Source organism: Schistocerca nitens, chromosome 3 (assembly GCF_023898315.1).
Source record: "Schistocerca nitens isolate TAMUIC-IGC-003100 chromosome 3, iqSchNite1.1, whole genome shotgun sequence".
In the NCBI taxonomy this organism is placed as follows: domain Eukaryota; kingdom Metazoa; phylum Arthropoda; class Insecta; order Orthoptera; family Acrididae; genus Schistocerca; species Schistocerca nitens.
Window position 1 is genome coordinate 752515142 of NC_064616.1, and position 72089 is coordinate 752587230.

A 72089-nucleotide genomic window follows, 5' to 3' on the forward strand; every position below is an offset into this window, starting at 1 on the left:
AAATCCTGCATATGTCCAAGCAAATCTAAACATGTCCTGGAATTTTGGAGAGCGAAGTTGATTATGTGTGAGTGCCTGAACTTTTATAATTGTCTGAAAATAAAAAATTAAACTTTTCACTCGACAGAAGGTTTGAACTAAAGACCTCTTGTTCCGCAGCTGCTCACGCTAACCACGGGACCACTGCGCTCATAAGCTGACACTCTCCTTGATGTTGCCTATCTTGCCCATGGACTACTCAGTTTGTATATTTTGCTTATTTTTTTCATAGTTCCACACAACTTCTTCCTGTTTTCTCGATTGATCTGTGTTCAGTTTTTCAAGGCCTATCCCTGTGCCAACTTATAACTAAATCTGAGGGGGGTGCGATGGGGAGGTTCCCTTGTTAGTAAGCGCCAAGCTCCAGCAATTTATCCACGTACTAGATCGGGGCTGGACCCGCTAGGGTAGCCGAGAGCGCACGGTAGCTCCGCGTGTTCGGTCAGAGAGCTGGTTGGCCTCTGTAATAAAAAAACTGAGTGGAAGGATCAACAAACGAACTTGAATGGATGTCATGTGACGTCCGCAACGACCAAACACAACGATCAACAACGATAAAAAAAAGAGCGCTAATGCGCTGCTTTCTGTACTCGAGTAGACGCGCCTGCCCCGGATCGAATCCTCCTGGCGGATTAGCGAAGAGGGCCCGTAAGCTGGCCGGCCTGGATGTGGTTTTTAGGCGGTTTTCCACATCCCGCTAGGAGCATACCAGGCTGGTCCCCACGTTCCGCCTCAGTTACACGACTCGCAGCCATTTGAAACACGTTCGCACTATTCCATGGTTTACACTAGACACAGACAGCTAGGGTACAGTTATTCCGTCCTGGGGGGTTCGGGGTGGCGGCAGGAAGAGCATCCGGCCACCCTCTGCAACTAACGCTGCTAAGTCAATAGTAACAAGGCCGACCCCGCATTGGCGCGGGAATAAGGCCTCAAGAAAATGATGATGGTGATGTACTAGATCAGGGCGAGACGTGGAGCACAAAACCTATAAATAGTCACACTTACCGTGGTCAAGAATGTTTTTCAGCATCTGGTTCAAATGGCTCTGAGCACTATGGGACTTAACTTCCAAGGTCATCAGTCCCCTATAACTTAGAACTAATTAAAGCTAACTAACCTAAGGACATCACACACATCCATGTCCGAGGCAGGAATCGAACCTACGACCGTAGCGGTCGCGCGGTTCCAGACTGTAGTGCCTAGAACCGCTCGGCCACCTAGGCCGGCCAGTATCTGGTATGAGATGTGCTGCGACGTGCGCATTGATCTGTGTGAGGTACTCTGTCCAGTCTTCCTACGTATGGTCAAACTCACGAAACGGCGGCACATACGAGGGCGGTGCAGGTGGTTGTGCTGCCGTTTGGTCCTGCGTCTTGTATGAAGTCATCTGCGCCGTCATGAAGCGATTCATCACTTCAGCCAGTTGCGCCTTTTGTTGACTCAGAAACTGAATAAACTGAGTTAGATCAAGTGAAGGCGGCGCAGCAGGCGATTGCAGCTCAGTAGCCATATTAACTAAGCAAAGCCAAAATAACAGGACAAATAAGGACAGAGAAAGCAAAAAAGGGTTGCAAGAGCAGCAACTGCGGAACCTAGAACATGGAGTGCAAGCGAGCAGAGACTGGGAACACGAAAGACAAGCAACCGGAAATAACCAACCAAAACGATGACACAACAGGAAGAAGTAACCTTGAAGACTTGAATACGGCCGGCCGCTGTGGCCGAGCGGTTCTAGGCGCTTCAGTCCGGAAACACGCTGCTGCTGCGGTCGCAGGTTCGAATCCTGCTTCGGACATGGTTATGTGTGATGTTCTTGGGTTAGCTAGGTTTGTGTAGTTCTTAGTTTAGGAGACTGATGACCTCCGATGTTAAGTCCCATAGCGCTTAGAGCTACTTGAACCATTTGAACTTGAAGATGGCCGCACATAGGCACGATGACTCCTCAGCAGGTATGTTGTGTATGGCTTCAACTTCATACGCAACAGAAAGGAGAGGTGGATTACAGAGCGGGGCAGCAACTGTCATCGTAGGAAAGCTGGGCGGGAGCGGAAATTATAAGTGAACAAGTTAACACTGCGAACAAAATACACTCCTGGAAATTGAAATACGAACACCGTGAATTCATTGTCCCAGGAAGGGGAAACTTTATTGACACATTCCTGGGGTCAGATACATCACATGATCACACTGACAGAACCTCAGGCACATAGACACAGGCAACAGAGCATGCACAATGATCACACGCACGGCACAAGCGGACACACCAGGAACCGCGGTGTTGGCCGTCGAATGGCGCTAGCTGCGCAGCATTTGTGCACCGCCGCCGTCAGTGTCAGCCAGTTTGCCGTGGCATACGGAGCTCCATCGCAGTCTTTAACACTGGTAGCATGCCGCGACAGCGTGGACGTGAACCGTATGTGCAGTTGACGGACTTTGAGCGAGGGCGTATAGTGGGCATGCGGGAGGCCGGATGGACGTACCGCCGAATTGCTCAACACGTGGGGCGTGAGGTCTCCACAGTACATCGATGTTGTCGCCAGTGGTCGGCGGAAGGTGCACGTGCCCGTCGCCCTGGGGCCGGACCGCAGAGACGCACGGATGCACGCCAAGACCGTAGGATCCTACGCAGTGCCGTAGGGGACCGCACCGCCACTTCCCAGCAAATTAGGGACACTGTTGCTCCTGGGGTATCGGCGAGGACCATTCGCAACCGTCTCCATGAAGCTGGGCTACGGTCCCGCACACCGTTAGGCCGTCTTCCGCTCACGCCCCAACATCGTGCAGCCCGCCTCCAGTGGTGTCGCGACAGGCGTGAATGGAGGGACGAATGGAGACGTGTCGTCTTCAGCGATGAGAGTCGCTTCTGCCTTGGTGCCAATGATGGTCGTATGCGTGTTTGGCGCCGTGCAGGTGAGCGCCACAATCAGGACTGCATACGACCGAGGCACACAGGGCCAACACCCGGCATCATGGTGTGGGGAGCGATCTCCTACACTGGCCGTACACCACTGGTGATCGTCGAGGGGACACTGAATAGTGCACGGTACATCCAAACCGTCATCGAACCCATCGTTCTACCATTCCTGGACCGGCAAGGGAACTTGCTGTTCCAACAGGACAATGCACGTCCGCATGTATCCCGTGCCACCCAACGTGCTCTAGAAGGTGTAAGTCAACTACCCTGGCCAGCAAGATCTCCGGGTCTGTCCCCCATTGAGCATGTTTGGGACTGGATGAAGCGTCGTCTCACGCGGTCTGCACGTCCAGCACGAACGCTGGTCCAACTGAGGCGCCAGGTGGAAATGGCATGGCAAGCCGTTCCACAGGACTACATCCAGCATCTCTACGATCGTCTCCATGGGAGAATAGCAGCCTGCATTGCTGCGAAAGGTGGATATACACTGTACTAGTGCCGACATTGTGCATGCTCTGTTGCCTGTGTCTATGTGCCTGTGGTTCTGCCAGTGTGATCATGTGATGTATCTGACTCCAGGAATGTGTCAATAAAGTTTCCCCTTCCTGGTACAATGAATTCACGGTGTTCTTATTTCAATTTCCAGGAGTGTATATCTTGTAATCTGACTTGTTCCAAAAAAATGGTTCCAATGGCTCTGAGCACTATTGGACTCAACATCTTAGGTCATAAGTCCCCTAGAACTTAGAACTACTTAAACCTAACTAACCTAAGGACATCACACACACTCATGCCCGAGGCAGGATTCGAACCTGCGACCGTAGCAGCCCCGCGGTTCCGGACTGCAGCGTCAGAACCGCACGACCACCGCGGCCGGCTGACTTGTTCCACATCATATCGATACAATAATCGGGAAAATGATCTACTGAACATGGCATAACTAAAACTAAACTAAACTAAACTTTCTCATCTTTCCCTAATCTCAGCTTTTAATGCGTCTAGTAATCTCGTTATCGAATGGACATTAAAAAATAATCTTCTTTCCTTCCTTTAATAACGTCTTTTCTGATTTAAAGATATTCTTTTGTTGTTGTTATTGCAGTTTTCAGTCCGAACAAATGGTTCAAATGGCTCTGAGCACTATGCGACTTAACTTCTGAGGTCATCAGTCGCCTAGAACTTAGAACTAATTAAACCTAACTAAAATAAGGACATCACACACATCCATGCCCGAGGCAGGATTCCAACTGACTGCAGCGCCTAGAACCGCACGGCCACTCCGGCCGGCTCAGTCCGAACATTGATGTGTTGTAGGCCTGCCTGCTAGTCTATCCTGTGTAAGTCTCTTCATCTCTGTATACAACTACTGCAGTCTACATCTATTTTCACCTATATACTGTGTACAAACCTTCGTCTCTCTATACAGTTTTTACCCTACACTTCCCACTATTATCATTTTAACTCTTCCTTGCGTCCTCAGGGTGTATTCTATTTAATTATTTGTTCTTCTATTCTAGTTGTACAATAAACCTCTTTTCTTTCCAATTTGGTACAGTACCCCTTGATTAGTAACCCGCCTAATCCTTCTGCATTTTTCTGCAACAGATCTTCTGTTTCCTGCTTATGTTCCCTGTTCCTCATGAAATTTCAATCACCAATTTTCTCCTCCGATTGCGAAAACATTCTGTTGGCACCCACCTACATTGGGAGAAATGATCATCACGATAAAATAAAAGAAATCAGGACTCCCACAGAAGAATTTAAGCGCTCGTTTTTTCCCGTGTGCCGTTCGAGAGTGGAACGGTAGAGAGACAGCTTGAAGGTGGTTCATTGAACCCTCTGCCAGGCACTTTATTGTGAATAGCAGAGTAATCACGTAGATGTAGATGTAGATGTTTCACTTCCATATAACGCTGTAATTCTGACAAATCTTTCAGAAAAACTTCCTAAAACTTAAATCTGCATCCGATGTTAAATCTTCCTCTTTTCAGAAAAGAGTCAGCATTTTTAAACACCCATAGAAAAATGTTAAATAACGTGCAAACAATGAATGTGTAGTTATCACTTTAATTCCTTCACGATAGCTATTTTAAGACTCCAGATACTCCTCTTATAAATGATTATAAGGCTAGTAGTTAGTGTCGCTAATTCCACGGAAATGTCGCTCCCCGTATTTGCTCCCTTTCTGTAGCTGATGGTTGTACTTCAAGTGCAGTTATTCACAGAGGTTTAGTGCGGGCTGTAATACTGTCGTTGTTGTTGTTGTTGTGGTCATCAGTCCTGAGACTGGTTTGATGCAGCTCTCCATGCTACTCTATCCTGTGCAAGCTTCTTCATCTCCCAGTACCTACTGCAACCTACATCCTTCTGAATCTGCTTAGTGTATTCATCTCTTGGTCTCCCTCTACGATTTTTACCCTCCACGGTGCCGTCCAATGCTAAATTTGTGATCCCTCGATGCCTCAAAACATGTCCTACCAACCGATCCCTTCTTCTAGTCAAGTTGTGCCACGAACTTCTCTTCTCCCCAATCCTATTCAATACCTCCTCATTAATTAATACAGTAAAGCTGCATGTCCTCGGGAAAAATTACGGCTGTAGTTTCCCCTTGCTTTCAGCCGTTCGCAGTACCAGCACAGCAAGGTCGTTTTGGTTAATGTTACAAGGCCAAATCAGTCAATCATCCAGACTGTTGCCCGTGCAACTACTGAAAAGGCTGCTGCCCCTCTTCAGGAACCACATGTTTGTCTGGCCTCTCAACAGATACCCCTCCGTTGTGGTTGCACCTATGGTACGGCCATCTGTATCGCTGAGGCACGCAAGCCTCCCCACCAACGGCAAGGTCCATGGTTCATGGGGGGATTATGGCAGAAAAAGTTGGCAAACATTGTAATACGTTAATGCGAACCCAATTTATGCTGAAAAAATTTTGGCCACCATGTGTAAATATGGCGCCGTGAATGCAAGAAAGACGTTTAGAAATGTTGCCATAGATAATGGATTAGGAACGGGCCGTGGGCACAAAAGGTCAAAAAGTGAGAAGGGCATAATGTTGAATTTATTATTAACAGCCGCTCATGCAGTTTGCTCAGTATCAGCACCAGAGATATCGAGGAGATGCTGTACAGCTTCGGATGTGTATCTGATGGTCAAAATTCGAAATAATTTCTTTCCAGCGTGAATCAGTTCCCCATTAAGCGTAACTAGCGTGTTTCGCTGCGACACGGTAATTACAACCCACAAAGGACCACCGTGAGTTGCTGCACTTTAATTATAACAACCTAGTATACACTATAATATTTGAGAAAATTGCAAATTGCAGAACGAATGGCCCAAATCAATCTAAATCGAAGGATGTGTATGGTAGTGTTCCAGCAGTAAGTGAATATAATTGTGACGAGATGCATACCAGTGGTCCCAGCAGCGATCTGTCTTGGGTGACGGGGAAGGTCGGTGTTCCTCCAAGCCCATAATTATAAAGCTGTCGACAACGTGAGACAACGTGTCAACATGCCAGTATGCCTCATCGACGTCAGAAGTAGCAATAACACCATGTCAGTGAGTTTGTACGATAAATGGGTTTGACATACCGCGACATTTCGGCTAGTAGTTTATTTTATTTCTCGTTCGATCTGCCAGATACATTTTACAAAGGACAGATAAGATTAATATAAATCACAATAAACGTTTGGAACTTACAATGTGGAAACAAATTATATCAGTTATTACATTACAATTATGTCAGGGAAACTACATTATTACATTAAATGGAACAAAAATCACATAAATTGAAGACAATTAATTACACAGTAACATTAAGATTATGGAGGCATTTCCTGGCATTGTCCGTTAACTTGTGGAGCGGCATCAGAGAGCCGTCTCTGAAACCATGAATGTTACAAATCAGAAGATGGTCCATTGTTTGTACCTCGCCACAGCCACAACACGAATCGTCTGTATAGCCCCATTTGGTTGTTTGCTGTCTCCATCGTCCAACTCCCGTGCGAAACCTGTTTAGAGCCGACCAGTATTTCCTGTTGAGATTGAAGCCTTCAACCCTTTTGGTTGGGTCGTGGATTAGGTGATGGTTTTCCACGACGCCTCTTCTAAGACCCTGTCATGCATTCTTCCATTCAGCATCGAGACCCTCTGTGCCCAATGTTCTGCTCCATACGATAGGTTTCCTGGACTTGAGTCGGCTAGTAGTATTAAATACTCATTCGATTGCACATTGGATGTCCGCCGTATTGTCCAAGAACTGGAAACGTTCACATTTATGACTCGAAGGTGGACCAAAGCATCGGGCGTGAAACTGATTGCGTCGACGGCTCGGCCCCGTCTGCTGCGAATTAAGCAGAAACACACGTGCTACTGCAACTGTTTCAATCGCCAAGAAAACATACACGCCTTGGATGCAGACGAGCGCGTGAAAATCAACGCTGGCGTGGTGATTTTTTCTTTAATATAGCCCGTCAGTCCAAAAAATTTCGAGACTGGATTGATAAAAAAATAGAGAAAAGTTAAGGATAATGGTTTTAATGTTTTAGATATTGTATGTAGTTTCTCCCCTTCCCTCCCCCCACCCTCCAACACACAGAACGTTTATACAACCAGGTGAAAATGTCAGAAAAGTTCTTCTTTGGGATGTTATTCAACTCTCGCGCCACATGGCACTTCATGTAAATGTCTGCACTCTGTTAACACACTACGGCCGCAAATCCACTGCTTAATACTGCCTGCTCACGAATGACTGGTCGAGTGCACATTTGTTGTTTACAGTTGTTCGTTCAACCGTAGTTACTGCGCTGACATCGCTTATACGCCAGGAACTTTTAGAAGCGCAGAGTATTGTGTACAGTTTTGGTCGCATGCGTGTTAGACCTTCACCTTGTTAACTGTGGTGTGGGGTCCACGAAGTTTACGCCATTGCGGGCAAATACCAAGAGCGATAGTTTGCCACGATGACAGATTTAACTTGCGACCTCGACTGTTACACATTGAGGGCAGTCTGAACAACAACCATCTCGTGAGGGAGGTTTTAGAGCCTATGTACTGTCCTCTGTCAACCAACAACATGTGCTATACTTCACGAGTACGACCATATGCCACATGTGACGAAGCATGCGCAAATTTTCTTCGAAAAACAATAGATATCTGTGCTTCCCTGGCCTGAATTTCATATGAGATTTCTCCCTTCGAATATGTCTAGAATATAGTGTTCGTCACTGAATGCGTACCCATGGAAGGTGTGCCTCTATCACTTCATAGACATTTTACCTAATTACAGTGGTTGTGGTTTGTATTCCGCCAACAGCCACGTAGCGGCCAGCGCGAGTTACGCCAGTTGGATGGAAACACACATCGAAATCATTCACCCTGATGGCGGAGTTCGCGAGTGACCACCGATGGTTTGAGGACTCACCACAATCAATCCTGTAGGGCACAGAAAACTATGTTGCCATATAAGTAGCCTGTTTGCCAGAAATGTCAATGTCAAGTCATTCTATTTGTACTGTACAATCTCATTTTCAACACTCATGTAACGTTGAACATCAATATTTGATATTTGCCGAGTACGGTGCAATTTACCACGAATGGAAAACAGTGGTTTGAATAAACCGTACGTGTTTTTAGCGTTGACTCCGAATATGCAGAAAAATGGTGGCGTTCCCATTTAAAAATACAAAGTCGACCACAACCACGCAGGAAGGGTGGTTAGAAGGCGGCCCGTTGTAGCACAAACAAACGTCCGCTTTACTAGTATCAACTTTTCACCTACAACTTTTTTTTGTGCGATGCATCGTTTTTCGAGATACTTAGTTATCTATAGTTAAAACAGTCACGCTGTATATGTTGATGTAGATGCAGATTCGTATATAAGTTGGGGATTCCTCAGAAATATCCATTCTCAGCTCCCGGCGATGAGAGTTACAAGCTACGATTATTAAAGCAAATACATCATTTTGAAATCCTTATCATTTGTATATTTTAGTGTAGTTCGCATGTGGAATAAGCTTCATTTCAGTCACACGGTAGTGTAGTGGTTACTCTGTGCAGTGCTGTGTGGCAATGCTGGAGAACTATTGTATTAAGACGTCGCATTGCCGAAGACGGGAAAACAGGATAATCAACCAAAAATTTCGATACAGTTTCTCTCCTCTAACACACATTTCAATCCGTGGAAACTATGATTCTGTACAGAGGTTTGACAGATGTCTTAACCTCATCGTACAACAATCTATTTTTAAAATACCTGCTACTGCAGATTTTCAACTTGGTCGAGCGTACTGAAGGTTAATTTAAGAAACAGAAGTTGACCGTCTGTCACGTTTGATATGGTGAATAACAGTAAGATACTGAAGAAACTATGCCTACTCACAAATCATTTATGTCATTCGTCTGTTTTTCGAATCTTTCTTTATAATCGAAGGTTCTTAATCAACCTCTTGGATGTAAAAACTGTAATAACTGTGGAGAAACTGGCTTTTATAAGCAGCGTTATTATGCTATTCTTGCATAAAATCTTCAGAAAAGACCAGTCTATCAAAAGCACAAGGACGTAGTTTATTGTGCAGACAACAACAGTGATGGGGCACAAGGGAGGAGAACGAGTTGAACAAAACTTGACGACGGCACTGTATAAGAAGGGCGAGCTCTGCACTCAACTTCCTAAAGTTGTATCCACCGAAGACACTAGTGGATGCGTTTCAGCTGTCTAACCGTAAGGTAAAGAGCATACTGATATATTTCACGGCGTGATCACTATGTAAAATATTCCCTGCAATCGAAAATTTTGATACTTCTTTGCACATTTTTCTCCCAGTTAGGGAACTATATGTGAACATGAAAGCAAGATAACTGTCAGAAACATCCCTCTGAAAAAGTTAAACGGTAAAATTGAGGTGCAAAAGAGACTTAACACGTTTGTTTTTGTTTCTGGTGATTTATTTAGGCATAAGTTAACACAAACTTTAATGACGCAGTATGTAACATTACTGCGTATACCAGGCAAACCCCGACATAACATCAACTCTGATCTCTTGAAGTAACGGCATCTAATACAATATGTAATAGGTAGTCGATAGGGAGACGGGAAATAAGAAACAAAATGAACATCAAAGACATAATAACCATGATCGCCGAGTTCTCGATTCCAAATTCACTCGCCGCAGTTCGTATGGATGCCAAGCAATTTATGGGGATATGGTGTTCAGAGTCAGAATGTTCCCGACGCAGAAAGAGCTGCCACCGCATCAAAGTCCACCATATGCAGACTGTTCTGGAGACTCCCAAAAAGAATGAAATCGAATACTGGCTGAGTGGGGAGTATCTCACCCTTATTTGGAGGAATATGTAACAATCAACACATTTTCGGTGTATCTGGTGGATAATGTACGATCGAGACACGAAGAGTAAGCAAGTAAGCAAACAAAGACAGCGTATTTTCACACTCGACACCGCTGAGTTCGTTGACCTGAGTTATCAAATTCATTCCATAAGTGTAAACGCTGTGTACAAAACTTGATAAATTTAAAAAATACGGCAAATTAGTCTTGCAGTCTCTGGGAGGTTTGTGCGAAAGGGCAGTTACTCTGTTAAGGAAATCACATACAAGGATCTAGTACAGCAGATTCTAAAGTACTACTCCACTGTTTAGGACCCACATTGAAATAAAACAACCCCTTGCTTCACATTTCTTTTTCAATACCACAATGAAAGACTCTACGAAGTGGCAAGTCATTGAAAGTTTCGTAATTCCAGTTGTATCTAATAAGTGATTTTGTGTAATAACTTACATTTCTTAAAATTTTTTATTTCACTTGTTTACTCGTTGATCATGTTCGTCCAATATATTCTAGGTTTACTTTGGATTCACTAATTAAGCGATAATTAAGAAACATTAGGTTAACATTGTTGTTTTTCACTATTTTGTATAATGTGATATATATATTATGTAAAAAACCTTTTATATTGTATACGCCAGTTTGGGCATAAAATACGAAATGTTTTGTGTATAGTTATTCATATTAACTTTGAACTTTTAATTGTTAATTTTATAAATTTGCACTATAGTTTTGTTAACTTCATTGTTAAGAACATATAAATAGGGGGAGCAGAAGTCTCAGTAAAGTTCAGTTGAAGACAGTTTACAGACACGACCACTGCGTCACACGTCAGTGTAATAATGTAATTGTTGTACTACAGTTTTGTGACTATGTAGCCTGTTATGTGGAGTGGGTCCCACCAAGTAGACGTGGCACTGCTTGTCATTAATAAACCACTATAAAACGACTTGGTACCTGGATTATTTCATGGAATTCACATAACTTGATCCAGTTAGCAGATGAAATGGACCAGTACCCCGCCTTCAGCGGCAGCAGCACCAGGGAGCAGATTACTCCGAGTTACACTGAACTAACATATGTATAAGCAATGAACTAAACTTTATATGTCACTGCAGAACTAATTGCTAAAGTGTTATGTTGGGAAACTATTCTAGCAGTCAACATGTGTATTTGTCTCAAAGTTATCTTTGAGTGGTGGAGGCCAGAGTGATCAGTTTGAAACACCCCATGATCACACGTTCTTGATGTCTTTGGAAGACAAGAATTACAACAAACTTTTCAAATCCTCTGTTTAATCCCATAATCTGTCAATGTTGTATTTTTGCCGAAATTCCAGTCTCCCCACCAAAGCCAAACAAAAAACTTCGTTTCGTTACAATGTGGTGGAGGAGCTGGGATAGTCGTAAGTCTATCTGGAGTTCTAATGCCTCTGAATTTCCAGATGCCATGAATAAACGACAGATGAACCTTGTTTATGTGTAGATGCAAGAAAAATAACGGAAATTGACGCTCAAATGTGAGGACCTGCATCATCGCCGATGTATGAAATATGAGTACTCTGTTTTTCACTTATATTGGTTTGGAACAAATTCAGTGCTAATTTCAGTTGTTCAGTGGTTATAAAGTGCTACGATAAATCTTTAATAGTTGCAGCACAAGGGAGAGAATCAGAACATAAATAGTAACTTTCAGAAATTCTATGCAAGTTTAAACTCTTTCAAACAAAATTTAGATACAACACTGACATTCGTGTCGACCACATTGAAACACAAGTTGATTGTTTAAGTCAAGTTACAGACTCAGAAGTAATAAATGATAGAATTGACGTCGTTGAGGAATGTGTCAGATTTACAGAAAGAAATGTTATCGATGAGTTGATCAAGACCAGAAAAGCTGAAATTAAAGCTATGCAGGAATATGTTACTTCCGAAAGTGAATATTTAGACGAGAAACTGGAATTGAACACCATATTAGTTGCAGAAGAGGTTAAATCCGTAAACGAAAAAGTTGAGTCAGTAACCCAAAACTTTGAAACAGTCAGCTTAAGAGTAAATAATTTAGAAAATAACCGTGTTTCTAATTGTTACAATAACAACAATTTGTTTGCCTACCCATGTAACAATGTATTGTTAAAAATTTTCCCTGGAGATGTCAAGTTGCATCCTGTAGATTTCATATATCAATGCAAAGACAGTTTCACACCTGGTATGCCTGAACCATTAAAAGTAAAAGTAGCTAAATGTTTTCTGGATGGTGAAACTTTATCCTGGGCAAATCAGAATGTAAGCCCTAAAATGACTTTTGATCAGTTTGAAACATTGTTCTTTAATAAATTCTGGTCGGAAAGCAGACAAGCTAGGATAAAGTCTGAATTTTTGAACGGCAGCAAATACAGAAAAGGGAAATTAAGCATGCATGAGTTTTGTGAAATACACCTAAGAAAACTGACGCACCTAGACAAACCTTTAGACCAGTTAGTACAGAATGATGCACTGAAATGATGTCTACCAAACCATGTTCAGTGGGACCTAGTTTCCGGGCCAGATAACTCGATTGAAGAATTTTTGAAGTATGTGGATAGGGTAGACTATGAATGGCAAAATCATGACATGTCAATCAGAATAGGGGAGAGTAGCAACACCAGAGTGGTAGATTCATTCAAATTCAAAATTATCGTAACAGTAACAGGCAAAATGACAATGGTAACAGGAACAGTGGTGAAAATAATAACAATTACAGACAAAATGAGAACTCAAATCAGAACAGACAGTATAGACAGGAAAACGAGTGACCACCACATTGGGGGAATGTCAGTTTGAGGTGAGGAGAAAACACGTAACCAGGCTAAGAGCAGGAGAAACGGACACAGGTACCACCACCAATATCACGCAGATAACAATATGAACTACCACGTTAATAATGTAAATAAGTACTATGAATTTTGGAGCTATATGTTAAAAGAAATGAGTAATGATGACACAAAGACACAAAATAGTTATAAACTTAGTGAAGAGGACCTGACAAATTTATTTGACATCAAGTGTGTATCCAAGGATGGTTTGTTTGTTAATGATGATGATCCAGTTTTGTCTGATGTCACAGTGAGCCAAAGTGATAACGTTGTATCCAAAAATATTGATGCTTTAGTAGCTTCTTCAGATGATAATGGAGCAGTAGAGAGATTTGATATTGTAGCTGAAATCCATGCAGCTGCATGTGACTCAGATGATGATGATGATATTTTGTTTAAAGAAGAGCTTGATGGGATGATATTTGTAGAAGTATTAGAAGACGAAGTTAATAATAGTCAATTAGTAGGTATTGATGATATGATGAGTGATGATAAGGTACATGGCAGCCAGTGGTATTCTATTAATGCCAGAGAGATTTTTGCTAAAAGTAATGATAAGAATGAAGAAACTAAGCAGTTAGGTTACAATGTTTTAGAGAAGTAAGAAGTCAGTGAAGTGAAATTAGCAGTGATGTTGATTATTTGGAATTTGAGAGTAATGAAGTCATGGAGCACACACAAATAAACAATGAGGTAAGTAATAATTCAGACAGTCAACATGGTATAATTAGTGAGCCCTCTTGCTCAGAAAGCAGTAGTTTGTCAGATCCAGAAGAAATTCAGTCTAATAGTAATATTTATTTCTGTAATTTCCGTGAATAATCAAGTCATGCATTAATTTAGATTTGAAAGAAATAGAAGATGATTTACTAACAGAGGAAGTGAAAGTTGATAAACAAGAGGTATCTGGTAGTTCATATTTTGAAACAACAATTGAGAATTGAAAAGGCATGTGTCTAATAAACATGGGTAGTCCTATTTGTTGTATATCTGGTTAATTACGAGAAAAGTTGAGAAACAGTGCTTCATATATAGAATTTCCGGTAACAGGTGTTAATATTAAGGGAGCTACAGGTAAGTGCAGCAAACCAATTTACAAACAGCTGTTGATTTCATTTTTAATTGGGGATTTTTTGTGGTGGTAGACCTAAATGAAGATATTCTGTTAGGCATGAATTGGATAATAACAGCAAATACAATTTTTGATTGGGAAAACTTAAAAATATGTTTCACAGAACCAAAATCTGGTAGTTCTGGTGAGGCCAAATTATATTTAAAGTGTACAGATAACTGCAATAGTCAGATAAGAGAATCTGAATTTTCTGATGACAAGTGCATTGAAGGTATAGAAGAGGAACAAGAGGACGATTTTGATAGTAATAGTTTTCTGCAGTTAGTCAGTGATAAAGTAATTACTGCAGACAGCTTATCCAATTCTGAGAGAGAAGATTTAGATAAGTTTCTGTGGGCATACTGTGACATTTTTATAATAAGCAAGGAACAGTTAAAAATTATGTCTGCAAATTAAAAATGAAACAGCATGATCCATTTTTTATCAAACCATATGGGGTCCCAATTTGCAAAAGAAAATTAGTGGAGAGAGATTTGCAGAAGATGCAAAAATGGAGGATAGTTGAAAGGAGCAGCAGCCAGTACAATAATCCACTGTTTGTTGTTTCTAAGAAAGATGGAGGTGTTAGGCTTGCTTTGGATTCTCGCCATTTCAATAGATTCCTTGGATGGGAAACTTACTATCCTGAATCCATGGAGAAATTATTGAATAAATTAAGTGACACAAAATATTTGCCATCAGGGTTTCACCAAATTGTTTTGGAGCCAAATTCAAGACAGTATACTGCATTTTCATATAATGGAAAAAGCTATCAATATTGTGTGGTGCCATTTGGACTTAACATTTCAGTTGCTGAATTTATCCATGCTTTAGATTATGTCTTAGGTATGGAATTATTGTCCAAATTGGTAATTTATGTGGATCATATTTTAGTAACTAGTAACACATAGGAAGAACATACTGAAACTCTAAGGCAAATTGGAAAAATGTTTAGACAGGGGGGGTATGACTTTGAAATTAGAGAAATGTAAATTTGGAGTGACAGTATTGAAATTTTTACGCCACACTATTAGTGAAAAAGGGATTCTGCCTCACAAAGACAAACTCATGGTCATAGAGGTATTTTCAATACATGAAAATAAAAAGCAACTTAGGTCATTTTATGTTTTGGCAAACTTTTACTGAAACTATGTATGTACCCAGGCAATTAATGCACCATGTCTCAGAGAACTTCTTAAGAAAAATTCAATTTGGGAATGGACAACTAAATGTCAAGAAGCATTCAATGAAATTAAGAAGCAACTTTGCAACAGTATTATCCTTCATAGGCCTGATTGGGCATTACCATTCTGTCTTATGACTGATGGAAGTGATTATGGGCTTGAGGTACACCTTTTTCAGCAGAAAGAAATCCATGATGCTATAGAATACTTTCAAATCAGGTTTGCTAGTAGAGGATTACAGAACCACAAGAGAAATTATACAGTAACAGAAAATGAACTCTTAGCTATTGCCTTGGGATTTAAAAAGCTTAAGACCTACCTAGTTGGTCATAAAACAATAGTTTTCTCCGACCGCAAGGCTTTGAACTACATACAGAAATGTAAACTTTTTCATGACAGAATTACCAGGAAGGCTATTTTCCTACAACAATTTGTCTACACAATACAGTACATAAGAGGAGACCAAAATATGATAGCAGATGCCCTGTCTAGATTACCTGTGGGGGTGAACAAGGAAATGAAAACTTATAGAACAATAAAAATTTTCAGATCATGTGAACTCAGGGAATAAAAGGGGGAAAGGTAATTGCTAATATCTGTAACCAATTAAGACGTAACCAAAATCAAGATGAAGAATAGAAATTTGTAAAGAGTTATAAGGGGGAAAAGGAATATGAAAAAGTGAAATTATATTATCATGTTTTTAAAAGGATTCTATTTCGAAGATGTAGTCCCGACTCAGACAGTTGTATAGTGTGTTGGCTCAAACAACATATAAATACATTAATTTAATACATACACCAAAGTTACGGACACTCTGGCATAATTAAATGTATACAAAAACTGAAGGAAAATGTATATTTCATTAATATCTCTAAAAGAGTTAGGAATTGTCTATTAACTTGTGACCAATGTCAGGGAGTTAAAGTATCCAAACAAAAGCATAAGGGTTTTAAGCAAAGTATATGACCAAAAGGTAGGTAAGTCTGAACTAATTGGCATTGATTTATTTGGAAAACTACCTTGCTCCAAAGATAGTTATTGTTATATTTTAGTTGCAGTAGATCTGTTTTCAAAATTTATAAAATTGAATCAATCGAAGATGGCAACCAGTAGGTAAATGATTCAGTGTTTTACTAAGGATTATTTCTAGAGAGTGAGTAAGCCACGAGCAGTCTTATCAGATAATGGCAGTCACTTCACTTCAGCCATGTGGAAAAAATTTCTTAGCTGGATGCCTGAAATAGGTAGGTTTGAAGGACATACTGTGCAACAGATCCCGCAACCTGGTCTCAGTACCTCTATCAATTTGAAGATGTACTGAATATTTCACAACACACTACCACAGGTTTTACAACATTTGAAATACTGTATGATAAAAAGCCAGAAAACATTTTAATAAATTCATTGATTATCCTGCTTATACTGAAATCACTGCAAATGAAAGAAACAAAATTTTTAGGGAAAATATGGAATTATGCCACAAGGAAAGTAAACAAAAACATGATAATAAACTTAAAGTCATTTAGTATAAGGTAGGGGATCTAGTATAAACGAAAAGTTACAAAAAATCGAAAGCTATCAAAAAGAAGATAAAGAAATTTTTTTATATTTACATTGGACCATTTGAAATTCTAGAGATACCTTATCCTAATGCTTACCATTTGATATATCCTAAGTCAAAGAAGTTGTTTGGATTAAGAAATATTACTCAGCTGAAACCATATTTTCAATAACTGTAAACCCTCAGGGGGATACACAGATTCTTTGTGTACCATGCATGCGGCATTCGCAGGGTGCCCCAGCTAATGTGACATTTGCTTAACAGGAACACACCAGTGTCACATTTCACATACACAGCTTAATTACACATCTATCAATAGCTGAAGATAACTATCAACTTTTTTTTAAATATGACTACCACATTCTGAATTTTATGTTACATTATACAAATGAGAGCAGATTTGAAAAGCTTTTCTGTTATTTTAAGACATACCTAAGTAATTATTAGATCCTCAAGCTTATTTTAAAATTTTGATAGATTATTGAATACTACATTGAATTTTGTGTACTACACTTTAGTTTTACAAACTCAAGCATTTATCTGATGAATAAGCATTTTGTTGATTAATTTTCAAACAAGCAGAAGATAACACTTATTGTGAGGTGATGAATTTTACAGAATATGCTTTTTGAATTCATTTCACTATACCATGAAAATGAGAATTTCAGTAAATTAGTAGTAAGAAAGATACATTCTACCTATGTCAAACAAGAGCAAAGTGGAAATTAAGTTGGAAATATTTAAAGGATAGGGAAAACATAATTTTCGCATTAAAAATATTTCACATGAAAGTTGAAGGTTTCTGTCAAGATGCTGTGTTCTAGAACCAAGAACAAACAATTGTGATCCTGCTATGTAGTCTTACATTTAATGTTATGACCAAACACTTAATGATTTTGATATACTCAGAGTAAGAATTGCTATAGGTACATCTTTGTCACACACTATTTAAGGTAAAACAGAAAAGTTAGTGAGACAACACTCATAGACTGCATTTATGAAGGAGCTGTTTACATATTTGTTTATAGACTTTCACATGTAGGTTAGTATGTTACTTTGTGGATTGAAATATTGAGGTGAATTTGATTTGGAGGAAATTGAATAAAACATAAATTAACATTTTAGAATGGTTCTACTTGCATATTGTTGTTTTACAACTATATGACTTTTACATACATTTTTACATGAGATACATAAGATCGACACTTGATGATGAGAAGTTGCTTAAATGTAGCCACATGTGAGGGAGAGACAACAGTAACACACAGCTCAGGAAGAATTCTGTATGGAAGAGAAAGGAAATAAGTTAAGAAATATTTGAATATACTAGCATAATTTTGTTTCACTAACATGAAATTACCTGCATTTGCTTCAGGGGTTTTCTATGAGATGGAATAGAACCTCAAATATAGTTTTACTTTGAGAATAATAATGAAAAATTTATCTAAAATTGGACTTAATTTGCCTATTTGGTGTCAGTTTTTTAAGAAAGCTGTCCAGTTTGTCGTCAGATTTTATCTTAGTGTTGTCAAAGAGGAAGGGTGTTGGTTATTCTCTGTTAGACTAAAAAGAGGGTCCGGCACACAACTTACAGTGAAAGTCATTCCATTGATAAACTATGGATTGAAAATTAACTGAGACTGTACAAAGTGAAATACTAATGAAACCCACTTGAATTTGTAAACAAATATTTTGTCACCGTTTTGTCCAAGGCAAATACTATACTATATCCCAATGAATAAGACTAAGATTCAAAAGACGAGCAATACATGATAAAGAATCTATTCTTATGAATATTGTAAAATAATTTTTTGAAATGTTAATCCAATTATGTAAGTACTCATATTTTTATGACATTTGATCTTTTCTTATGCATATGTCATTTCTTATGTATATGTATTTATTTATCAATATTTTGTGAGCTGATGCACATTGGAACTTTCAGGTCAATTCTAAAGCAATGCTTGAAAAGTGACTGAAGGACTCTTGTTTGAAACAAAGAGACAATGAAAGTGAAATGCAAGAACCATAAAATGGATGATGTGAAAGAACACTTGGAAACCAGTTCTATGAAAGCTATACACAAGAATTAAAAACATGTGACTGTATTCATTGTCTTTAAAGAATATTATGTATATTAGTTGTAAGGTTTATTCTTTTTGTAGCACTTACGATTATTCTCCATTTGAAAGCATACCTTCTTATTTCTAAAGAAGGGCTTTGGCTGTGGCAGATACCCAAACCTCTTTGAGGGGAGGGGGGTGTTATTGAAACAAAACAACCCCTCGTTTTACATTCCTTTTTCGATACCATAAGGAATACTCTCCAAAGAAGCAATTCATTGAAAGTTTCGTAATTCCAACTGTATCTAATAAGTGATTTCATGTAATAACTCAAATTTCATAATATTTATTGTTTCATTTGTTTACTTGTATGTCTTGTTCGTCCAGTATATGCTAGCATTATTTTGAATTCACTAATTAAGCCATAATTAAGAAACATTGGGTTGCCATTGTTGTTTTTCACTATTTTGTGTAATGTGATGTATATCTTATGTGAAAATCGTTTGTATTGCACACGCCAGTTTGGGCATAAAATACGAAAGGTTTCATAATAACTTTGAACTTTTAGTTGTTAATTTTATAAATTTGCACTATAGTTTTGTTAACTTCATTGTTAAGAACATATAAATAGGGGGAGCAGAAGGCTCAGAAAAGTTCAATTGAAGACAGTTTACAGTCGCGACCACTGCGTCGCACGTCAGTGTAATAATGTAATTGTTCCACCACAGTTTTGTGACTGTGTAGCCTGTTATGTGGAGTGGGCCCCACCAAGTAGACGTGGCGCAGCTTGTCATTAATAAACCACCATAAAACGACTTGGTACCTGGATTATTTCATGGAATTCACATAACTTGATCCAGTTACCAGATGAAATGGGCCGGTACCCCGTCTTTAGCAGCAGCAGCAACAGGAAGCAAATTTACTCCGAGTTACACCGAACTAACATATGTATAAGCAATGAACTAATCTTTATATGTCACTGCAGAACTAATTGCTAAAGTGTAATGTTTGGAAACTGTTCTAGCAGTAAACATATATCTTTGTCTCAAAGCTATCTTTGAGTGGTGGAAGCCAGAGTGATCAGTAAGAAACACCCCCGTGACGTTCTTGATGTCTGTGGGAGACAAGAATTACAACAAACTTTTCAAATTCTCTGTTTAATCACATAATCTGCCAATGTTGTATTTTTGTCTTAGTTCCAGTCTCCTTCTCACCAAAGCCAAACAAAAAACTTCGTTTCGTTACAATATCAATTAGACCTGGTAGAAGATGTCGAAGTAATTAGGTTATATCATAACAATTCAGTGTAGTCCACGCTAAAGTATAATACAGATACTCAGGGAACTTGAATGGGAACCGCAGGAGAAACGCTGAATTGCTTTCGTGAAGCCCTGTCGGAAAAACTTAGAGGAACTATAATCCAGCTAGACTGTGCAACAAGTCTACTGCGACTGTCCTATATCTGGCACGTGGCTCGTGAGAATTGTAGCACGTGCGGAGGCACAAAGTCATTCATTTTTTTCGCAGTTCATACACAAATGAAAGAAGAGTGAGAGTAACTGATATGCTGATATAATTGGTACGGTGTAGCTTCCGTTGTGCAGTTACAATGGCTTGTATTGAATATCTAGATTTAGGCCGCAACCTGTTGCTATTTTATTATTTAGGTAGTTGTACATTCACATCAGATCTGTTGCGTGCTATTTCGGCTCATCCCCACAGATGATACGTACTTTTATTTAAAAATATCTCGATCCTTTTCTTTCTGTTCTAAATTTACCTAATCTGCATGCCCACTCACCGACTTCTCTATCGATAATAAATGGATGAAATTGCAAGTGTAATCGTCGATGTCTTCTGCCATGAGAAATGAATGGAAATTCTAACTTTTAGTTAGATATGCATTACCACTGAGAATACGGCAACAGTTAATTCAATCGATAAGGTGACAATGCACAAGATAACGTAAAAAATGTGGTGGCGTCTTGCCTGTTTCGTTTCACTTGTATTTTGAGGGTCACAGTGTTTCATACGAGTATAAGGGATAAAACATTGACATGACATATTTTCATTTTGATACAGAAATAGCCAAAGCTGCAACATACACTTTTTTATTTAATTGATGCGTAGTTTCTGGTTACCTAACCCGTCTTCAAATCACCCAGACAGACAAAATATTCTTTTCCGATATATATGTGTTTGCTTTGTCAGTTTTCATGGTTCAACTTGAGTTTGTTATACATGTATTTGTAACCTTGGCATGATTTGTGTGCTATTTTGGAAAATACTGTTTTATCTGTCTCGATGATTCGAAATAGATGTAGGTAACCCGAAACTAGTCATCAATTAAATAAAAAAGAGGATCTTGCAGTTTGGTTGTTTTTATATCGAACTGGTTAACACAAGTTTCTGTTCTGCAACTAACCCAGTTCGCTGGAAATCCATAAATGACGTATTTTACCTTAAAACAATACTTGTGTCGCTGTCTGTGAAATTTCTCAAGTCGGACTGAAGGAAGCAGTGGGAAGGGCTTTTACGTATGCTGCTAGGGTTGCAATCTGTAGGTTCAGTTCACAGCATTAACCCTAACTCCGACAAAAGTTCGGAGATTGTTCAGGGATCAATCTGGTAAGTTGCTTTACTGACCATGCTCTCGTCACAGAATCTTCTTCCTTTCCCTGGTCTTTATCGCATATCTTCACGGGATCGGCCCGTTAATTTTTCGGATTTTGCGGTATTAACGGTAAATGGTGTCCCCCTCCGGCCAATCCCAGGACGGAAATTGTGTACCTCATCTCTCTGCATCTAGTGTAATCCCTTTTCCAAACGTGTGCGAACCGTGTAACTGAAGGAGGAAATGGGTAACAGTCCAATATTTGCTTACTAGGGTGTGGGAAACCGCCTAAAAACCACATACAGGCTGGGCAGCACACGAGCCCTCGTCTTTAATTACCTCATGGATCCGATCTGGGGTGGGGAGGGGTGGCGTCTCCTCGAATCCCGGGGCTTACTGGGCGAGTCTATCTCAGTACATAGTAATTATGTAATTCATTTATTCTGTTTGTTTAAGCATATTTCTGTGCAAAAACCATCAAAATCACCAAACGTGCAACACTTAACAAAGGCTAATGCAATGAACGGATGCAAAAGCACCGCGATGAGGTTGCCGTCTCTGCGGGAACAGCGGAGAATAGCGCCGTTGTAACGCTCTTCATTTGTGTTCAGCGAATCTATAGACAAGGTGCCTATCTGCCAACTCTTCATCAGGAATCTCATTCGTACTGCTGTGTATCACTATGAATGTACAACTAACACTACCGGGAAAATAGCAAATCAGAGACAGAACAGAACTGAACTGAATTAAAGCTTAAGGACGAAAATTAAAATAGGCATTACTGCTGTCAACATCAAGTGAGTAAAAGGAACAAGTTTGTTTCCAAATGGGGCACAAAGCGCATACCGCCGACATTTGCACTCTTGTACAAATATATTCAGTGCAATACAGATACAAAGAGAAATGGGACTAAGAAATTTAACAAAACGCAATTACTCTGTAACATGCCACCGGTCGTCACGATTTACTAATACCGAAACGGAAAGTATCCGCGATCTTGGTCTCAAACTTTGTCGAGTTCTATACGAGACACTAGCGAACTTACACGTACGTCGCAAGGAGAACAAACAGCATTCTTCTCGCAGAATGTTGCTGGACAAGTTCAAAAATGAATATTCGTAAAAAAAGTCGTCTGTTGTGATTCCCCAGCCAGACTGAAAATATGATTCGACCATGTCCACCACAGTATGTTGCCCTTGATTTGCTCGTGATTTACCTCTCTCTCTGGTTGTCCTTCATAACAGTATATACTCGTAGATTACGTACATATCAATTTTTAGCATCTGCCCATTTCTATGTATTTATTCCGTACGTCCCTGGTTTCGATTTCATGTTTACTCGAAATGGGCAGTTGCCACGGAAAGTTGACAGTCTTCATCCATATTTAGGTACTCATTAAGTGTGTATTTAATTATATTCGCAAAGACATCAAAACCTCTCTTATTGCCCGAAGCTTCTCATTTTACCTGCAGTTCTGATGCTGCGATGTCTTATGTCATCAAACGTCAAAACAGCTGATAATTTTTGAAATCAGATACTTTACATAAAAGCCATGAAAAATATATTACGAAAAGCTAGACGGCTAGTCCATAACTGGGAAACGATAGTGCGATTCCCATGAGTCGTTCTTGCAGCAGGTAGTATGGAAATAAATACCAATAAATCCTGACTTGTTATGTTGCCCCATTCTTTGGGTTCTTTAGTGAGTTTTATTATATTTATCAAAAATTACTTGCAATTTTTCATTAGTATGCCTACATATAATATCAAGCATGTTTTCAGGAAAAAAGAGAGCAAACATATTTACAGTGACATCTACGGTTTTACTGCTATTTATTAGACCAGGAATTTGTCGAGGAATGTTTTTAACTGCCCTTCCTTGTTGGTGGAAGTTTGTAAAATGCCATGCCAGACCACTTCTAGACTTTAATATACCTGAAAGAGTTGAATCTTCAGCCTCAGCGATATCTGATAAATTTTCTGTGCTGGTAAGTAGTGGAACAAACTATGTTCTGCCCCACTCTCCACTGTCGCCAAATTTATTCAAGATGGCGGATCCAATATGGCGGCGATAGATGTGGCAATATCACAGGGACATCATGGTGGGAAGTTCAAATTTTGGCGGGAAGATAGGCCAACTGGGCTACCTCCACTGACTTACCCCCTCCCCTCACCCCTCCCTTCCCTTCCCCTAGAAAATGGCGGGAAGTTCAAATTTTGGTGGTGAGAAAAGGGTACTTGGGCTACCTCCACTAACCTAAGTCATCTGAGCGCCACATCTTCCTAGGAATCAGTGCCAAAAGGACTCAGTGTGTGCTGGATAGAACGGACGTATGTCTTTATTTAAACAGTCTTTACTTAAACAATTTGAGGTAGTGCCTCCATCCGGTGTTTTCACTTTAGGGTCCGGAGTCCAACTGACCTAGTACACAGTACTGCCACCAGAGGCTGCTGTCATCCCTCCCATGATGTAATCCAAGATGGCGGTCTAAGCTAAGGGAAAATGGCGGAACCAATAGGAACCCTTAATCCAGTCAGGTGTTAGACTTCATGCAGTAGGATGGCGGTATCTGGTAACGTCATTCGAGGGGATATAGGCGAGGCTCAACAGCTCTGGGACCTCAGACTTGCTCAGTCAGCAGAAGAAGAAGAACCATGAAGCATCAACAGCAGTCGCAAACCAGCACAGCCCTGCAGAACAGGAAGAAGCAGAAAAGTAAGTATCCCATATCACATATTTCTCTGTGGTTAGCATTATTATTATTATTATTGGTTGTTTTCGCGTCCTCATCCAAATGTAATGCTTCCTCATTTTTATTCAGCAGTAGCCCTCGATGTGTCCACGCGCACAGGGTCAAGCACCAAATTCTGATCTCTGCGGCGTCCAGACCTGTAGCAACCTTGGCTGCCATCTTGTAGAGACCTGCACTGACGTCTGGACCAGTGGCAGCAACAATCTCCAGCATGTTTGAACCTTTAGCGACCACATGGGATCCTGTAGTGCACATAGCCCACTTGCTGGAGCAGGACAAGGAGCTGTTGTTATCTGTCCCACTCATCGATTTGTGTGATGAAGACAGGCAATGTGCCCCCAACACATCAATCACTGCTGGTGGTCACAAACAACAGCAAGATTGAGGACACTACTGGTCACCAACATACGACCCATCCCAGCAGACCATCCCTGTTGATAGTGCAGCCACAGAGTGCAGATGATGTGGATAAGAAGGTATTGAAAGTGCCCATGCTTTTGAGTTCTACATACAATTTAACTCTCAGTGGAACGAAATACGTAAACATTGGTATAGAAGCACATCATGTCTGGCGCTTGCATGCGAGAATAGAAATCGAAAATGCATCGAAGGGTGTTAAAGTGCCAATTTCAGAGTTCAACTGGGACGAAATATGTCATGCAGAGCACTACATCAATCAGCAGATAACTACAGAGTATTATCCAACTCGTTCTCCCCCAGACATTCGCCTTACTGGTGAGACACTATCTATTACAACAGTGTATGATGACTGTGCACTATGTGTGAAATCGGGTAACAGCTGTGTTTATCTAAGGCACACCCCAGTTATGAAGTAACTCGATCTGGATACTGTGCTACATCTTGATTCTTGTTCAAAAGGACAGTGGACAGTCATGTGTGTTAATCCCTAAAGCTTTGCAAAAAGAATTGCTGCAGTTACTTCACTGAGGACACTGGGGGATTGTTTGAACGAAATACTTGGTGTATTGACACTGTATTTGGCAGGGAATGGATGCCCAAATAGAACAGGTGACATCGCTGTGTCACGCATGGGCAAAAAATCTGTCCGCTCTGCCACAAAAATTTTCTGCTTCACCTAAGTCACAATCACCATGGCAAAGTGTGCACTTAGACTTTGTGGGATCTTTTCAGAGCACTCGTTGGTTAATTGAGGTTGAATTGTATAGGAAGTTTCCTTTTGCTGTGCCAATGAACTCGACAATGTCACGTAGCACAATTCAGGTGTTGTCATCGACTTTTTGTCTAGAAGGCTTACCTGAAGTAATTGTGTCAGACAACAGACCTCCGTTCACGTCAAATGAATTTGAAACATTCTGTGAATGCAATGGCATGCAACATCTAACTAGTGCACCGTTCCATCCAGAGTCAAACGGTGAAGTGGAAGGCTTTGTTAGAACCTTCATGATGCACATGGCCAAACTTCAATCTACACACACCAGGGATCAAGCATTGCAAGTGTTTCTCACCTCATATTGTTCGCACCCACGAGATGGACCATCGCCAGCGGAATTGCATCACGGCCACCACCACGGCACACTGCTCCACCTGCTCCACCCTCCTCAGCATGCAGCGCCGAAGGAAGGCCGCAGGTATCGCTTAGCCCCACATGATATTGTCTTTTACAGGGTTTTTAGCGGCAGCAGATTGTGGGCGAGAGGGGAGATCGACTGTCGACTTGGCATTTGCATGTATCTTATTTCAGGTCCCGATGGCTTGCAGAGCAGCCAATAAGGTTTGCCTCTGTCACATCCATGATGATCTTTCAGTCTCTCTTCCCCCAGATTCACGGGTCCAGAGGACGGTGCAGCCGCAGCAGACGCCAGAGGGTGTCTTCACAAAACCGCGGGGCGACTCCATGGAGATGGAGCATTTGCCTCCTCCGCCTCCTCTCGTCCTACCGATGGACCTGTACCCGCCCACACCGCAGTAGTCGCCGCCTTTATCCTCTAGTTCATGGCAGCAGGAGGTGGATGCATACCCTCCTGATCGTTTACCGGGGGACGTTTCACCAAACCGCAGGGTGGATGGCGAGGTACGGCTGGAAGCTTGATGTCCCCTGCAGCCACAGCTTCCGGCCCGATGTTGCACCCACACCTCTGCATCCTTCGCCGTGGTAGCACTCCATACACGACAATGGTCCGTCGCTTTGGGGGAGGGGGGGGGATGTAATCACAAGTGCCAGAGCGAAGATGCGGAACGCAAGACCGGAGAAGGCGGTGAGGAAATGTCAGCCAATGGTGCGTGGAATTGGACTGCGCCACACTAGGTGCGACATCTGCAAGAAGTGAATATAAGCGCCGCTCCTGCCAGCCCCGGCCACTCAGATCGGCACCATATCGCGGACGTTACTTATCAGTGACGTGTGCCAACTTGCAGGAACTTTGTCTATAGCGATGACTACTACTGTTTGCATGTTTCTTCGACACCTTTGTAAATACAAGTTAAGTATTGTCAATTTGCTTTATACGAGGTGCATTGAAGTTCTAAGGCCTCCAATTTTTTTTCTAATTAACTACTCACCCGAAATCGATGAAACTGGCGTTACTTCTCGACGTAATCGCCCTGCAGACGTACACATTTTTTACAACGCTGACGCCATGATTCCATGGCAGCGGCGAAGGCTTCTTTAGGAGTCTGTTTTGACCACTGGAAAATCGCTGAGGCAATAGTAGCACGGGTGGTGAATGTGCGGCCACGGAGAGTGTCTTTCATTGTTGGAAAAAGCCAAAAGTCACTAGGAGCCAGGTCAGGTGAGTAGGGAGCATGAGGAATCACTTCAAAGTTGTTATCACGAAGAAACTGTTGCGTAACGTTAGCTCGATGTGTGGGTGCATTGTCTTGGTGAAATAGCACACGTGCAGCCCTTCCCGGACGTTTATGTTGCAGTGCAGGAAGGAATTTGTTCTTCAAAACATTTTCGTAGTGCCCTTTGGAACGCAATAGGTAAGGATTACGCCATCGCTGTCCCAGAACATGGACACCATCATTTTTTCAGCACTGGCGGTTACCCGAAATTTTTTTGGTGGCGGTGAATCTGTGTGCTTCCATTGAGCTGACTGGCGCTTTGTTTCTGGATTGAAAAAAGGCATCCACGTCTCATCCATTGTCACAGCCGATGAAAAGAAAGTCCCAGTCATGCTGTCGTTGCGTGTCAACATTGCTTGGCAACATGCCACACGGGCAGCCATGTGGTCGTCCGTCAACATTCGTGGCACCCACCTGGATGACACTTTTCGCATTTTCAGGTCGTCATGCAGGATTATGTGCACAGAACCCACAGAAATGCCAACTCCGGAGTCGATCTGTTCAACAGTCATTCGGTGATCCTTCAAAACAATTCTCTCCACTTTCTTGATCATGTCGTCAGACAGGCTTGTGCGAGCCCGAGGTTGTTTCGGTTTGTTTTCACCTTCATTAAACTGTCGCACCCACGAACGCACTTTCAGCACATACATAACTCCATCACCACATGTCTCCTTCAACTGTCGATGAATTTCAATTGGTTTCACACCACGCAAATTCAGAAAACGAATGATTGCACGCTGTTCAAGTAAGGAAAACGTCGCCATTTTAAGTATTTAAAACAGTTCTCATTCTCGCCGCTGGCGGTAAAATTCCATCTGCCATACGATGCTGCCATCTCTGGGACGTATTGACAATGAACGCGGCCTCATTTTAAAACAATGCGCATGTTTCTATCTCTTTCCAGTCCGGAGAAAAAAAATCGGAGGCCTTAGAACTTGAATGCACCTCGTAGAAATATAACTATTAATGTTATTTGTTTGAATTGTTGTACAGCATTCCAAGATTGCAGCATCCTTTAGGCACCCTATAAGCGACAAGTGGGCAAAATCCAACTGTTAGAATGTACAGCAAGTTGTACTTCATAGGTTCATCACCAGTGTTTGCTGGCCTACCTTAACGATGGTAATGTTGACACACGATTCACTTCATTGCTTATGTTGACACGCGACTATCTTCATTGCTCTACTAGCATCAGCAGTTTAATGTTCATCACACACTTCTTTTCCAGTACATTGCAATGGAAGTGTACTCAAATTCTGAGTTGACACATGACCATTTGCTGTACGGATGGTCATGGCTATGGCGCTCAGCGTTTGTTTCGTGGGAAATGCCCATACTGACAGTGCACCGTCAGGAGGACGTTTGAATGAATTTACTATCGTCTTACGGAGCATGGGAGGTGCAGCCTACTACTCACAACTGGGAGAGGCTAGGAGGACAAGGACCCTTCAAATGGAGGAGGAAGTTATTCAAACAGTTGATGACCACCCTAGTGTCAGGGTAAGACAATTCTCTGCAACAAGTAATATTGACCACATTTAAGCGTAGAACCTTAACATTGCGCCTAAAGCAGTTTGACGATAGTACCATCTTCATGCAGAGATAAGTCATGGTTCTACTGTGACAGATGTGCTCCTTGCAAACTTACGAGTTCCAATGGTTACGGCTGTGGCCAAAGAATATCACTATCACACAGACAATAAAAGGCATAAACAGTCAATTCAATGTACTTTTTTAAATAGATGTTGTTTCCTACTATTGTTATGTCTTCTATTAATCATTGCTGATATAATATATTTGATTACTAGTTTCAATGTAGGTGTGCATGCAATGTAATATAATAAATGAATATAGTCATGTCTATTAATGGAGCATATGTTAGTGTCTGAAATGTAGTTAGACACCATTAATGAGTTATATACAAAGGGGAAATTTATAATGTATAATACTCGACTTTATGGTACTGAGGAAACAAGAAAAATACTTAGATTACCCAGTTACGTAAAGAGCGGATTATTTTGACAGTTATGGGTTTCCTAAATTTGTTCGTTTAATAAATTGCTCAGGAAACATACCGTGTTGTGAATGGTTCGTAGTACAAGACGTGGGATAACGAGGTTTAATTCTAATAGCGGATTGGCTATGTTATTTCTCAGACTGTCAGAAGAGAGTACGTTCACGAGTATTTTGTGTGCTAGAAGAATTGCTCCGTTGAATCTCAATCAGGGCTCAGCTATCGTCACGATTTGACTACAGTTTTAGGGAACTATAGTCCAAAATCTGCTGTGGAGTGATTGAAAGTGTTGAAGTGTGAACGATATAGAGGAAAGTTTCTGTATGGACTGTGACTTACTTCATAACTAAAATTCACGTGACATGTTATACGAGTCATGACTGATAAGTGTGTGTTCGAAGAGACCGATTTAGATTATACAGGACGAGCATACTATTTCAGTGACTAACTGTTGGTAGACTTTCCAGTAACGGTTCGTTTAAATATCATACGCTGGCGATTAAGAGTGACTGTGATTGTGCGTGAATTTCTAAGCTAAAACTTCAAACTAGTACAGACTTGAAGGTTAACTTGTTACAAAGAAGTGAGAATGTTTAGTAATGTTCATTCGCAGCCTTTTTCTCATTTTATATGGTAGCTACTGAAAAATGTTTTGCAAGAAAAAGTTTTTGATGTACCCTTTATATAAGTTTTGTACGACTGACTCTGCTAAGGCATGTCTAGTCGAGAAACATTCCATCTTCTAACAGGGCAAGCATGGCTGAAGAAGAAGAACTCCAAAAGGTGGGTGGACATTTCTGTAGGCAAAACATTAAAATAATGTGGCGCTGCAACATGACTGTCTGGAGAGAACTACATGAGAAACCGCTATAACTGTATGATGCGTGGCTTGTACAAGCACTATCAGGAGCTGTTTTTCATTCACAGGTACACATCTGAGAATGCTTCATTCAATAATGTATCAACCCTCAGTTTAGTGCAACTATGCTGTTCATAGAGGAAACTTCGTTTCAAAGTAGTTGATTAACATGTCGATGAGTTTTAAAAACTGAACTTTAACATGGCAATAAAGTGTTTCCGGACCCAGCTCCTTTATATATTTTCTTCCTCTACATTTGAGGAATGTTTCCCGAAAATTTGGCCATACCTTTTCGTTACACCCTCTGTGTTATACTTACATTTTTGGAGAGCTGTACATTTGTCTAAGAAGAAAGTGTTAAGTGACATCTTTAATGGTTCAGTGTCAAGTATTTTCCAAGAGTGGTTGCTCCTGCTTTTGTTATCCGCTTTCACCTGAGTCAGCAATTGCTAACGTCTGTGCGTGCACGTTGATACAGTCTTCGAGCATATCTTATTTCACTGATTCGACAAATCAGCACAAGATGAGTCTTGTTCCAGTATACAAAAACGCTTTGTCATTGAGTTCAGACTTGCCAAGGCCTGCGTGTCAAGGAATCAGAATACGTGTCATATTACGCTGACACAAGATTCAGATGCATTAGATGTCAGCAAAACCCTCAATAAGGAAGTTCCAATTTCCCAGCTTGTCTAAAGGAATTCGCATGTGTGTCACATTCCACCAAGTAGGGTCAAATGCATTCGCATGAATCGGGAATTGTGTTAAGTAATTTTCCAATACTTTGGAAAATGGTGTATTGTCTCATCAGTCTTCAGTTATATCGTTAATCTATATGATAAATATTATGATAAACAATGGAGCATTATTAAGACATCCAACAGATCATTCACATACTTTTGTACATGACACTAATTTACTCAAAATTCAGATCGTTTGGATACTTTTCATCATGATGCAAAATTCAGACACTAATTTACACAAAATACATCCTCTGGATTCGTTTGAACATGGTGCCAATTAACGCAAATTCAGATATTTCAAGATGCTTTGGACTGTAAAGCTAATTTACTGACAAGTCAGATCGTTCAGATATTTTTAATGTCAGATGAAATTAAACAAATTGGGGTCAATGATGATCAGTTAACAAGGTCGGGGACACAATGATGGTCAGTTTTGTTGTAACATGGATCAGTTTGTTACAGTTTAACTATAACATAGAGGACAATTTGTTATAGTCTCACTGTAACAAGGAGGGCAATTTGTTACAGTTACACTGTAACATGTGGACAATTTGTTACAATTTTGGTGTAACATAGGTCAATTTATTATAATTTTTTGGTGTAACAGAGCAATTTGATACAGTTTTGCTATAAAATAGTGATGTATGGAGCAGTTTTTACAGTTTTTCTGTAACACGACGATATATTAAGGTAAAGTAGTCACCGCTGCGTGACAGCAAGTTAACATCATCAGCAGAATATGACAGACGTCTAAACTACATGTCTATTCTGTAATCCACGCTTCAGTGCCTAGCAAACGATTCGTCGAATCCTTTAATGCTATTTCTGTAACGCTCCATCCTAAAATAGCCCACAGGATAAACAAACCCTCAAATCTTTCCATGTGAGCTCTAATTTCTTTTATTTTATTACGATGATCATTTCTACCTATGTAGGGTGGCCTCAACAAAATATTTTCACAATCATAGGAGTAAGTTGATGAATTTCATGAAAAGATCTGACTGCAAACACAAACGCCTTTATTTTAATGACTGCCATCTCAACTCATATTATGGTATATATGTGTCACTCACTCATATTTCGTGATAATACAAAACGAGCTGTCCTTCATTGAACTTTTTCGATGTCTTCTGTCAATCGTATCTGGTACATATTGCAAACCACGCGCAATATTCCAGAAGGTGATGTAAAAGTGTAGTGCAAGCAGCCTCTTTAGTACACCTGTTGCTACTTCTAATGCTAATGAAATGTAGTCTTCGGTTTGCCTTCCCCACAACACTTGCTATGTAATCGTTCGAGTTGAAAATGTTCGTAATTGTAATCCCTAGGTATTTAGTGGGATATAAAAAAACAAACACTATCCGAATGGACCTTGAAGGCCTAACAGTACTGACCGGCCACCATGTCATCCTCAGCCTTTAGCCGTCATCGGATGCAGATACGGTGGGGCACGTTGTCAGCACACTGATCTCCAGGCCTTTGTCAGTATTCGTGACCGGTTTCGCTACTTCTTAGTTAAGTAGCTCCTGAATTGACCTCACAAGGTCTGAATCCACCTCGCTTTCCCACAGCACTTGGTAGACCCGGACAGTGACCCATCCAAGTGTTAGCCAAGCCTGACAGCACTTAACTTTGGAGATCTGACGAGAACCGTTGTTACCACAGTGACATGTCCGCTAGCATTTAGTGGAATATACAACCTCCATATTTGTGCTATTTATCATGTGATCAAAATTGAAAAGATTCCATTTAGTACTCAGTGGATGATATCGAACTTGGTTATTTGCCACTTTTTGCACCATACAGGTACCTTACCTATATCGCCATTTTTCAATTTTTTTTGTTCTTATGATGACTATACCAGAAGGTAAGTGACGGCAGCATCCGCAGCAACCTGAGAAGGCTCCTCAGATAATCTCAAAACTCTTTTCTGTAGATTAGAACCAGCAGAGGGCTTGTAACACTTCCTTGGGGAACAACAGATATTGCATCTGTTTTAGTCTATGACTTTGAGTCGATTACTATAAAATGTGGCCTTGCTGACTGGAAATCATGAATGCAGTCACATAGCTGAGACAATACTCCACATGTACGCAAATTTATTAGAAGTCACTTGTGAGCAACAGTGTCAAAAGTCTTCTATAAATCTAGAAGTATGGAATCAATTTGAGATCCCCTGTCGACACCAATCATTACATCATGTGGACGTTTTGTATTACAAGATAAAGTTAATACCTTAACAAACTGTTGCACTTTCCAGTGCAAGAATTACTGAAATGTAAGAAAGAAGATGTAATATCCGACCCAAATCTGTAGGATGTTTCCATGTTTGCTTGTTGCATAATCATATTTGTTTATTCAGAGGACTGAGATCAAAAAGATATGCACAGGAGAATGAATCTGTACACATAATGCACAGACACAATGGTGTAAAACAGTCTTCTGTTAATAGGTTAATCATCAACGATTAGAGTAAATATGTGTTGCATTTGGAAGCTCAACAACTGTGCAATATGTAATTCAATCAATGCAGCATTTAGCTTCTACTGTTAAACAACACAAACTAGGATTATGAGCAAAGGATGGTAGCATTTTACGCTTCCAGGTAGGGTGACTACCTTTGCTAGGGTGTTGTTACTTCCTTCCACTCATTTGGCCTCACAAGGCTTAATGAAAACCACATTCCAGACCTCCCTGCCTCACAATAATCCGAGAAGATACCAGAAACTGAAACTGGGTCATTCTGCAACAATGGTACTGACACTAACCTTTCAGCTATGGAATTGGTCGATTTCATTGTGTGTTGTGTGTTTTTGAAAATACAAATATAACTGATTTTATAGCATCTGTGTCCATGTGTGTGTGTGTGTGTGTGTGTGTGTGTGTGTGTGTGTGTGTGTGTCAGCTTCTGGCAAAATATATATTGTGCTGTCATTTGCAGTTTCATTTCAATGAAAGCTGAAAACTTTCACTCCACAGCTATATTGAATATTTTTAAATTTTCCACAACTGTCCGCGTGCATTTTTAAAAATTCTCACATAATCAAGCCCTTGTATTTAAAAATTTTCCCTTCAATGCCATCTTGCATATATCTTAAGTTTCGTGCCATCCGCCGTCTTATTTTTAAATTTCCAACCATCACTATCTTGGGCTTTTAAATTTCCCGCCAGCCAGAAGCCTTATAGCCATACTACCCTCTTGTAACTACAGATAACTGAGTTCTGTTCTTTTTTTTTTTTCATGTAAGGTGATCACCAGGAGAATATGTATGACTCCAAAGACCGAGTTGTGTTGCGTACCTGGTAACAAGCCGCAATTGTGCTCCAGGCCATGGCTCTTCTGTGAAGCACGGCTGTATTGTCCTCGTGTAGCTGTAACTCTAAAAATGGGGAACTGCTTTTTCCTAGTAATGACATTAGATTATTGTATTGTTCTCTGCGGGATGTAAGTGGTTACTGCGTTTTTCTTCAAGTATGATCACATTTACGTCAGTGCAAATAAAGGTATATGTCGACCAAAAGTTGACAAGTCTAATTTCTGAGAAGTTAGAGAATATCTCATCTAAATGTTATCTCAGATATTTTATATTACGGAGTTTAGTTCCGGTGATGATTTATTTTATTTTTACTAGCTGCAAAGAGGAAGTCTGTACAGAATATTGTAAACAGAAAGCGAAGATTTATTTTTGTGAACAGTCTGATCATATTTTGGAGAAAGAAAAGGATTTCAATAGTGCGAAATACGAAAGTTTATACTTATAAATATTCTTTGCCTGTCTGAAGCAGATATTTGAGTTAACTGACAGCAGACCAAGTTGAAAAATTTTCATCATTGTTATCGTCTCTGCTTTTCTACTAGCACCTTTTCTCTCACATGTTGATAAAAGAACACACAACAATCTATCTGAAAATTAGTTTAGAAGAGAGCTTGGATAGAAGCAGTGAGAGTATACATAATTTAATTTTTTAGCTTCCAAGAAGGACAGGGATGATATTTGTATGGTTTCTATTCACGGTCAGTTAAGTAATTAATTAATGGTAACACCACAATTTTCATGGCACAATTGCACCGATAGAGCACTTTTAAAGGAAGTTTAAACTTTCGATAGTAGGTCCTAGCCCAACCAAGACTCGCGATACTGCATATGCAGAAAGACCATACACACACCACTGTCTAACATTAGGGCCTTTTTACGATCTGTAAAAGCTGAACTTGGTTAGTGTAAGGCAGGTATGTACCGTATCCCATGTAGTTGTGGCACGTCATACATTGGCCAGACCATCAGGCCCGTGGGGGTTCGGTGGTTACAGCATAAGCGCAACCTATGCTTAAAACTTCCGAGCAGATCTGCTATCGCTGATCATTGCCTTGCTACTAGTCATCCTGTTGAATATAACAACACAGGGATTCTGGCGCACTCTTCCAGCTATTGGGATTGTGTTATAAAGTAGCAGTTTAGATTAAAGCAGCGAGGACCTTATTAACGGAGACGGAGTCTTTTGCTTAAATTCTTCTTCTAATCCTGTTCTCTCTCTGGTCGAACAACAAAAGGACAGAGTTAATGCTACTTTGCTCAATTGTTGGTTATTAGTATGAACTATCGATAACTTTTGGCGTTGGTCGTCTTTTTGTAGTGGCAATATTTACTTACGGCGTGTTGTCTTTTTGTATCTGACGTGTTAACGGTCCTGTAGCACCGCGTACTGGTGGTTTAAATTTCGTTTCAAAGCGCTTTCTTTTTTGCATTTGTACCTTGAAAATGACGGGGTGTTCTCCTGTCGAAATATCGGCTGTTGTCAGAGATGTCACTCGGATGGTTTCCAGTAAATTGTTTGAACACTCTTATTACGTTATTTCTAGTCTTAACTTGAGCACAGTACAAGCGAGGTTTGAAAAGTTGCACCAAACTACATGTAATGTACGTCTTTCTAGACTGAATTAAAAGCATACCGTGGCACTAACCGCACAAAGAGAATCGCCACAGTGTTTGGGCTGCGCGGAGAGTTTGTTGTAAAATTTGGCGGCGTTGCCGCTGGCGAGAAGGGCAGGCTGGCGCGCCGTCGTGTTTGCGCAGCTAGGTGGCGATAAATCGGTCCCGCTTTTTGAGGCTGCATTACTCGCTATTGATCTGGCTGCCAGCGGCCCGCCGGCCCGAATTTAATAACGTCCATTAGCTGCGCGCTCGTTAATCCCAGATCCTCGCTGTTAACATTTTGTGATTGCAAATACGTCGGAAACTTAAGTCTGCGTTCCGTTAATAATTGCGACGCGCACGTTGATCAACTCGAACGACATTTCCGCAACGCCGGCGCGTTACCTGGGAATTAGCACCGGTATCGGTGCGCGCTTTGTTTCCTCTCGGCGTTAATGACGCGCACAATTTGGCGCCAGCAGGCGGCCACGCGAGCAAAAACCTAGCGAACAAAAGGGGCCGTCATTACGTGTGAGCCTCGCACTGCTGCCACTGCTGAGATGTACGTTTTGCCGCCGCTCCCTTCTGGTAAAACGCAAAATGGAGCTGAATAGATCGCTCCTGACCCCGTAGTGAATAAACAAATTTTGAACAGCTATCATTCTTGAGGAATTTCCCGTCCAAGAACTCCGAGACAGGTTTCGTTCGTAACATACAAGTGACGTCAGCGCATTAACTGCGGTGGCAGCTTGAACTACCAACTGTAAACAACAGATGTGCATTCAGCCAGTCAGATGCGATCAGACAGTGTTACAAAGTGGTCGTTCGACCATACTGTGTCGGCGTTGTGTCTCAAAGTGTAATGGAGCAATATGCCTAAATCAAGTGTTCAAGAGAGTCTATAAACTGTTTTGAAGAAGAGAAAAGTATGTACACAGATTGTCCCACACTCCTGGACTCCTAAACAAAAACTACGACACGTGGACGCCTGCCATGTCTTGATTGAAAAAAAAAAAATGTTCAAATGGCTCTGAGCACTATGGGACTTAACTTCTGAGGTCATTAGTCCCCTAGAATTTAGAACTACTTAAACTTAACTAACCCAAGGACATCACACACAGCCCTGTCCGAGGCAGGATTCGAACCTGCAACCGTAGCGGTCGCGCTGTTCCAGACTGTAGCGCCTAGAACCGCGCGGCCACCACGGCCGGCAAATGAAAACAGCGGACAATTTTTTCCTGGAAAAAATCATCACAGGTGACGGGACGTGGTGTTAGAATACAAACCTACAATATAAAGACAACGTGCGGATTGGGTCTCTGATGGTTCGCCAACACCGAAGAAGGTGCGAATGTGACACAGAAGTTGAGCAACATCCCAAAGGACTCTTCTGACAGTTGCACATGGTTGTTTGAATACGATGTGCATTCTACTCAAGTGGAGGGATACTATGTAGAATGCAATTTGGTCATATGATGACACGGTTGGAGACCGTAGCTGTTATTTGAAGACAAATGTTAATGGTGTTGAGACAGCAACCAGCCAAAAATTTATTTTCAGTTCCTTTATTCAAAAGGAAAACCTAAAAATGTTCGCATTTAAAGCAAAAGGTACCATTACCGGTTTCGAATCATTACGATTCATCTTCAGACGGCTTTCATGCTTTCATTAGAACATGTGGTGCGTTTTTTACAGATTAATTGTCCTAAATTATGAATAACACATAATTAAAAGCACGCCACACAGGTGGTTGTGTTACAGATTTGCGTTGGATGTGACTTACGTGAAATGTCGGTTTGGAGTGTTTGTTTTCATAGTTTTCGTCCAACAGATGTGAATACATTCCCACTGCATTCTTATCGTTGCACACGTAAATTTTTCTCACTAGGCACTTTAGATTTGTCACAGAATAGATTTCTTACATGCACCACATGTTTTGATAGATACAAAGTGCTTACAAACATATGAGTGTCAAAGATGCTATGATATATCGTAACATTATAAAGATGTCCCATGTTTGGAAAAAGCTCAAATATTCACTTATGCAACTGAAGCGCACTTTACACTAGTACAGAGAGACATTGATTTTGTGAGTTTTAGAGCGAATACTGTTACATTGATTATAAAGATGTTCCATGTCAAAGACAGATTTTTTTGTGAGTACTGAACAGGTAAGACAGTACATTATTCATTTACATTTATGAATCATGAGAGTTTTAGTAACATATAAATTTGCTACTTGATGTGCAGATAGGTGTAGGAATATTATTTGCTTTGGAGGGTGGAAAATAATTTTTGGAAATTTTTCAGGAAAGAGGTGTTAGCTAACTCGGTTTGTTCATTAAGGATATAGTCCGGGGTGCTGTTTTTCTGTGTGTGTATTTCTATTTCGTCTAATATATTCATAGTAGCTCCTTTTTTCTGCTAGATGTAAAATTTTTAAGTTGTTCTCATTCTTTCTCACTGAATGGTTTTCGTCATCAATAGGGGCTGCAAATGCAGATTTGTTCACGTTGTCAAGCCTTAAAGCATCAGTGTGTTCTTTGTATCTAACTTCAAAACTTCTGCCCTTCTATCCAATGTACAATTTTAGGCATGTATCGCATTTTAGTTTGTATATTCCTGATTTACTGTAGAGACTCTTGGAGGTATTTTCATCATGGATTACTTTTTGTTGTAACTTATTATTTGCGGAAAAGCTGATTGGGATATTTTTCTTTTTAAATAAGTTTTCTATTTGGTATGATAGTGGGCCTATGTATGGGAGAGCAGCAGATTTAGGTTTGGCTTCTGTGGCACACTATTTGGTTTGGAGTGCATGTTGTGTGGATTGTAATTAAGTGGATCTGTGGTTTTTGTTTGCATTTTGTTGTGGAGTTGTTTTATTATTATGGATTTATATCCATTATTATGAGCAGCTGTTTTAATTATATTGATTTCATTTTGTTGGTCTGTGACACTCATTCGAACTTTTTTAATTCGATGTACCATGTCTCTGAAATATGCCATTTTTTGTTGGCGGAGGTGGCAAGATGAGTTGTCAGTACTGACATCTGTGGTGGTAGGTTTTCTGTAAATACTAAATTGATGTTTAAGGTTACTATTGCAAATCTTCAGGTCAAGAAAGTTAATACTTTTATTAGTTTCATGTTTAACTGTGAATTTAATATTTATGTCCATTTTGCTTAGATCTGCTGCTAAATTATCAATTTCATTGTTTGTACCATCAAAAAGTAAGATTGTATCATCAACATATCTTCTGTAGTAGATCATTTTGTTTGAGATGAGCTGAAGCATTAAAACCAGTCTTAAATTTTCTCTGTTTCTAAAAATGAAGCCTGAAAACTTCTTCGACAGACGGGATATGAGACAAGCGTTTTTTATGGTTTCCTGCACAACTGACATCCATGTCATCCTTGCCACCAAGTAGAATATGAGCTTTACAACTAATTGTTCAGCAATGTGATTTAGTTTCTGCGTACAATTTTCTTAAATTAGGGAATACAGTGGGAATGCGGAACCTGCACGTACAGGCTAAACAGTGAGCTTTCTTGTGAGACTGGGAGGTGAACCATTCCTAGATCGAAGCCATGCGACGGATTAACCGAACTTTGACCTACATTAACGTGACTACTCTGCAGTTCACACTTACGTGTTTGGCAGAGGGTGCATAGAACCACTTTCAGAATACTTCTCGAGCGTTCCACTCTCGAATGGGATGCAGGGAAAGTGAACACTTACATTTTTCCGTGTAAGCAGCGATTTCTCTTATTTTCTTACGATGATCATTTCTCCCTACGTACGTCAGAGTCAACAAAATGTTTTATTATTCACAGAGGAAAGCTGATGATTGAAATTATGTGAAAACGTCCCACCGGGTCGAATAACGCCTTTGTTCTAATGATAGCAACCCCAACGCACTTATCATATTTGTGACACTCTGCCCCCTACTTCGCTATAATGCAGATGTGCTCCATTACAGATGTCTTCTGTCAATCCTGTCTGGCAAGGATCCTATACTTCACAGTAGTACTCAGCAGAGGGCGGACAAGCTAGTGTAGGCAGTCTCTTTAGTGGATTTGTTGAATCTTCTCAGTGTTCTCCCAATAAAACGCAGTCAAAGCTTCGACTTCCGCACAAAATTATCTACGTCATATTTCCAGTTTAAGTTGTTCTTACTTGTTATCCCTAGGTATTTAGTTGAGTTGATGGCCTATAGGTTTGTGTGATTTATGGTGTACTCGAAATTTAACAGATTCCCTTAAGTACTCACGTGGATAACCTCGCACTTTCCATTTTTTGGGATCTATTGCTGTTTTTCGCGTCATACAGATATTTTGTCTAAATCATTTTGAAAATAGTTTTGATCCTCTGATGACTTTGCTAGACGGTAAATGACAGCATCATCTGAAAACAGCCTAAGATGGCTGCACAAATTGTCTCCTAAATCATTTATATAGATCAGGAACAGCAGAAGGAGCAGCAAATATCACATCTGTTTTTCTCGATGATTTTCCGTCAGTTACTAACAAGCAAACACAAATCCAGTCGCACAGTTGACATTTTTTTGCATCTTGTGGCAATAAGCGCAGTCCTTGTTTCACCTTCCCCACGTTTTCTTTGTGATGCTTTAAGTTTTTCGTAATTGTAATCCCAATGTACTTAGTTGGATAGAGAGCCTTTACATTTGCGTTATGTATCGTGTAAACGAAATTTAACGCTTTTCTTTCTCCCTACTCATGAAGAGAACATTTTTATTTTATTTTATTTTATTTTATTTTTACTGCCTAGTAACCCGAGCAGCCTGGGTGTGCCTTTTAGGCAGTTTTTCCCGCTCATTTTGGCAAATAATAAGCTAGTTCCCAATCTTCACCACAAAACATAGTATACATAAAGTTATAGCACGACAATACACAGAACAAAGTTTATACGTCCTTCGGTTAGGCGACGACATCCGTCCACAAAGTTGAAATTGAATAAATTTGCCAAGTCATGAAAATAGCGGACCTTATATGACTGCATACACACAAGGAAAGCTAAGAGTTCCTAAAATTGCAGAAGGGGTTGCAACTTTTTTCATTTTTCTTGCCCCTGATATTCCCAATAACATAGCCGTCTTCGGTCTATGAAAGCAAGGCGACCACACACACACACACACACACACACACACACACACACACACACACACACACAGTATCAGACATTCAAGCTCTCTCTGCACATGCATAATTAAATTAAAAAAAACAGAAGCTACTAAATGAATGCAGCTGGAATGTGATACCAAAAGACGTGGTGCAGTGGTGAGACACTGACTAGACTCTTTCTCATTCGGGTCACTGACATTCAGATTTGGTACAGTATCCTTAAATCATTTAAGGCAAATGTCGGGATGGTTCCTTTGAATAGAACATCACCGAATTATTTTCCTATCCCTCTCCAAATCGAGTTTGTCTTCAAATCTGATGACTTGGGCGTCGTACCCTAATCTTTCTTCCTTCTCTTGAACGTGAAGCGTGTGGTTTACACTATTACGAAAATAGTGCTTCGGCAAGTGGAAGAAAAAGACTGTATCGTGGGAAGTATCATTCCTAGTAGAGGAGGCCATCCTATGTGCAGTCGAAAGTACTGTCAACTGCAGATCATGTTCCACGTCGACTCTTATAACGTTTGTCACTTGAAATATAGGACTAATCTCATTTACTTCCGGAGAAAGGCGGAAGTGGTGAAGAAGTATATCGCTTTAGAGCCTCAGCACAGCAATCTATTTGCAGCTTCATTCCGGAGACTGATCGGGGTCCTCTGGTCTCAGATCCAACCAGGTAGCTTACGTATTTTTATTTATTTATTATATACACAGGGTGTTGGGGGTACAAGTGCAAATTTTATTATCATTGGCACCTTAATATGTACCCACCGCTGCTCCTGGGGAAAATAACCATTAATGACTTGCTCTTGCCCCATGTACTTGGAGGTACTAACCAATCTAAAAATATACTAGTACTAATAGCTACAATTATTAGTCTCCCGGTGTGGCCGAGCGGTTCTAGGCGCTTCAGTCTGGAACAGCGCGACCGCTACGGTCGCAGGTTCGAATCCTGCCTCGGGTATGGATGTCTGTGATGTACTTAGGTTGGTTAGGTTTAAGTTGTTCTAGGTTCTAGGGAACTGATGACCTCAGATATTAAGTCCCATAGTGCTCAGAGCCATTTGAAGCCATTTTATTAGTCTCCAAGTGAAGTAAATACTGTAGTAATGTTGTTCAGTACGCTGTCCTCAGTCATAAAAAAAATCTGACTTACCCCAGGAACATCCTGTATTGTCCTTGTTGTTTCCTTTCTTTCCAGCACTTCTCTCTCTTCTTTCCGTATTAAATTTTTCATTTATCTGTACGTGTTCCTCCTATTTTTGTAGTTTAATTTTTTACTGTCATTACTTTTTAATACAATATTCAGAGATTCCCAGACGACAGTTTGCCATCTCTGAAACTGGTTGTTAAGGCGGACTAGGCACCAAATATGAAGAGTGAGATTATCAATTTAGTTGATGCTACGAAAGCATTGCAGCAAACTCGTTCTCTCATTACAGCTAATACGCGAGGGCTTCAGAAAGTAAGTTACACATCATAATGGCAAGCATAATAACTTCTTTTGAAGCTGCACTACACTTTAAAATGACAAAGAAACGTGACACTATTTTTCAACGCAGTCACGATGTCTCTAGACAACAGCCCAAACGTTCTACGAATCGCGCAGTTCTTCAACGACAGAAATCCGCTCCTTGGTCACGGAGGCAGTTGAGAACCACTGTGTGAATGTCTTCATCGTTGGAGTATCTGCTATTGCACTCGTGTCCAAAGACACATTGAATCGAACTATACGGACACATAAAATACTTACACTGCCCTATTGTGTGTGGCACTATTATTGTGGCAACGTTTCACGGCTACGGAACTTCATAAATGCATGATACTGAAATGAGTGATTTCGGGACTGCAAAACGGCTGAAACCACTCAAAGCATTTACGTAGCTAAGCAGTCATGGAATTTCTACTAGCTTTTGAGTACGCTCGGAATAATTCCTTCCCCAGGTCATATTTATCGAAAATCTCTCTCGCGGCGTTTATGACTGAAAAAGATCACAGATAGAAAGAACTGGATGCACAGATTACAGGCCAATATCACTAAAACTGTCTGCTGCAGTATCCTACAACATATTCCAAGCTCAGCCGTTATCACATTCGTGGAAGGAGCACAAATTCAACAAGAACGCCACGTGCGAAAGCCATTTCACCTTTTGCACACACGGTGTCTCGTAAACTGTAGACGGGTGTGAGAACAGAGTTCCTGTCATTCTAGATTTGACACTGTATCGCATCGCCTGTTGACAACTAAGATACACGGTCCAGTCACGCTTATGGCACCACCACCTGTGTTGGACGTCAATGTGCAATAACTACTCACAGACGACAGGTGGCAGCACTAACAGTGGAAGGTATATAAAGCATGTCAAGGGTACGCACATAACAGTACAGTTTTTGTCGAAATGCGGAAACACAGCGATTCATCTGACGTCCAGGGTGGCATGACCCTTGGCTTGTGGGCCAAGGGCTGAAACATTTCCGAAACGGCTAACTCTATAAACTGGTCGCTTGCCGCCCTGGTTAAAGTACACTGTGCGTGACAAAACGGCGCTATCCAAAACTGGCGCCCAGCCAAGTGTGGTGCCCCACGGGCCATATATGACACGGGCGAACGACGGCTGCGGAGTTGTGTACGGGTGAACAGACGTGCAGCTGTTGAGCAACTGACCGCCAAGGGGCTATCAACAGTGTCTCCTCAACGACCGTTTAACGAACGTTCCTGCGTATCGGCCTCCGCAGTAGGCGTCTGGTTCATTCACACGTGCTTACTGATTTCAAAATTTGTGGTAACTTCCTGTGGGACCAAATTGATAAGGTCATCGGTCCCTAGGCTTACGCACTACTTAATCTAACTTAAACTAACTTACGCTAAGGACAACACACAAACACCCATGACCGAGGGAGGACTCGAACTTCCGACGGGGGGAGCCGCGCGAACCGGGACAAGGCCCCCCTAGACCGCGCGGCTACCCTGCACGGCCTGCTGACTAACGTTCACAGACGACGAAAGCTTAACTGGATGTCCGCTGAGTGGCAACATATGGCCATTGCAAATGAGTCGCTGGCCGGGGTGACCGAGCGGTTCTAGGCGCTACAGTCTGGAACCGCGCGACCGCTACGGTCGCAGGTTCGAATCCTGCCTCGGGCATGGATGTGTGTGATGTCCTTAGGTTAGTTAGGTTTAAGTAGTTCTACATCTACATCTACATTTATACTCCGCAAGCCACCCAACGGTGTGTGGCGGAGTGCACTTTACGTGCCACTGTCATTACCTCCGAATTCCTGTTCCACTCGCGTATGGTTTGCGGGAAGAACGACTGCCGGAAAGCCTCCGTGCGCGCTCGAATCTCTCTAATTTTACATTCGCGATCTCCTCGGGAGGTGTAAGTAGGGGGAAGCAATATATTCCATACCTCGTCCAGAAACGCACCCTCTCGAAACCTGGACAGCAAGCTACACCGCGATACAGAGTGCCTCTCTTGAAGAGTCTGCCACTTGAGTTTGCTAAACATCTCCGTAACGCTATCACGCTTACCAAATAACCCTGTGACGAAACGTGCCGCTCTTCTTTGGATCTTCTCTATCTCCTCTGTCAACCCGACCTGGTACGGATCCCACACTGATGAGCAATACTCAAGTATAGGCCGAACGAGTGTTTTGTAACCCACCTCCTTTGTTGATGGACTACATTTTCTAAGGACTCTCCCAATGAATCTCAACCTGGCACCCGCCTTACCAACAATTAATTTTATATGATCATTCCACTTCAAATCGTTCCGTACCCATACTCCCAGATATTTTACAGAAGTAACTGCTACCAGTGTTTGTTACGCTACCATATAATCATACAATAAAGGATCCTTCTTTCTTTGTATTCTCAATAGATTACATTTGTCTATCTTAAGGGTCAGTTGCCACTACCTGCACCAAGTGCCTATCCGCTGCAGATCTTCCTGCATTTCGCTGCAATTTTCTAATGCTTCAACCGCTAAGTTCTAAGGGACTGATGACCTCAGAAGTTAAGTCCCATAGTGCTCAGAGCCATTTGAACCATTTTTTGTAGATGAATCACGTTGTCTCGGACAGATGGCCCATGTTTAATCTTCGTTGATCCATTATGGACCGTGGGACAACAGCTGGCATGTATTTCTTGATGCAATAATTTACCAACAGCCGTATGTATTGTAGAAATTTATTTTATAAACTTCTTATATGCTACCATTTTCGGCATTATATTGATACCATCTTCAGGACCCACACATCGTAGTCGTAAAATCGCTATACACGGAAGGAGCGCCGGCCGCGGTGGTCTCGCGGTTCTAGGCGCGCAGTCCGGAACCGTGCGACTGCTACGGTCGCAGGTTCGAATCCTGCCTCGGGCATGGATGTGTGTGATGTCCTTAGGTTAGTTAGGTTTAAGTAGTTCTAAGTTCTAGGGGACTGATGACCACAGCAGTTGAGTCCCATAGTGCTCAGAGCCATTTGAACCATTTTTGAACGGAAGGAGCCATATAACCGGATCCGTGAATCAAATCGTTATGCAACAGCTCTTGGTGGCCAGGCTAAAGATGCAGCGGTAGTTGCATGTAAACCTCTGATGATGTTTGTCCAATAAAGTGAAACGCATCTGCTATTTTTTTAAATCTATTGCACGCATGGTACTGAAAGAGCAAAATAGTAATTGTGAGAACAATTGCTTTGGAAGATGGCCACCCAAAGGAAAGCAAAGTAATTTTATTTCACGCCACAGCCACTGGGTACACAAGTAAGTTATTTCCGGATTTTACTGCCCTATGGCATGCAAAGAATTTGCATGCTATTCATTAACGCACAGTTTTAAATTACTGAAATTCTTAATAAAATCATAGTGTAGTGTGGCCAAAACGAAACTAGTCCAAAGAGGATTTTCTGCTTTTGACGACAACGTTGTCTAAACATCAAAGTCATCATTAGAAAATGATCAAAAATAGTTCCGACTGCTAGAATAATTGTTCCACTGAAAGATAAAATTCAGGTAAGTACCGCAATACCGAAACGCCGGTTAGCTATGCTAATGAACAATGCGGCAAAATTATCAAACCATTAGCTATGGCTTCATTCGTACTGTTTTCTGTTGTGCATGAATTAAAACTTCCACGCCAAAGAGTGCATGCTCATTTCTGTTGGTAGTTTCTGAATGAAATAACATCGGGACATTTGATTCCTCAGTTGTTATTTGCTCAGTCGATGCCTGGCTCGGTCGGAATATGTGAACTGACAAAATACGCGCCATTTATGCATCAGAAATTCATCGTCACTGTGTTGAGCAGCTGTTGCATAATGTTTAGATTGGTGTTCGATGTGTAATTTCCGGTCCTGTTTTATGTCGCTCACCTCGTATACACTGGGTGTTTCTAAATTACCGTCAGATACGATGAGCGTTGAAATAAATAAATAAATAAATAAATAAAAATAATCAATAAAAAAAGCTCTCATCACTATGCGACTTAACTTCTGAGGTCATCAGTCCCCTAGAACTTAGAACTACTTACACCTAACTAACCTAAGGACAGCACCCACATCAATGCCCGAGGCAGGATTCGAACCTGCGACCGTAGCGGTCGCGCGGTTCCAGACTGTAGCGGCTAGAACCGCTCGGCCACCCAGGCCGGCTGATGAGCGTTCATTGTAGGTACTGATAAGGAATTGTTCTGAATACGAGGCCTCATCCAGAAACGTACCATTTCGTGTCATACGATAAACATAAGGAACAGTTTATTCCACTTTTGCACCTGTTGGGTGAATGATGATGATTCACTGTGACACTGACAGTGATTGTATTTGTAACAAGCTAGTGTGTTAAAAAATAACCTGCATTATTCACGAGCCACATTAATGCTAGTTGATTCTTCCTTTACTGACGGTCCGCATCCTCTTCTACTACAACAATAGCGGTTAACATTAAACCCAATTAAGCAAGCAAGCAGGCGAAGTGCTTAAGGCGGTTACCACAAATTCGAGAAGAACAGGATTCATATACCCTCCACAAATTAGTACTTAAATTTTCTGTGGTTTCCCTCAGTCGCAATGGTTCATTTGAACAGTAACAGTAGATTTTCTTTCCTCTCCTTGTGCTATACGAGCTAGTGCATCGTCTGCGACGACCTTGGCGTTCACGGGACGTTAAACTCTAAATCTTCCTTCTTCCTTTGTTACGAAGTACCGATGTACTCTTGTTCATATACACTACTGGCCATTGAAATTGCTACACCACGAGGATGACGTGCTACCGACAGGAAGAAGATGCTGTGATATGCAAATGATTAGCTTTTCAGAGCATTCACACAAGGTTGGCGCCGGTGGCGACACCTACCACGTGCTGACATGAGGAAAGTTTCCAACTGAATTCTCATACACAAACAGCAGTTGACCGGCGTTGCCTGGTGAAACGTTGTTGTGATGCCTCCTGTAAGGAGAAGAAATGCGTACCATTACGTTGTCGACTTTGATAAATGTCGGACTGTAGCCTATCGCGATTGCGGTTTATCGTATCGCGACATTGCTGGTCGTGTTGGTCGAGATCCAATGACTGTTAGCAGAATATGGTATCAGTGGAATCAGGTGGGTAATACGGATCGCCGTGTTGGATCCCAACGGCCTCGTATCACTAGCAGTCGAGATGACAGGCATCTTATCCGCATGGCTGTAACGGATGGTGCAGCCACGTCTCGATCCCTGAGTCAACAGATGGGGACGTTTTCAAGACAACAACCATCTGCACGAACAATTCGACGACGTTTGCAGCAGCATGGACTATCAGCTCGGAGACCATGGCTGCGGTTACCCTTAACGCTGCATCACAGACAGGAGCACCTGCCATGGTGTTGGTTCAAATGGCTCTGAGCACTATGGCCCTATGGGACTTAACATCTATGGTCATCAGTCCCCTAGAACTTAGAACTACTTAAACCTAACTAACCTAAGGACATCACACAACACCCAGTCATCACGAGGCAGAGAAAATCCCTGACCCCGCCGGGAATCGAACCCGGGATCCCGGGCGCGGGAAGCGAGAACGCAACCGCACGGCCACGAGCTGCGGACTGCGATGGTGTACTCATCGACGAACCTGGGTGCACGAATGGCAAAACGTCATTTTTTTCGGATGAATTCAGGTTCTATTTCCAGCACCATGATGGTCGCATCCGTGTTTGGCGACATCGCGGTGAACGCACATTGGAAGCGTTTATTCTTCATCGCCATACTGGCGTATCACCCGGCGCGACGGTATGGGATGCCATTGGTTACACCTCTCGGTCACCTCTTGTTCGCATTGACGGCACTTTGAACAGTGGTCGTTACATTTCAGATGTGTTACGACCCGTGGCTCTACCCTTCATTCGATCCCTGTGAAATCCTACATTTCAGCAGGATAATGCACGACCACATGTTGCAGGTCCTGTACGGGCCTTTCTGGATACAGAAAATAATCGACTGCTGCCCTGACTAGCACATTCTCCATATCTCTTACCAACTGAAAACGTCTGGTAAATGGTGGCCGAGCAACTGGCTCGTCACAATCCGCCAGTCACTACTCTTGATGAACTGTGGTATCGTGTTGAAGCTGCATGAGCAGCTGTACGTGTACACGCCATCCAAGCTCTGTTTGACTCAATGTCCAGGCGTATCAAGGCCGTTATTACGGCCAGAGCTGGTTGTTCTGCGTACTGATGTATCAGGATGTATGCACCTAAATTGCGTGAAAATGTAATGACATGTCAGTTCTAGTATAATATATTTGTCCAATGAATATTCGTTTATCATCTGCATTTCTTCTTGGTGAAGCAATTTTAATGGCCAGTAGTGTATATTCTACTCATTCTCTTTCCCTACCGTATGTATTGGCTTACATTTCTTTAATGTCGTATTCGACAGAAACAAATATCGGAGCGTTGTATGTTTGTAAACACCGAAGATACAGCAGAGCTACACAAGTTTGGACGGAGATGCGGGATTATGCAGAACAGTTTACCATCTCGAGCTATAGCCGCTTGCGAAATATCATAAAATAAATTGCAAGCCAAACTGTAATCAGAGCAGATACTAAGTTACCGTAAGCCAAGTCGAGATTCCAAGAGGACAATCTGTAGCATAAACAAACAAGAGCCGGGCTGCATACAGGTATCTGAATGTCGCTAACTGATGTCTTCGTACACAAACACTGCAATGAATGTCAGGGCGCCCGGACAGCCTTCTTATTGTGCCCACGCGGCAGGGCTCCTCCCCTCGCATCCCTTCCGCGCCCCATCCCACCTCTTCCTTCCCACTTCTCCTATTGTAATCATTTTGCGCGTCCCGCAGAAGAGCAACTGAAAGTTTTCGACTCAGAGACTGCTAACATCTCTACTATCCCGTCCGAGTCAATATCGCAGACGGAGGATATTAAAAGTTCTTTCACCGTGAATGTGATGCTGAGCTCAGAAATATAAAAATAGTTTAACATCGACTGCGGTATACATTGGGACAAGGTTTCCAACCCGATGCATAGCACTTTTTTACTGTACTGAAGCAGAAGGGGCCTGCTATCAGTTATCTATGTTACAAATCTGTTAACTTGGTTATTCGGACAGTGAGGCCCCTTAATAGATGTTATTCAAGAAGTACTCCGTAGCAGCTTTTCTGAGATACATTTTCAGTTCCTTTCGGAAATTTATTGTGTAATTCTTTTCGGTAATAGAACAGGATGTATTATATTTTTAATCTATTTTCCTTTCTATGCGTAGACTGTCCGCCTCCATAGCTCAGTGGTGATTATGTTTGGCTGCTATATGGAGGACCCGGGTTCGTTTCTAAGTACTGTCAAGGATTTTTCTGTTGTGAGTGGACTGGTACGGGGTGCACTCAGCCTTGTGAGACCAACTGAGAAGCTCCTTTAATGAGAAGTAAATGCTTCAAGGTCAAGAAAGCCGACAACGGAAGGGAGAGCGGTGCGCTGACCCCATGATCCTCCTTACCACATCCAATGGCGCCATTGACAAAGGATAACACAGCGGTCGGTCGGTCTCGAATGGTCCCTCAGTGCCAGTACGCACAGCTTTGTTTTACTCTGCTATGCATAAGTTAAGCCTAGGTCTTCTGTTATGAATATACACAGAATTATTTATGGAGTAATTAGTAGTATTAGTTGCTGGTGATTCTTCCAGGTTGTATGGTCGCGGTCCATGAAACTTCTTTTTATACTAACGTTTCGTCCAAAGCTTCAAAGGACCTCTTGAGAGGCGCTCCTGGTTCCGTTGAGTCCTACCGACTAACGGATCGGTCGTCGGAGTGCGGCCTAACTACCGTGAAAATGGGCCTGATCGGCTGAGGTAATCCTTCCCAAAGATAGAACATAATTGTCGAACAGTCGTCTGTCAAAGATAAAACTTATCCATCAATTCTGTAGAGCTAATGTCAATATATCTCTGACGTCCGACCCATTTCTCGACAATACTCAACGGAAGCAGGAGCATTCAAAACATGACCATCGCAGCTCTGAATGAAACATTAGCAAGAAAACGTTTCACGGTTCACGACCATACTGCCCGTAAGATTCACCAGCACCTAAGGTATCCGGTCGTGAGAGCCTTCAGTGTATGAATTATTAGTACTTTTTTTTACTGTGAAATGGATCCGTTCATATAGTGCTTCTAAGAGCCCAGCTTATTACTTCGATCCATGTAATATGCCCAGTTATTAAGCTTAGTTATTATTCTTAAATTACTTTACTAGTGACAGGCTCCTAAGAGCACTGATCCTTTATTTCAGGGTGTCAGTTGTCCCAGATGAATTCATGCTTTTCCATTCCTTTAAGATCAAGTTGCATTTACTATGGTTCTTGCTTTTTTTTTTTTTTTTTAGACTCGTCGAAATAGTTTATAGTTTATCTGTTGTCTCACCTTTTATCGATTCACATAAGCCAACTGAATTATTGATACTAATGACGTATCTGGTTACGTCCACAAAAAATTCATAAGGGGTTGTTCAGCGACCCGAACTTCAATCATAACCCGTCGCTCTCAATCGTATAAGTAAACTAGGCACTGGCGTGGTTTCAAATCTCTCAACACACCGTCCAATGACCAGCATTTTTGAATCCAAACGGCGTTCTCTTGAATTAATAGTGCCCGCATGGTACCGAAAATGCTGTCTTCGGCTGGTCTCCAGGAAAACCCTCCAGTTGATGGTAACCACTCCCCAAATCCACCGTCGAGAAGTGCCGACATTGTCCCAAGCTATCGATGGTCTCAGTAACGCTGGGGATACTGTAAGCATCTGTTAATGTCTTGCTGTTCAGGTCATCGTAATCACAGCAGAACCTGTATTGTCTAGAACCATCCATACACTTTTTTGGTACGACCACGATTCTTGCACCCCATGGACTGCTACTCCGTAGTGTTATCCTGTCACCTAATGAAATCTTCCACAATTAACTGAAAATACCTAGGAATTCGACACTGTTTCCAATACACCGGTGGTTTGTTCCCTGTTGGCATCAGATGTTGAGTCACAGGTGTTTCTGCCAACGAACCCGCTCTCTCTCTCACTCCCTATACTCCCTTCAGATGCTCCAATTTCCTAAGTAATGCAGACTTACTGACGACTCGCGGCTGCCTGTGGTTCATACTCCTCGTGCACCACTCATCCTCAACCGAAATATCTAAACTCGCTATCAACATCATCTTCTTTAACTTCACTTCTATATTTACAGATACTACTCTCACACCATACCTCTCTTGTATGCGTACAACTCTTCTCTTAATAAAACAACTCGCTGGAATATATCGTTCTCCTCCAGAGACTGTACAACACGTAACATACCCACAGGTATATCAGGCTCGACATTTATCCAAAGCGACTACCTGGTGCCACCTGAGACACAATCACCCGAATCAAACCTTAGTGAAACTGTGCTCAATTTAACTGGTTTGTCCAAAATGCTACACACCCATCGTGACACTTAAACACAGGCCCTAGCTGGATTGTCGTTCCACTAAGTTCTATTGTACATTGCAGAAGGTCAGTTCTATCACAAAAAGTCTAACCCTAGGACCATGCAGTAGCCTCTCGTTTACATGCCGTACCACCTCTACAAAATATTTAAATCGAGCAGCCCCTGTATGAAAACTAATGTCCGCTAATATCTGCCACTGATAAGTTCCATTTCCTGAATTTCCCTGTGGCTGGCGACACTGTCTCCCTAAATGCCCCTTCTGTCCACACCTGTAACACTTGGTGTTTGCAGAAATTACCCTACATCCATCTCGTACGCCTGCTGATATGTCAGTTTCTTCGCATTCCATGGCAGAATACTGAAGTGTTGGCAGAAGAGCCAGCACCGTATTGCTAGAGGAGGCCGAAATGCGCGCGTTTAATTACACGCAGACTGGCGTGAGGTCTGGAACAGGACAATGTCTTGAGAATTGCAAATAAAGTACGTAGATGATGTAATACTTAACTTTAATCCATAATTGGAGTACATCGCTCTTGATGATACAAAAGTATAATAAGCTCAATATAACTGGTAATGGCGCCTTGCTAGGTCGTAGCAAATGACGTAGCTGAAGGCTATGCTAACTATCTTCTCGGCAAATGAGAGCGTATTTGTCAGTGAACCCTTGCTATGAACGTCGGCTGTACAACTGGGGCGAGTGCAAGGACGTCTCTCTAGACCTGCCGTGTGGCGGCGCTCGGTCTGCGATCACTGACAGTGGCGACACGCGGGTCCGACGTATACTAATGGACCACGGCCGATTTAAAGGCTACCACCTAGCAAGTGTGGTGTCTGGCGGTGACACCACAAATACAAATCCTCTGGTGCTCCCGTATGCATCCTTCTTGACATGTCCGATGACAGTCCCCTCAGAAAAGCATCGAGCGTCCTCTGCTCGGCTTCTTGCAATAACACAGCGTTTGCTGAATCACTCTGCCCCAACGCGTTTGTGTGTTCACTGCATTTCCTTATCTTGTCCGCGAAATCTTCCAATTTTCCCGTGCCTCTTCACAATAGTGCTAAACTGCTTACGAAAATACCTCGCGCAATTCTGTGTTTTGTATCTTTGCAAAATTCTCTTCTCCAACTGTTAAAAGGTTGCTTTAATGCCTCCGCACACCTCACCTACTTTTCCGCTTCTCCCAAAAGTAACAGTCTTGCCACCCGCAACAACTGACTGTCAGTCCAACCACCCATCCTTGCTGATGTCTTAAGATCCTCTAAGATCGACTGCATATGCTCAAATGATTTTCCAGAAAAGGGAATTTATTAGTTACATGTTCCATAGATCATCTGAACGAGTCTTTCATCTAAATGTTGTGGAATGATTCAGTTTATAGGATATATACAAATGATTAGGTTAACATTAATGAGGACATTATAATTTTATTCGTACTCAGGCAACTACACTTAAAGGAATAAAAGGAGTTGTCTTTAGATTTAGATCTTGCTTCGCTACCTGACAGACATTTTATGGGGCAAATGACCAAACATTTTTATTGCTACATTTTGAACTCCTCTCTGAGCCAGTGACAGCTTTAACAGTGGGTAATAAAAATCACGTTTCCCTCTAGTGTCGTAGGTATGTACATCACTTTTCTTCTCAAACTGTGATTAGTTATTTACGACGAATTTCATTAGCGAAAATGTGTATTGTGACGACGCAGTTAAAATGCCTAGCTCTTTCAAGAGGTACCTACATGACGTCCGTGAGTGAACACCACATATTATGTCTACTGCTCGCTTTTTTGCAATCAGTATTTTCCTTATAAGTAATGAGTTACTCCAGAAAATTATTCCATACCACATTATTGAATGGAAACAGACAGAATATGTCAGGAGGTTGATCTGTTAGTTTCAAAGATTAGCAATTATACAAAGATCAAAAATAGTTGAACTTAATTGCTAGAGAAGCTCAGTAATATGCTTCTTCCAGTTCATCAATATGTACACCCAAAAATTTGGAGCATTCTACCCTATTTTGCGACTCCTGTTCAGGTGCTACATCGATTGTTGGTATGACTATTGTTGTGTGCAACAGAATGTAGTGTGTTTTTTCAAAATTTTGGGGAGTTCATTTTCAAAGAACGACTTAATAATGCCTTGGAAAATATCATTTATTGACTCTTCTGTTGCTTTTTCTCTAATAGTATTTATTAAAACACTAGTATCGTTTGCAAAAAGCACTTGTTGAATGTTAAGTAGAAGGTCATTGACATGTACGACGAATAGGAGTGGACCCATACTTGAACCCTGTGGGACTCCCTTTGTGATTTTTGCCACAGTCACCAAAATTTCCTACCTTTCTGACACTGTCTGACTTACCACAACCTCTTGCATTCTGTTTGTCAAGTATGATTCAAATCAGCTGTGTGTAAAGCCAATAATTCCATAAAACTTGAGTTTTTCTAAGAGAATATGGAATTTTGTAAGTAGTAGGGTAACCTTCGTTGTGGAGTGTTGTGCTTGTGCGAGTTGCATACATTCAGTGGCAAGCATACATTGAGGGGCTAACTTGACTGCTCCTCCCCTTAACCTGGTGTTCTGTTAGCTGATTTATGAGCCACTGGGGTTGATCTCTGACCCTCTGCGAATAATTCATCCTTCTGAGAAACCCCCACCCCTCTTCCTCTACCTCCCCCAACCCTCTGGGAAATCCCTAACCCTCCCCTCCCCTCACCAATAAAGCACACTTTTGATATCCACTAATTAATTAAATTGATGAAATAATCACTCCACCTTCTGTTAAATCTCACATCTCATCCCTACCCTCCCCCACTTCCCCCTCCCTATCTAGAAAAAAATTTTGGAGGAGGGGGAATTGCTCAGTCTGAGCAGAGCTGTTGGTGTAGAAGGTGCAAGTACTATCCTGTCCAGTGCCTACATGATCTAATTATTTAATTACACTACAGCAGATTGGAGGTGCTGTCTTGTTGGAAAATTTTTGTACGTGTACTTCTCTTGACGTGCAGGGATCGACTGAGCTAGTGCATAATGCCACCACAAAAGGATGTCCCACCTTCCTACAAATCACCTCCTTCATCCCCAATTCTCCATAAGAAATTGGCAGGACAAAGACGCAGTCTTTGCTGGAGAGGAAGGATCCCATGACACAAAATTAAAATCAATCTCAAAAATATATTGAAGTGTACTCTGAATTAATCAGTCTGCGGAGGACAGGAGTAATAGGGTAACAGGAGTGCTGGCATATTTTGATAGTGTAGGTTGCATACTTACAGAGGCAAACTTGATTGATTTATGACCCCCTTTCCCTTAACCTATTGTTCTGTTAATTGATTTACGATCTGCTGTGGACAACTTGTCCTGAGAAACCCACCCCCAACCCTCCCACTCCCCCTTCACCTCCCATCCTCTCAGAAGAACTCTTGCCAATACAAACACACCTCTGATATCTAATTAATTGAATAATTAATTAAATCCATAAATTAATTAACCCCTCCCCCTCTGGGAAATCCCCCCAGCCCTCTGCTCCCCCATCTGGAAATTGGCAGAAGAAGGATTCATTCTGTGTAGGAGAGGAAGCATCTCATGACAGGAAATTCAAATCAATCTCAAGTACGTAGCAAAGAATATATTGCTTATTTATAAAACTCAGTTTACAAGAGTGTGTCTCTTTATTTGGTGGGAAAAGCTCACATCTAGCAACTACATGTCCCAATTACATAATTATACTGCAGCGGATTATAGGTCTTGTTTTGTTGGAAAATTTTCGTGTGTGTGCTCACCTTCACATGCAGGGATCGACAGAGCTAGTGCACAGTGCCACCACCAGAGGATGTCCCACCCCTCACCCCTCACCCCCTCCCTCCTAACACCTCTGGAAACCTCCAACCCTCCCTCCCTCCCTCACCCTCACTGATAGAAGCACACAATCAGGCCCAAGTTATTCGAATAGTCCCTCCCACTCTATCAGTTTGATTGACTAATCAATTAAATCTATAACCTTTTGTGTGGGACAGTTTTCCTTGGTGGACACTGCCCCCTTCTGGAAATATTGATTGGTTGGCTATTTTGGATAGGACAGTAACAAGAAAGGAATACCACTTGCACCTTTCTGCTGAAAGGCGGAGTCCGTTGGACTGTTTTGAGAAGCAGTAAACTCAACACACTTAAACCACATTCCATTCCATATGAGTAGTTGTTGTCACAGTTAGATTCTGGAGATCACTGAAGTAGTCACACATCCTATGCACTCATGTACTGATGTCTACATGCATTGCCCCAGCCAGAAATCATACATCACTAGTTGATTCCTTCCAATCACACACACACTCATGATCAAGAAGTGTGCACCATCCACCAACTGCTGGGTAGCCATGGTCGCGCCGGCCGGGAGAGACCTGCATCTATACCAGCCATGCTGGCAACTGCACGCCCATCTTTCAGCATCCACATGCCCACTGTACCGAACGCTCATAGGTCAGTGAGACTGTCACCAACCATTAAACCAATCAATTTACATGGAGGGAATAATCGTCCAGTGCAAACGCCAGTCATATTGATCTTCTCACTCATCAAACGCATCCGCATCTGTTGAAGCTCAACAAGCATATTGACTAGTTCATTATTCAGCTCTCCAGGGGGCTCTGCGAGTGCCGCTGCCAGCTGGAACTTTTCTTTGTACCCGCCGCTCACGACAGCCTTGAGCCGCAGATACCCATTCGTTCCAGTCACCAGCTGCCTCCGCCATGCACCTGGACCGCATGTAGAGTCGTCCTAGGAAACCAATCACGTGCTTATCAGTGTTATTACAATTAAAGGCCGGCCGCGGTGGTCTAGCGGTTCTAGGCGCTCAGTCTGGAACCGCGCGACTGCTACGGTCGCAGGTTCGAATCCTGCCTCGGGCATGGATGTGTGTGATGTCCTTAGGTTAGTTAGGTTTAAGTAGTTCTAAGTTCTAGGGGACTGATGACCACAGATGTTAAGTCCCATAGTGCTCAGAGCCATTTGAACAATTAAATATTACGACTGCGGCCCCAAACTAGTGACATTCGACAGTTATCGAAGAATCGGAAATACCTCCTCCTGACAACAGTGGCTCTGAAAATATTAGTTTCCCCCATAATCTATATAGTTCTTATGACTGGACACAATTTTCCCCCACCCAGTGGCACGTCATTTAGATCAAATTGCTAGGCTAATGTATTAAACTGATCATCAGAGTCATTTTGAACAGTGAGAGTGTTTTCCTAGCTGTCATATTACACTCATCAGGTAGCTCAAGTGGGAATCCCTTAAGGGAGGACTATTGAGAATCGACATTTGAAGCTGACCGCAGAAAGATTCTATTGCCGCCAAAACACGTTTTGTATAAAGATCATGAACATAAGATACGAGAAATTAGCACTCATAAGGTGGCATATAAATACTCTTTTTCCCTCACTATGTCTGTACTTAGAGTAGAAAAGTGGATGATAGCTCTGGTACAGGGCACCCTCCACTACAAACCATACGATGGTTTACGAAGTAAGCGTATAGATGTAAATGTAAATTTAGCCTGCCTATTAAGATGGCACTCCATCCATTTATAGGGACACAAACCTCAAGGAAGAATGTTGTGTCTTATTTGTCGAGAAAACAAAAGATGGAACTTCTGCTGTTGATTGTCTCTTGGTAAAAATCTTCATATTAGCTTCTAATTTTCTAATTGCAGTCACTTCATGTTGTAATATATTCACCCGAAACAATTAGAAGATGTGGTATTTGGCTCATCTCTCAACTTCCCCTTCATCAGACTATAGCTTACTTACCGTATCCTCACGAATCTTCCAGTCTGTGACATGTAGCATTTGAATCCAAATGAGTTCCACAATTAGGAGATGTCCCCCACCAAGTTATAGAACCCTGCCAATTCTCCTGAAATCCCGTCACATTCCAACAGCACTGTTCCATTAGTTAGGTGGCTGACAAATAGAGATATCACAACGACAAAAATAGCACGCTAAAGTACAGGAGGAAATTCAAAATCATTCAGAGTATACATGGACTGCACAAAGAAATTCATAAGTATAAGCCTGATGATTCACTGATATCAAGGGTCGGTCTATAAATATCTGTACATGTTCTGACCTCCTTTATTTCAATCCTGTGATTACTATGTTAGAAATACGGCAGTTTTATGGTGTCAGAGGCTTCCCTGACAGTCTCTCTCTCTCTCTCTCTCTCTCTCTCTCTCTCTCTCACTCCCTCACTCTCACTCACTCACTCTTTCCTCATTGTTTTTGAAACACCCAACAGAGAAAAACTACAAGAAATGCTTTGCTAACATCGCCTGGTAGAGAATTCGATAAAATGTTACCTCATCCCTCTCTTCTGATATATCGAAAACAAATTCTGTCTACATGTTGACATAGAGCATATGTGGCGATCCTACTAAATATACAGGTATTGGCCCATTGGAGCAGGTGCCCACTGACCAAAGTCGCTTGCGCAGACCACTATAAAGATTTGTCGCCTGTATTGTAGGAGGACTATATCCCATAGACTATCAGTCACAAGACAGGGTTCCTGTGTAGTTCTTCGATAACCAATCTGATACATTGTTTATCAGCTGTAACACATCCAAGCAGCGTATGGCTACAACTTTGTACACCGCCATACGTTTTGCTTTTCCACCATGACTCTGAGGTTTGTGTAGGTGCTCAAAAATTGTTCAAATGGCTCTGAGCACTATGCGACTTAACTTCTGAGGTCATCAGTCGCCTAGAACTTAGAACTAATTAAACCTAACTAACCTAAGGACATCACACACATCCATGCCCGAGGCAGGATTCGAACCTGCGACCGTAGCGGTCGCTCGGTTCCAGACTGTAGCGCCTAGAGCCGCACGGCCACTCCGACCAGCATGTAGGTGCTAAACTTAAATTAGCATGTTTTGATGCACTGGCTCTCACAGAAAACTGGATATAACATGGTAATCATTCCTTCTCCCACAACACACAGGATGGTTGAAATAAAAGACAGAGACAGTGTCCCTTACAGTACCAGATGTCTCGGTGTTCCGTTTTTAGAAAAGATCCTGAGCACTGATTTCTCATATTGGTGGTGCATATTGGATCCAGGTATATTATCACTGTTTCGGTGTCCTAGATGACAGTCATCCTCACACACAAATCTTTGAACACTGATCTTTCATTTTTATGACATGCAGTGCCTAACCACATGTGGACCAACGGGTTATCCTGTGGGACTCAATCCCACAGAGCACAGATAGTATGCACAACCAGTCGTCAATCCTACCGTTGCAGGAATTGAATGATTTTCATACATCCAGGCGAACATGTAAGTACCCTCACCCCTCCACATTTTTTTTTTTTTTGCATTTCAATGAATTTTGTGTATTTTTTATCAATTTTGATAATTTTACTAGGATTTTCTGTAGTTTCAATGCATTTTACTCAATCACTTTATGTCCAAACAACCACTCTCGACGAGTTATAACATCAACAAAACGTCTCATTGCATCAATCTCATGATGCTATCAGCCAATGAAATTGCAGCACGGTTCTCAATTTCTCTAATTTTTCTAAACCACCCCCTTCATTACTTTGCGAGGGTCATATACATGTGGACATTGTGCAAATCTTGTTACACAGCCTGCATCACATGACACAAATACTGTTTCTTAGTGCAGCAAATAGTCATCAGCAGAGAGGAGGTGCAATAACTATGTTCCTTAGCCAAAACACTTTATAAATACCATAAGATTTTATAACGATTTTCTGTCTCTCCATATGTGGATGGAGTCACAATGTATTCTCGCTTTCGTGGGATAAAGTCGGAGATTCAAAGCTCTAGCACTCAGCCCTTGATTATGAAATGAGCTACCCCTTCATGGAACCAATAGGCTAATCACCCTGAGCAAAACTCTATATGGCCTCTCTCTATGTATCTTGTAACTATTTATCTGTCTTTAACCAACCATCCCTGCAACATTGTCTCTAACTTAATTTCAAACTGACCAGAAGTAGGATGGTACTGTACTCACTACATTTGACATCTCATGAAGGAACAGAAGGAGCTGAGTTCCACTTAATTAATACACTTCGATATTTTGCTTTTGCAAAGAGTGAAACACGTGTTTTATACCTGTACTGACTGGCGCGAGTGATGTAGACCGGTATTCTCATTCCAATACTGTAACTGCCATTCTGTGAAAACTGTTCTATACCAGTCTTACTCAGAGCACCTATCCAATTGCACACAATCTCTCTAAATGCTTGCATGCTGAACAATTTAGCACTTCTTACTGGTGTATAGTAGATACGAGCCTGATGTTTTTGAAAATATTGTGGTGGTATAACAGACGATTAAGAAGAAGAAGAAACTTTGGATTTATGCACGATGGAGCTCAAGACAGAAGGAGTTTGAAACACGCCACATAAATCACTTATACTATCAATTCTGTAGAATTGTTTTAGCGTTTGCATTCCAAACCAAGAAGGTACTGAGAAGAGAGAAATGATAGTAGAACATAAACGCAAACTCATAGCAGCGGTGTTTGACATGTGGAATTCCACGCCATGCTGCACTAGCTCTGTGAACAGATCAGAGTCTTTTCCACAAATATAACACCTGTCAAGTAAATGTATACACAGGGACTGTAGTACCTCATAAATACATGTCACTAACTTAGCACCACTGCAGTTATGAAACTGAAGACTCGATTTATGTCCAAGATGTGGCTGAGCAATGGAGTGCTCCATTGATGAACATGATTCATCACAGAGGTGTTGGAAGTTCTCTACTGACTGTGGTATGGAGAGGTTTGCTGTTAACGATTGCAGGCGGATAGCACTCTAAGTCCCACAAAGAATACGCTACTGTATACGAGTCGAGAGCAAGATAAACCACACAACTGATGCACCTCGAGAGAACAACGTAAAAATGGTTGAATGTGTGATAAATGACCTCCCTCAATATCTCCCTCTCTCTAGAATATATCATCACAGGCACTCCGTCTTCAGGCCACAAGTGGCCCATCGGGACCATCCGACCGCCGTATCATCCTCAGTTGAGGATGCGGATAGGAGGGGCGTGTGGTCAGCACACCGCTCTCCCGATCGTTATGACGGTTTTCTTTGACCGGAGCCGCTACTATTCGGTCGAGTAGCTCCTCAATTGGCATCACGAGGCTGAGTGCACCCCGAAAAATGGCAACAGCGCATGGCGGCTGGATGGTCACCCATCCAAGTGCCAACCACACCCGACAGCGCTTAACATCGGTGATCTCACGGGAACCGGTGTATCCACTGCGGCAAGGCCGTTGCCTAGAATATATCATCAGCCTATCAATAAATCATACCTCGTTACAACCCCTCTCAACCGATTATTCCATCTACCTTCTATCATCCTTTAACGCAGGTCCATGTCAGTTTAGAGGCAGATGGTTCTGTTTAGCAGGAAAACAACAAAGACAGCAGTCAACTCGTGTCCCTATTACCTCAATGGTCATACAACATAGTGTTGTTAAAAATCATGCAGCGTCTGTTCTGTAAGGTATTTGTTATCTGACACCCCATGGTTGTGATTGGCAGAGTGTACAGAGAAGCACTTAGTAAATACTGTCTGTTAGGGTTTAAAATACCTAAAATGTCTTGCATAGGGTCAAACACACGATTCATTCTGTAGTTGCATATTGCAGTCCTTCAAGTGGTAATGAACGCTCTTCAGCTAAGGAGACTTCATAAGAATCTATAAGGTGGTTGCCAATAACTCTGGGGTCACACCTGGGCTTGTGATCTGATATATATAAATTTATTACTCTATACTTGGTGGTCATCCACGTCAAACAATCTGTACCAGCTGTCTTATCGCTGCCCACGAAATATGGCTGTTTCCCTGGTTCCTGGTACTTCCATATAAACTTTTTCTCATACTGCTCTTTCTGTCACGTACTCGTTCCCATTTGCAAGAATGTTCCTGCACTATGCAGACATGTGAGTACTCCCTCTTTCTGCCTCAATTTCCCCGTATTTTGGCGTATTTTCCCTCAATTTATACGTATTTTTCTTACAATTTTCGTAAATTTACCGATCTTTGTTTGTCATTTCTGCTCATGTTATCATGACATCACTTCTCGCCACATATATTAAAATTGCTTGTAGATGTAGTACAGTTGTCAACACCTAGAGCAACTGCGCTATTTTTCAGTATGGTTGTGCGCCAGTATTAGTTTCATGTGGGGGGTCCCCATGGTACAGGGGAGGTTCAGGATAGGATCAGGATAGACCTTGCAGGTGGATCCACCACTCTTTATGTCAGTGATTGGGGTCGAGGGTGGATCAGACACGTGTTGTGGTCAGGATTAAAGGTGGATCCACCATGCGTTATGGCAAGGGATAGGGTCCAGAGGTGGATCCATCATGTGTTATGGCCAGGACATGGTTTAGAGGTGGATCCACCATGTCTTATAGCTGGGACAGGGTTCAAAGGTGAATCCACTCGCTATATGCCCATGGTGGGGTCACAAAGTAGATTTACTGCCTATAGATTTAGCTCATGGTCTGGATGCCCCCACGTACAGTAGACCCTTCCTCCTCCTCCTCTTCTTCTTCCTCATTCTCCTCCTCATATTCCTCCTGATGTAGCTGAGAGAACAAGCTTTGGAATTATACAGTGCTTTAAAAACCAAACTGCAACATCAGTTCAAGATTGATCAATTTATTGTATCTGATAATGGTTTTGAGAGGACACCCACCAATCCAACCCCTCCACAAATTGCTTAAGGACACAATATGCAACTGAGCTGAAATTTGAAATCCTCAGCTACCTCCAACATAATGGACTTCCTACCAAATGACCTAACTGTGCCAGTATCTACCAATAGGAGACATGAGAAATAATCCAGAAGGGTTTAGAATCCGGGTGGTTGCAGGATCGAGTCCCACCAAATATACCAACCGTAGTATCAACCAATAGAATAGGTGAAAACTGCCTGCACAGAGAAGGTATCGATTTAGTCAATTAATTAGTCTATCAATCTGTTTGTTCCATTTGCTATAGTTTTCTGTAGTTTAGTGTGAGAAGAAAGGGGTATACTGACTCTCAGCGCCAGGTCTGCATAAGTGGCAAGGGGTGCAGGAGGGGGATGGAAGGGAAGAGAGGTGGGGAAGAATACGTTTGTTCACCCAAATAGGAAGGGACCACTTGAGACAGACAGAGGGAGAGAGAATGAGGGTGGAGAGAGGCAGGAAGTGAGTCTGATATCAAATTTCAAAACGATGCCGCTGCCTGATGCTTTTCTTGCGGAAGATTAGCACAGTCCAGCAGCTGCAGCAGTCCCTGGCCGGTGGATGCACGGTGGAGTGCGATTGACTCAGCAGTCAATGTCTTGATCAGGAGTTTTTTTCATTTGCCATATATATTTAGTGCGATGCGTGGCAGTGTCATTATGTGTGTTGAGTGTTTCATGATGGTATTTCTTGCACAATCAGAATAAAAAAGCGACGCTATTGTTTAAATATTCCATACTTCCTTGTCACCCACAAATTGTTTAAATAAACAGTATTCCATATACTGCAGTCAATGTCTCGACAAATTCCTTAAATGAATAAATAAACTGTATTCCATGCACTGCTTTGTATGCCACAAATTGTTTAAATAAACAATTTTCCACACATTTCCTTGTTTACAAGAAATTGTTATAACAGTACCCCATACACAGCAATCGATTTCCCGCCAAATTCTTTCTATATAAAAAAATAAACTATATTCCATACATTGCTGTGCATCCTATAAAATGTATAAATAAATATTATTCGACACGTTGCCTTGTCTACCAGACATTGTTTAAACAATATTCCATGTACTGCAATTGATTTCCTGCCGAATAGCCTGTCAATCAGTATTTCCAGAAGGGGCAGTATCCACTAAGGAAAACTGTCCCACACAAAAGGTTATCGATTTAATTAATTAGTCAATCAAACTGATAGAGTGGGAGGGACTATTCGAATAACTCAGGCCTGAAAGTATGCGTCTACGGGCGAGGGGAAGGGGGGCAGGGTTGGAGGTTTCCAGAGGTGTTAGGAGAGCAGGGGTGAGGGGTGGCAGGTGGGACGTCCTTTGGTGGTGGCACTGTGCACTAGCTCTGTTGAGCTAGAGCTCAAGGTGAGCACATACACGAAAATTTTCCAACAAAACAACACCTACAGTTCGCAGCAGTGTAATTACATAATTAGGACATGTGTTGCTAGATGTGAGCTTTTCCTACCAAATAAAGAGATACAACCCCTGAAAACTAAATTTTATAAATAAACAGTGTATCCGTCGCTGAATAGTTCACATTGATTTGAACACCCTGTCATGAGATCGCTCCTCTCCAGCATTGACTAAGTTCTTTTCCCACCAATATCCGAATGGTGGAGGGAAGGGCTGGGAGAGTTCCCAGAGAGGGAGGGATTAATTAATGTATTGATTTAATTAATTATTCATTTAATTAGATATCAAAGGCGTGTTTGTATCATCGAGGGGATATCGCAGTGGGGTGGAGGAGGTCAAAAACCGCCCAATGTCCTATTTACAGATCATGATAGTAATTGCCACTGACCAGGGGCAGCTCGTAGGCCTTCTCTGACCTCGCTGCCGCAAACAAAGCATCAAGTTGCGGCATTCTGTTGATTGGGGAATTCCAGACGCTCTTCCTGTCTCTGTCAAGAGACTAAAAAAATGGCTCTGAGCACTATGGGACTCAACATCTTAGGTCATAAGTCCCCTAGAACTTAGAACTACTTAAACCTAACTAACCTAAGGACATCACACACACCCATGCCCGAGGCAGGATTCGAACCTGCGACCGTAGCAGTCCCGCGGTTCCGGACTGCAGCGCCAGAACCGCACGGCCACCGCGGCCGGCTCTGTCAAGAGACTATTTCCAGTTTGTGTGTGTGAACCAAGGTCTCCAAATTCGCAGACGGAGGTTTTCATCTCTCTTCAAAATATTGTGTTCATACTGTCTAATGCTGGGATCAAAGGGAGAGCTGATGCAATTTCAAAAATAGAGGGGACGTAGTTCATTTGCACTACCCTATCAAATTCATTGTTTAACAATTTACACAAGTCAAATAATTCGCTTGAAACACTCACCACCACCTTAAGCTGATCCTTCTTCATAATAAAAAATTGTTTTCAAAGTCTGAATACCACATACAAACATTATGCAAATTAAGTAAATTAATTTCGGCACACAAATATATCATAGCATTAAATATGTATGAGGTCTTGTATTCATCGATGTTCAAAAACACAAGCACCTTCCCCCACTGAAACGTTTCCTCTACACTTGTCTGGTGAAGAAATCCTACCGATCACACACACTCATGATCGCAAGGAGCACACCCTCTGCTGACTGCTGAGAGCCGCAGCTTCATCACTGACAGCGACATCGCATCGTCTCACAGGTGCCCCTCAGGAGAGACCAGCTTATGCCTCGGACATACCGTCAGCTGCACTCCCATCCCCTGGCACCCACAAGCCAGCCCTACTGAATGCTCAGAGGTCAGAGAGACTGTCAAAATGTTCAAATGTGTTTGAAATCTTATGGAACTTAACTGCTAAGGTCATCAGTCCCTAAGCTTACACACTACTTAACCTAAATTATCCTAAGGACAAACACACACCCACACCCGAGGGAGGACTCGAACCTCCGCCGGGATGAGCCGCACAGTCCATGACTGCTGCGCCATAGACCGCTCGGCTAATCCCCCGCGGCAGAGAGACTGTCACGGAATAGTCAGTCAGTTTACATGGGGGATAATCCTCTAGAGCAAACACCCATCATATTGAATCTTCTCGTCCAACACACACGTCTGCTTCCGTCACCCCTCACCCAGCATATTGGTCACTTCGTTAGTCATCCAGAGAACGCCGTCCGCCAAGACTTGTACCCACTGCCGCAGGAAAGAGCCAACAGGTCGGCGCATCCTTTGTAACTGATACGCGATTTGCGGTCGACGAAAAACTCATACCCACTCCTGCCGCCAGCTGGGGGCACACTGCGAGATAAGCAGCAGCGGTAACTGCAATTCCAGCATGACGTAGACTTTCCCTAGTTTAAAAAATCAGCTGTTCCAATCAGAGACAGGGAAGTTGTTGACCATACACCTCGAAATTCTCACTCGAAATGTAAATTTATCACTTTTATATGAGTTACACTACGGGCCATTCAAATTGCTACACCACGAAGATGACGTGCTACAGACGCGAAATTTAGCCGACAGGAATAAGATGCTGTGATATACAAATGATTAGCTTTCCAGAGCATTCACACAAGGTTGGCGCCGGTGGCGACACCTACAACGTGTTGACATGAGGAAAGTTTCCAACCGACTTCTCACACACAAACAGCAGATGACCGGCGTTGCCTGGTGAAACGTTGTTGTGATGCCTCGTGTAAGGACTAGAAATGCGTACCATCACGTTTCCGACTTTGATGAAGGTCAGATTGTAGCCTATCGCGATTGCGGTTTATCGTATCGCGACATTGCTGCTCTCGTTGGTCGGGATCCAATGACTGTTAGCAGAATATGGAATCGGTGGGTTCAGGAGGGTAATACGGAACGCCGTGCTGGATCCCAACGGCCTCGTATCACTAGCAGTCTAGATGACAGGCATCTTATCCGCATGGCTGTAACGGATTGTGCCACCACGTCTCGATCCCTGAGTCAACAGATGTGGACGTTTGTAAGACAACAACTATCTGCACGAACAGTTCGACGACATATGCAGCATCATGGATTATCAGCTCGAAGACCATGGCTGCGGTTACCCCTGACGCTGCATCACAGACAGGAGCGCCTGCGATGGTGTACCGAACGACGAACCTGGGTGCATGAATGGCAAAACGTCATTTTTTCGGATGAATGCAGTTTCTGTTTACAGCATCATGATGGTCGCATCCGTATTTGTAGACATCGCGGTGAACGCACATTGGAAGCGTGTATTCGTCATCGCCATACTGGCGTGTCAGCCGGTGTGATGGTATGGGCTGCCATTGGTTACACGTCTCGGTCACCTCTTGTTCGCACTGACGGCACTTTGAACAGCTGACGTTACATTTCAAATGTGTTACGTCTCGTGGCTCTACCCTTCATTCGATCCCTGTGAAACCCTACATTTCAGCAGGATAATGCATGACCGCATGTTGCAGGTCCTGTAGGGCCTTTCTGGATACAGAAAATGTTCGACTGCTGCCCTGGCCAGCACATTCTCCAGATCTTTCACCAGTTGAAAACGTCTGGTCAATGGTGGCCGAGCAACTGGCTCGTCACAATACGCCAGTCACTACTCTTGATGAACTGTGGTATCGTGTTGAAGCTGCATGGCAGCTGTACCTGTACACGCCATCCAAGCTCTGTTTGACTCAATGCCCAGGCGTATCAAGGCCGTTATTACGGCCAGAGGTGGTTGTCCCGGGTACTGGTTTCTCAGGATCTATGCACCCAAATTGCGTGAAAATGTAACCACATGTCAGTTATAGTGTAATTTATTTGTCCAATGAATACCCGTTTATTATCTGCATTTCTTCTTGGTGTAGCAATTTTAATGGCCAGTAGTGTATGTTCAAAGGCAAAATAAATCGCTAAGATATTGTACCTTGTTGTGAAAATCCCGTAACAGTATGGCATAGGCTATATTTCCCCTAAGTATTCTCCCATCAGGTAACAAAATCTGTTCTAATCGTCTTAATATTTGTTATGTCCTGCATGACGGAACTAGAGTATTAAACTCGTTTTTGGCTCATGGCAGTGTACTAATATCTACCTCTGTCACTGGATGCTTCCACACTTTAGAACTCTCTTAAAGCAATCAAATGCTTCTTCATGTATGAAGTCTCTTAAGGTAACAGCACAGAGGAATTGTAAATATCAGGATATCAGGTTTATGCTACGTGTCACATTATATATTCGGTAATATAGCTGAGTTTATTACGATGGTCATCTCACCCTGTACAAATGGGAGATTGAAATTTCGTTAAATGACCTCCCCACAATGAAAAAACGCCTGATTACCACTCAAATTACTGAATCATATCAGTGGTACTGTAGCCTTTTATTCCTACCGCCTGGCGGCATTCATTGATACCAAATGGACAGGCTAATTGATTAAACTGATCATGTGAGTCACTTTGCACGGTGAGAAATTATTTTTTCCAGCAGTCGGATTAAGGGAATGACTAGTAGTGATCAAGGGTACCCTCCACCAAACACTGTACAATGGCTTGTGAAGTAAGCATATAGATGTAAATGTAAATTTAGTATACCTCTTAAGATGACACTCCATACATTTATAGGTACACAAACGTTAAAGATGAATATTGTCTCTTATTTATCGAGAAAACAAAAGACGAAACTTCTGCTGCTGGTTGTCTCTCGGTAAAAACCTTCAAATTAGCTCGTGATTTTGTCACTGCAGTCACTTCGCAAGATGTATGTGAGAGATTGTAATATATGAGCCCAAAACACTTAGAAGAAGCTGTATAGAGCTCCTCTCTCAAATCCCATTTCGTCAAAGAAGAGCTTGCCTGCCATATTCTCACGAATCTCCCAGTCTTCGATATATACCATTTGAGTGGACATGATTTCCACGATTAAGAGATGGCACACACCCTTGTTAATTCTCTCGAAATCCCATCACGTTCTGACATCACTTTTACATTAGTTAGAAGGCTGTCTGGTCCGCCACACTTCAGCGACTAGATAGAGGATATCACAAGCACAAGAAAAGCACACTAACATACAGGACGAAATTCGTTAAACATGCAGAGTATGCGCGGACTCCACAAAGAAATTCAAAAGCATAACACCTACTATTCATCGATACTGAATGATGACCTATAAATATCATCCTGTACATGTCCTGATTTCCTTCATCATAGTCCTATGATTACAACATTAGAAATACAACAGTTTAGTGGTGTCAGAACTTCCTTGGCAACATAATGTCTCTCTTTCTCTACTCGCTGTTTTTGTAACATCCAACAGAATAAAACTACAAACTACTACAGCTTCGTTAACGTCACCTGATAGAGAACTTGACAAGATATTACCACGTCTCTCTTTTCTGATATATCGAAAAAAATACCGTATGTGTGTTGACATCCAGCATATGTGGTGATCTTATTAAATATACATGTATTGGTCCACTGGAGCAGGAGGCTAGTGATCTAAATCGCTTTCACAGACCTGTGTAAAGTTTTGTGGCCCACACTGTAGGAGGGCCATATCCCACAGCCTAATAACCATAAGAGATGGTTCCTGTGTTGTTCTAGCGTATTGTTTTTCTGCTGTAGCACATCCAAGCACTGTATGAGTACAGCTTTGTACATCGCCATACATACTGCTTTTTTACCATGACTCTGAGGTATGTGTTAACTGCTGAACTGGCATTAACACGATTCGAGCCAGTGGCTCACACAAAAAGCTAGAAATCGCATTGTGTATGGGAAGCTGCTCCCACAACAGACAGGATGTCTGAGATAAAAGGCAGATGTGATGTTTCTTATTGACAAAAGTGTGGAATACATCTCAATAAATGCAAACTGGGAGAGTTTGTGGATTGTGGAGCGCTTGCAAACAGCAATCGGAAAGTGATGACCTCTACATTTAATCTCATCTTCCAGAGCGTCAGGGTAGCAAATGTCCTGGTGTTCTGTTTCCGAAGAGACCCAGAGCACTGACTCCTCATATTGATGGTGCTTATTGCACACAGGTATGTGACTGCTGCTTCAGTATCCTACGTGACAGTCATCCCGACCCCCAAATCTTTGAACATTGCGTCTTTCATTTTTATGATTTGCAATGCATAACCACATGTGGAACAAGGGGATATTTTGCAGGACTTAAACCCACAGAACATGGATAGTATGCACCAACAGATGTTAGTCCTACTGGTGCAGGAATGGAATGAGTTTCATACACCCAGGCGAACATGTATGTACCCTCATCCCTCCACATTTTTGTTGTATTTCCATGAATTTTGCGTATTTTCTATCAATTTTCATAATTTTACTAGGATTTTCTGTAATTTCAATGCATTTTAGTCAATTACTCGATGTCCAAACGACCACTCTTGATAAGTTATCACATCAACAAAACGTCTCATTGCATCAACCTCATGGTGCTATCAGCCAATGACATTGCAGCAGGCTTCTAAATTTCTCTATTTTTGCTAAACCACCCTCTTTATAACTTTGCGAGTGTCATATACATGTGGACACTATGCAAACCCTGTTACACGGCCTGCGTCACATGACACAAATACTGTTTCTTACTGTAGGAAATAGCCATCAGCAGAGAGAAGGTTCAAAAACTAAGTTCCTTATCCGAAACACTTCATAAATTCGGTAAGATTTTATTACGATTGGCCATCTCTCCCCATGTGTATGGGATCACAAAGGATTCTCGGCTTTGTTGATCTTGAGCAAAAGTCTAGATGGTCCCTCTATGCGACTTGTAACTGTTCCTCCATCTTTAACCAACCCTCCTCGCAACATTGTCTCTGATTTAATTTGGAACTGACCAGAAGCAGGAGCACACTATACTCGCTGCATTCAACATATCGTTAAAGAACAGAATGAACTAAGTTGCACGTAATGAATACACTTCGATATTTTGCTTTTGGGAAGAGCATAACACTTGTTCCAAACTTGCACCACCAACTGACACCTGTGATGTAGACGGGTATTCACATCCCAATACAGGAACTGCCGTCCCTCAAATGGAAGGCGTTCGAAACATTTTATGTAAATCACTTGTGGTATTAATTCTGTGGTGTATTTGTAGTGTTTAGATTCCATACCAGAAAGATGTTGGAAAGAGAGAAATGACTGTAAACATAAACATACTCTCCTAAGGCCCCACGGTTTTGCACTTAAAGATGCTATAATGTTAAAGCAGTGCGGTTTCTGATATATTAGCCATGTGACATGCTTCACTTTTAACACATACAGTCACCCTGCAAGTTTTCTATCTCATTCACTATGGTGAGAAACTGAAAGACTATACAACTAATACCTTCTACATTAAAGGGGAAAAAATCGTAGGTTCTTAGTGATCCATGCACTATATAGCTTTACCGAGGTATATAGCGCCCATTTTTCACATCAATTTACGGTTCAGATGTAATGCTATGCTGGCATCTGTCCTATAAAATTGTCAGCAATGGAAAATGCATAAAACTACGACGTCTTATGAGGAAATAGAGAAATGCATAGGAGTAGTCTTTGATGTGAGAAATTACACGACATGCTAATCCCAGGATCAGATCACAATCTCTTCCACACACACACACACACACACACACACATACACACACACAACATCTGTCAAGAAATGTACAAACACGGAATTAGTTACCTCACAAATTCCTGTCACTAACTTAGAATCATTGCAGTTATGAAACTGAAGACTCGATTTATGTCTGGGATGTGCAAAGGAATGGAGTCCTTTGCATTCAACTTCATTCGTCTAGCGGAAGGTGCTGCAACAGGTTTTCCTTCTGTCTGGTCGACATGATGCATCACAATGATCTGGAAGTCCTCTGCTGAATGTGGTATGGAGAGGGTTTTGCTGTTAAGGATCGCATGTAGATAGCATTATAAGTCACACACAGAACACGCAATTGTATATGAGTCAAACATAGGCTATACTAAACAACTGATACACCGGTTTTACAGGGAAGGGGAGGAGCACACACCCCAACTCAAAACCTACCGCCAGTGAATCTACCTTCAGATACCACCCCAGGTGTACCTTCACCTGTGAAACCTATCTCGGCAGTGATGCATAGTGAATCCATTTCCGAACCATATGCTGGCCGTGATACATGGTGGAATCACTTTCGAACACTATCCCAGCTGTAATGCATGGTGCATCCACCTCCAAACCTTATCCCAGCCATAATATGTGGTGTATCAACTACTGAACGCTATCCCTGAAGTAATGCATGGCAGATCCTCCTGCGAGCTCTATCCTAACCGTATCCCTAACCTAACCTGTGCCATGGGATCCCTCAGCGTGAGGCCAGTACAGGCACACACACTACAGAAAAAGATTGCAGTAGCGCTAGGTGTTGACAGCTGTACTACATTTACAAGCAATTTTAGAATACTTGACGAGAAGTGATGT